General features: G+C 38.9%; 3 protein-coding genes across 8 annotated transcripts; 2 read left to right on the top strand and 1 right to left on the bottom strand.

The window, feature by feature from the left end:
• Positions 1-28633: 28633 nt before the first annotated feature.
• On the bottom strand, positions 28634-69605 carry pacs1a (phosphofurin acidic cluster sorting protein 1a). 5 transcript variants are annotated; one of them, XM_039693959.2, is made up of 24 exons: positions 69168-69604; positions 42444-42531; positions 42257-42346; positions 41931-42056; positions 40605-40749; positions 40359-40450; positions 39116-39208; positions 38603-38662; positions 37980-38140; positions 37582-37675; positions 36513-36596; positions 36270-36382; positions 35460-35610; positions 33095-33199; positions 32884-32990; positions 32536-32690; positions 32304-32414; positions 32072-32186; positions 31951-31993; positions 31607-31652; positions 31071-31215; positions 30718-30950; positions 30407-30526; positions 28634-29712 (listed from the first exon to the last, which is right to left on the bottom strand). In XM_039693959.2, exons 1-24 carry the CDS (start codon positions 69332-69334, stop codon positions 29594-29596), a joined length of 2763 nt encoding a protein of 920 aa, XP_039549893.2. In that variant the 5' UTR covers positions 69335-69604; the 3' UTR covers positions 28634-29593. The 5 variants fall into 5 exon arrangements, with proteins under 5 accessions (XP_039549893.2, XP_088979553.1, XP_039549894.2 ...); XM_089123427.1 differs by having other exon boundaries at positions 39125-39208; positions 69168-69597; XM_039693960.2 differs by having other exon boundaries at positions 35460-35592; positions 69168-69592.
• Positions 46078-64660, top strand: LOC148970823 (uncharacterized). 2 transcript variants are annotated; one of them, XM_089123431.1, is made up of 20 exons: positions 46078-47368; positions 47710-47752; positions 48329-48466; positions 48554-48716; positions 51601-51793; positions 52149-52202; positions 52925-52990; positions 53485-53559; positions 53839-53910; positions 55398-55463; positions 55958-56032; positions 56312-56383; positions 57871-57936; positions 58431-58505; positions 58785-58856; positions 59518-59583; positions 59673-59744; positions 60337-60442; positions 60852-60922; positions 64568-64660. In XM_089123431.1, exons 3-20 carry the CDS (start codon positions 48349-48351, stop codon positions 64580-64582), a joined length of 1497 nt encoding a protein of 498 aa, XP_088979557.1. In that variant the 5' UTR covers positions 46078-47368; positions 47710-47752; positions 48329-48348; the 3' UTR covers positions 64583-64660. The 2 variants fall into 2 exon arrangements, with proteins under 2 accessions (XP_088979557.1, XP_088979558.1); XM_089123432.1 differs by lacking the exon at positions 52149-52202.
• Positions 60932-64541, top strand: LOC148970824 (uncharacterized). The gene has a single exon (XM_089123430.1). The coding sequence runs from the start codon at positions 61405-61407 to the stop codon at positions 63220-63222; it is 1818 nt and encodes a 605-aa protein (XP_088979556.1). The 5' UTR covers positions 60932-61404; the 3' UTR covers positions 63223-64541.
• Positions 69606-71527: the final 1922 nt, after the last annotated feature.

Genomic DNA, 71527 nt, shown 5'->3' with positions numbered 1-71527 from the left:
AGTGGTACCCCTTACGTTTTTTTTTTTTTGGGCGAAAAATTAAGTTTCTCCAATCTTCCCAAAACTCTGGATTCTGATAGAGGGCCATGAGACTTAGACCTGAGTGCAAAAATGGAGGCTCTAGCCCCTTCCAGAGCTGAGATATCGAAACTCAAAAATTAGGCCCAAAAAAAAAACGACAGTGGTACCCCTTACGTTTTTTTTTTCGGGCAAAAAATTAAGTTTCTCCAATCTTCCCAAATCTCTGGATTCTGATAGAGGGCCACGAGACTTAGACCTGAGTGCAAAAATGAAGGCTCTAGCCCCTTCCAGAGCTGAGATATCGAAACTCAAAAATTCGGCCCGAAAAAAAAACGACAGTGGTACCCCTTACGTTTTTTTTTTTTGGGCGAAAAATTAAGTTTCTCCAATCTTCTCAAAACTCTGGATTCTGATAGAGGGCCATGAGACTTAGACCTGAGTGCAAAAATGAAGGCTCTAGCCCCTTCCAGAGCTGAGATATCGAAACTCAAATATTCGGCCCGAAAAAAAACGACAGTGGTACCCCTTACGTTTTTTTTGGGGGGGCGAAAAATTAAGTTTCTCCAATCTTCCCAAAACTCTGGATTCTGATAGAGGGCCATGAGACTTAGACCTGAGTGCAAAAATGGAGGCTCTAGCCCCTTCCAGAGCTGAGATATCGAAACTCAAAAATTCGGCCCGAAAAAAAAACGACAGTGGTACCCCTTACGTTTTTTTTTTTTCGGGCGAAAAATTAAGTTTCTCCAATCTTCCCAAAACTCTGGATTCTGATAGAGGGACATGAGACTTAGACCTGAGTGCAAAAATGGAGGCTCTAGCCCCCTCCAGAGCTGAGATATCGAAACTCAAAAATTAGGCCCAAAAAAAAAACGACAGTGGTACCCCTTACGTTTTTTTTTTCGGGCAAAAAATTAAGTTTCTCCAATCTTCCCAAAACTCTGGATTCTGATAGAGGGCCACGAGACTTAGACCTGAGTGGAAAAATGAAGGCTCTAGCCCCTTCCAGAGCTGAGATATCGAAACTCAAAAATTCGGCCCGAAAAAAAAAACGACAGTGGTACCCCTTACGTTTTTTTTTTTCGGGCGAAAAATTAAGTTTCTCCAATCTTCCCAAAACTCTGGATTCTGATAGAGGGCCACGAGACTTAGACCTGAGTGCAAAAATGAAGGCTCTAGCCCCTTCCAGAGCTGAGATATCGAAACTCAAAAATTCGGGCCGAAAAAAAAACGACAGTGGTACCCCTTACGTTTTTTTTTTTTCGGGCGAAAAATTAAGTTTCTCCAATCTTCCCAAAACTCTGGATTCTGATAGAGGGGCATGAGATTTAGACCAGAGTGCAAAAATGGAGGCTCTAGCCCCTTCCAGAGCTGAGATTTCGAAACTCAAAAATTAGGCCCCAAAAAAAAACGACAGTGGTACCCCTTACGTTTTTTTTTTTTCGGGCAAAAAATTAAGTTTCTCCAATCTTCCCAAAACTCTGGATTCTGATAGAGGGCCACGAGACTTAGACCTGAGTGCAAAAATTGAGGCTCTAGCCCCTTCCAGAGCTGAAATATCGAAACTCAAAAATTAGGCCCAAAAAAAAAACGACAGGGGTACCCCTTACGTTTTTTTTTTTTCGGGCAAAAAATTAAGTTTCTCCAATCTTCCCAAAACTCTGGATTCTGATAGAGGGCCACGATACTTAGACCTGAGTGGAAAAATGAAGGCTCTAGCCCCTTCCAGAGCTGAGATATCGAAACTCAAAAATTCGGCCCGAAAAAAAAACGACAGTGGTACCCCTTACGTTTTTTTTTTTCGGGCGAAAAATTAAGTTTCTCCAATCTTCCCAAAACTCTGGATTCTGATAGAGGGCCACGAGACTTAGACCTGAGTGCAAAAATGAAGGCTCTAGCCCCTTCCAGAGCTGAGATATCGAAACTCAAAAATTCGGCCCGAAAAAAAAACGACAGTGGTACCCCTTACGTTTTTTTTTTTCGGGCGAAAAATTAAGTTTCTCCAATCTTCCCAAAACTCTGGATTCTGATAGAGGGGCATGAGATTTAGACCAGAGTGCAAAAATGGAGGCTCTAGCCCCTTCCAGAGCTGAGATTTCGAAACTCAAAAATTAGGCCCCAAAAAAAAACGACAGTGGTACCCCTTACGTTTTGTTTTTTTCGGGCAAAAAATTAAGTTTCTCCAATCTTCCCAAAACTCTGGATTCTGATAGAGGGCCACGAGACTTAGACCTGAGTGCAAAAATTGAGGCTCTAGCCCCTTCCAGAGCTGAAATATCGAAACTCAAAAATTAGGCCCAAAAAAAAAACGACAGTGGTACCCCTTACGTTTTTTTTTTTTTGGGCGAAAAATTAAGTTTCTCCAATCTTCCCAAAACTCTGGATTCTGATAGAGGGCCACGAGACTTAGACCTGAGTGCAAAAATGAAGGCTCTAGCCCCTTCCGGAGCTGAGATATCGAAACTCAAAAATTCGGGCCGAAAAAAAAACGACAGTGGTACCCCTTACGTTTTTTTTTTTTCGGGCGAAAAATTAAGTTTCTCCAATCTTCCCAAAACTCTGGATTCTGATAGAGGGGCATGAGATTTAGACCAGAGTGCAAAAATGGAGGCTCTAGCCCCTTCCAGAGCTGAGATTTCGAAACTCAAAAATTAGGCCCCAAAAAAAAACGACAGTGGTACCCCTTACGTTTTTTTTTTTCGGGCAAAAAATTAAGTTTCTCCAATCTTCCCAAAACTCTGGATTCTGATAGAGGGCCACGAGACTTAGACCTGAGTGCAAAAATTGAGGCTCTAGCCCCTTCCAGAGCTGAAATATCGAAACTCAAAAATTAGGCCCAAAAAAAAAACGACAGGGGTACCCCTTACGTTTTTTTTTTTTTGGGCGAAAAATTAAGTTTCTCCAATCTTCCCAAAACTCTGGATTCTGATAGAGGGCCATGAGACTTAGACCTGAGTGCAAAAATGGAGGCTCTAGCCCCTTCCAGAGCTGAGATATCGAAACTCAAAAATTAGGCCCAAAAAAAAAAACGACAGTGGTACCCCTTACGTTTTTTTTTTCGGGCAAAAAATTAAGTTTCTCCAATCTTCCCAAATCTCTGGATTCTGATAGAGGGCCACGAGACTTAGACCTGAGTGCAAAAATGGAGGCTCTAGCCCCCTCCAGAGCTGAGATATCGAAACTCAAAAATTAGGCCCAAAAAAAAAACGACAGTGGTACCCCTTACGTTTTTTTTTTCGGGCAAAAAATTAAGTTTCTCCAATCTTCCCAAAACTCTGGATTCTGATAGAGGGCCACGAGACTTAGACCTGAGTGGAAAAATGAAGGCTCTAGCCCCTTCCAGAGCTGAGATATCGAAACTCAAAAATTCGGCCCGAAAAAAAAACGACAGTGGTACCCCTTACGTTTTTTTTTTTCGGGCGAAAAATTAAGTTTCTCCAATCTTCCCAAAACTCTGGATTCTGATAGAGGGCCACGAGACTTAGACCTGAGTGCAAAAATGAAGGCTCTAGCCCCTTCCAGAGCTGAGATATCGAAACTCAAAAATTCGGCCCGAAAAAAAAACGACAGTGGTACCCCTTACGTTTTTTTTTTTCGGGCGAAAAATTAAGTTTCTCCAATCTTCCCAAAACTCTGGATTCTGATAGAGGGGCATGAGATTTAGACCAGAGTGCAAAAATGGAGGCTCTAGCCCCTTCCAGAGCTGAGATTTCGAAACTCAAAAATTAGGCCCCAAAAAAAAACGACAGTGGTACCCCTTACGTTTTGTTTTTTTCGGGCAAAAAATTAAGTTTCTCCAATCTTCCCAAAACTCTGGATTCTGATAGAGGGCCACGAGACTTAGACCTGAGTGCAAAAATTGAGGCTCTAGCCCCTTCCAGAGCTGAAATATCGAAACTCAAAAATTAGGCCCAAAAAAAAAACGACAGTGGTACCCCTTACGTTTTTTTTTTTTTGGGCGAAAAATTAAGTTTCTCCAATCTTCCCAAAACTCTGGATTCTGATAGAGGGCCATGAGACTTAGACCTGAGTGCAAAAATGGAGGCTCTAGCCCCTTCCAGAGCTGAGATATCGAAACTCAAAAATTAGGCCCAAAAAAAAAACGACAGTGGTACCCCTTACGTTTTTTTTTTTTCGGGCAAAAAATTAAGTTTCTCCAATCTTCCCAAATCTCTGGATTCTGATAGAGGGCCACGAGACTTAGACCTGAGTGCAAAAATAAAGGCTCTAGCCCCTTCCAGAGCTGAGATATCGAAACTCAAAAATTCGGCCCGAAAAAAAAACGACAGTGGTACCCCTTACGTTTTTTTTTTTTGGGCGAAAAATTAAGTTTCTCCAATCTTCTCAAAACTCTGGATTCTGATAGAGGGCCATGAGACTTAGACCTGAGTGCAAAAATGAAGGCTCTAGCCCCTTCCAGAGCTGAGATATCGAAACTCAAATATTCGGCCCGAAAAAAAACGACAGTGGTACCCCTTACGTTTTTTTTGGGGGGGCGAAAAATTAAGTTTCTCCAATCTTCCCAAAACTCTGGATTCTGATAGAGGGCCATGAGACTTAGACCTGAGTGCAAAAATGGAGGCTCTAGCCCCTTCCAGAGCTGAGATATCGAAACTCAAAAATTCGGCCCGAAAAAAAAACGACAGTGGTACCCCTTACGTTTTTTTTTTTCGGGCGAAAAATTAAGTTTCTCCAATCTTCCCAAAACTCTGGATTCTGATAGAGGGACATGAGACTTAGACCTGAGTGCAAAAATGGAGGCTCTAGCCCCCTCCAGAGCTGAGATATCGAAACTCAAAAATTAGGCCCAAAAAAAAAACGACAGTGGTACCCCTTACGTTTTTTTTTTCGGGCAAAAAATTAAGTTTCTCCAATCTTCCCAAAACTCTGGATTCTGATAGAGGGCCACGAGACTTAGACCTGAGTGGAAAAATGAAGGCTCTAGCCCCTTCCAGAGCTGAGATATCGAAACTCAAAAATTCGGCCCGAAAAAAAAAACGACAGTGGTACCCCTTACGTTTTTTTTTTTCGGGCGAAAAATTAAGTTTCTCCAATCTTCCCAAAACTCTGGATTCTGATAGAGGGCCACGAGACTTAGACCTGAGTGCAAAAATGAAGGCTCTAGCCCCTTCCAGAGCTGAGATATCGAAACTCAAAAATTCGGGCCGAAAAAAAAACGACAGTGGTACCCCTTACGTTTTTTTTTTTTCGGGCGAAAAATTAAGTTTCTCCAATCTTCCCAAAACTCTGGATTCTGATAGAGGGGCATGAGATTTAGACCAGAGTGCAAAAATGGAGGCTCTAGCCCCTTCCAGAGCTGAGATTTCGAAACTCAAAAATTAGGCCCCAAAAAAAAACGACAGTGGTACCCCTTACGTTTTTTTTTTTTCGGGCAAAAAATTAAGTTTCTCCAATCTTCCCAAAACTCTGGATTCTGATAGAGGGCCACGAGACTTAGACCTGAGTGCAAAAATTGAGGCTCTAGCCCCTTCCAGAGCTGAAATATCGAAACTCAAAAATTAGGCCCAAAAAAAAAACGACAGGGGTACCCCTTACGTTTTTTTTTTTTTGGGCGAAAAATTAAGTTTCTCCAATCTTCCCAAAACTCTGGATTCTGATAGAGGGCCATGAGACTTAGACCTGAGTGCAAAAATGGAGGCTCTAGCCCCTTCCAGAGCTGAGATATCGAAACTCAAAAATTAGGCCCAAAAAAAAAAACGACAGTGGTACCCCTTACGTTTTTTTTTTCGGGCAAAAAATTAAGTTTCTCCAATCTTCCCAAATCTCTGGATTCTGATAGAGGGCCACGAGACTTAGACCTGAGTGCAAAAATGAAGGCTCTAGCCCCTTCCAGAGCTGAGATATCGAAACTCAAAAATTCGGCCCGAAAAAAAAACGACAGTGGTACCCCTTACGTTTTTTTTTTTTGGGCGAAAAATTAAGTTTCTCCAATCTTCTCAAAACTCTGGATTCTGATAGAGGGCCATGAGACTTAGACCTGAGTGCAAAAATGAAGGCTCTAGCCCCTTCCAGAGCTGAGATATCGAAACTCAAATATTCGGCCCGAAAAAAAAACGACAGTGGTACCCCTTACGTTTTTTTTGGGGGGGCGAAAAATTAAGTTTCTCCAATCTTCCCAAAACTCTGGATTCTGATAGAGGGGCATGAGATTTAGACCAGAGTGCAAAAATGGAGGCTCTAGCCCCTTCCAGAGCTGAGATTTCGAAACTCAAAAATTAGGCCCCAAAAAAAAACGACAGTGGTACCCCTTACGTTTTGTTTTTTTCGGGCAAAAAATTAAGTTTCTCCAATCTTCCCAAAACTCTGGATTCTGATAGAGGGCCACGAGACTTAGACCTGAGTGCAAAAATTGAGGCTCTAGCCCCTTCCAGAGCTGAAATATCGAAACTCAAAAATTAGGCCCAAAAAAAAAACGACAGTGGTACCCCTTACGTTTTTTTTTTTTTGGGCGAAAAATTAAGTTTCTCCAATCTTCCCAAAACTCTGGATTCTGATAGAGGGCCATGAGACTTAGACCTGAGTGCAAAAATGGAGGCTCTAGCCCCTTCCAGAGCTGAGATATCGAAACTCAAAAATTAGGCCCAAAAAAAAAACGACAGTGGTACCCCTTACGTTTTTTTTTTCGGGCAAAAAATTAAGTTTCTCCAATCTTCCCAAATCTCTGGATTCTGATAGAGGGCCACGAGACTTAGACCTGAGTGCAAAAATGAAGGCTCTAGCCCCTTCCAGAGCTGAGATATCGAAACTCAAAAATTCGGCCCGAAAAAAAAACGACAGTGGTACCCCTTACGTTTTTTTTTTTTGGGCGAAAAATTAAGTTTCTCCAATCTTCTCAAAACTCTGGATTCTGATAGAGGGCCATGAGACTTAGACCTGAGTGCAAAAATGAAGGCTCTAGCCCCTTCCAGAGCTGAGATATCGAAACTCAAATATTCGGCCCGAAAAAAAAACGACAGTGGTACCCCTTACGTTTTTTTTGGGGGGGCGAAAAATTAAGTTTCTCCAATCTTCCCAAAACTCTGGATTCTGATAGAGGGCCATGAGACTTAGACCTGAGTGCAAAAATGGAGGCTCTAGCCCCTTCCAGAGCTGAGATATCGAAACTCAAAATTTCGGCCCGAAAAAAAAACGACAGTGGTACCCCTTACGTTTTTTTTTTTCGGGCGAAAAATTAAGCTTCTCTAATCTTCCCAAAACTCTGGATTCTGATAGAGGGCCATGATACTTAGACCTGAGTGCAAAAATGGAGGCTCTAGCCCCTTCCAGAGCTGAGATATCGAAACTCAAAAATTCGGCCCGAAAAAAAAAAACGACAGTGGTACCCCTTACGTTTTTTTTTTTGGGCGAAAAATTAAGTTTCTCCAATCTTCCCAAAACTCTGGATTCTGATAGAGGGCCATGAGACTTAGACCTGAGTGCAAAAATGGAGGCTCTAGCCCCTTCCAGAGCTGAGATATCGAAACTCAAATATTCGGCCCGAAAAAAAAACGACAGTGGTACCCCTTACGTTTTTTTTTTGGGGGGGCGAAAAATTAAGTTTCTCCAATCTTCCCAAAACTCTGGATTCTGATAGAGGGGCATGAGATTTAGACCAGAGTGCAAAAATGGAGGCTCTAGCCCCTTCCAGAGCTGAGATTTCGAAACTCAAAAATTCGGCCCGAAAAAAAAACGACAGTGGTACCCCTTACGTTTTTTTTTTGGGGCGAAAAATTAAGTTTCTCCAATCTTCCCAAAACTCTGGATTCTGATAGAGGGCCATGAGACTTAGACCTGAGTGCAAAAATGGAGGCTCTAGCCCCTTCCAGAGCTGAAATATCGAAACTCAAAAATTAGTCCCAAAAAAAAAAATGACAGTGGTACCCCTTACGTTTTTTTTTTTGGGCGAAAAATTAAGTTTCTCCAATCTTCCCAAAACTCTGGATTCTGATAGAGGGCCATGAGACTTAGACCTGAGTGCAAAAATGAAGGCTCTAGCCCCTTCCAGAGCTGAGATATCGAAACTCAAAAATTCGGCCCGAAAAAAAAAACGACAGTGGTACCCCTTACGTTTTTTTTTTTGGGCGAAAAATTAAGTTTCTCCAATCTTCTCAAAACTCTGGATTCTGATAGAGGGCCATGAGGCTTAGACCTGAGTGCAAAAATGGAGGCTCTAGCCCCTTCCAGAGCTGAGATATCGAAACTCAAATATTCGGCCCGAAAAAAAAACGACAGTGGTACCCCTTACGTTTTTTTTTTGGGGGCGAAAAATTAAGTTTCTCCAATCTTCCCAAAACTCTGGATTCTGATAGAGGCCAATGAGACTTAGACCTGAGTGCAAAAATGGAGGCTCTAGCCCCTTCCAGAGCTGAGATATCGAAACTCAAAAATTCGGCCCGAAAAAAAAACGACAGTGGTACCCCTTACGTTTTTTTTTTTGGGCGAAAAATTAAGTTTCTCCAATCTTCTCAAAACTCTGGATTCTGATAGAGGGCCATGAGACTTAGACCTGAGTGCAAAAATGGAGGCTCTAGCCCCTTCCAGAGCTGAGATATCGAAACTCAAAAATTCGGCCCCCCCAAAAAAACGACAGTGGTACCCCTTACGTTTTTTTTTGGGGCGAAAAATTAAGTTTCTCCAATCTTCCCCAAACTCTGGATTCTGATAGAGGGCCATGAGACTTAGACCTGAGTGCAAAAATGGAGGCTCTAGCCCCTTCCAGAGCTGAGATATCGAAACTCAAAAATTCGGCCCGGAAAAAAAAAACGACAGTGGTACCCCTTACGTTTTTTTTTTTTCGGCCGAAAAAATAAGCTTCTCCAATCTTCCCAAAACTCTGGATTCTGATAGAGGGCCATGAGACTTAGACCTGAGTGCAAAAATGGAGGCTCTAGCCCCTTCCAGAGCTGAGATATCGAAACTCAAAAATTCGTCCCGAAAAAAAAAAACGACAGTGGTACCCCTTACGTTTTTTTTTTTTCGGGCGAAAAATTAAGTTTCTCCAATCTTCTCAAAACTCTGGATTCTGATAGAGGGCCATGAGACTTAGACCTGAGTGCAAAAATGGAGGCTCTAGCCCCTTCCAGAGCTGAGATATCGAAACTCAAAAATTAGGCCCAAAAAAAAAACGACAGTGGTACCCCTTACGTTTTTTTTTTCGGGCAAAAAATTAAGTTTCTCCAATCTTCCCAAATCTCTGGATTCTGATAGAGGGCCACGAGACTTAGACCTGAGTGCAAAAATGAAGGCTCTAGCCCCTTCCAGAGCTGAGATATCGAAACTCAAAAATTCGGCCCGAAAAAAAAACGACAGTGGTACCCCTTACGTTTTTTTTTTTTGGGCGAAAAATTAAGTTTCTCCAATCTTCTCAAAACTCTGGATTCTGATAGAGGGCCATGAGACTTAGACCTGAGTGCAAAAATGAAGGCTCTAGCCCCTTCCAGAGCTGAGATATCGAAACTCAAATATTCGGCCCGAAAAAAAAACGACAGTGGTACCCCTTACGTTTTTTTTGGGGGGGCGAAAAATTAAGTTTCTCCAATCTTCCCAAAACTCTGGATTCTGATAGAGGGCCATGAGACTTAGACCTGAGTGCAAAAATGGAGGCTCTAGCCCCTTCCAGAGCTGAGATATCGAAACTCAAAATTTCGGCCCGAAAAAAAAACGACAGTGGTACCCCTTACGTTTTTTTTTTTCGGGCGAAAAATTAAGCTTCTCTAATCTTCCCAAAACTCTGGATTCTGATAGAGGGCCATGATACTTAGACCTGAGTGCAAAAATGGAGGCTCTAGCCCCTTCCAGAGCTGAGATATCGAAACTCAAAAATTCGGCCCGAAAAAAAAAAACGACAGTGGTACCCCTTACGTTTTTTTTTTTGGGCGAAAAATTAAGTTTCTCCAATCTTCCCAAAACTCTGGATTCTGATAGAGGGCCATGAGACTTAGACCTGAGTGCAAAAATGGAGGCTCTAGCCCCTTCCAGAGCTGAGATATCGAAACTCAAATATTCGGCCCGAAAAAAAAACGACAGTGGTACCCCTTACGTTTTTTTTTTGGGGGGGCGAAAAATTAAGTTTCTCCAATCTTCCCAAAACTCTGGATTCTGATAGAGGGGCATGAGATTTAGACCAGAGTGCAAAAATGGAGGCTCTAGCCCCTTCCAGAGCTGAGATTTCGAAACTCAAAAATTCGGCCCGAAAAAAAAACGACAGTGGTACCCCTTACGTTTTTTTTTTGGGGCGAAAAATTAAGTTTCTCCAATCTTCCCAAAACTCTGGATTCTGATAGAGGGCCATGAGACTTAGACCTGAGTGCAAAAATGGAGGCTCTAGCCCCTTCCAGAGCTGAAATATCGAAACTCAAAAATTAGTCCCAAAAAAAAAAATGACAGTGGTACCCCTTACGTTTTTTTTTTTGGGCGAAAAATTAAGTTTCTCCAATCTTCCCAAAACTCTGGATTCTGATAGAGGGCCATGAGACTTAGACCTGAGTGCAAAAATGAAGGCTCTAGCCCCTTCCAGAGCTGAGATATCGAAACTCAAAAATTCGGCCCGAAAAAAAAAACGACAGTGGTACCCCTTACGTTTTTTTTTTTGGGCGAAAAATTAAGTTTCTCCAATCTTCTCAAAACTCTGGATTCTGATAGAGGGCCATGAGGCTTAGACCTGAGTGCAAAAATGGAGGCTCTAGCCCCTTCCAGAGCTGAGATATCGAAACTCAAATATTCGGCCCGAAAAAAAAACGACAGTGGTACCCCTTACGTTTTTTTTTTGGGGGCGAAAAATTAAGTTTCTCCAATCTTCCCAAAACTCTGGATTCTGATAGAGGCCAATGAGACTTAGACCTGAGTGCAAAAATGGAGGCTCTAGCCCCTTCCAGAGCTGAGATATCGAAACTCAAAAATTCGGCCCGAAAAAAAAACGACAGTGGTACCCCTTACGTTTTTTTTTTTGGGCGAAAAATTAAGTTTCTCCAATCTTCTCAAAACTCTGGATTCTGATAGAGGGCCATGAGACTTAGACCTGAGTGCAAAAATGGAGGCTCTAGCCCCTTCCAGAGCTGAGATATCGAAACTCAAAAATTCGGCCCCCCCAAAAAAACGACAGTGGTACCCCTTACGTTTTTTTTTGGGGCGAAAAATTAAGTTTCTCCAATCTTCCCCAAACTCTGGATTCTGATAGAGGGCCATGAGACTTAGACCTGAGTGCAAAAATGGAGGCTCTAGCCCCTTCCAGAGCTGAGATATCGAAACTCAAAAATTCGGCCCGGAAAAAAAAAACGACAGTGGTACCCCTTACGTTTTTTTTTTTTCGGCCGAAAAAATAAGCTTCTCCAATCTTCCCAAAACTCTGGATTCTGATAGAGGGCCATGAGACTTAGACCTGAGTGCAAAAATGGAGGCTCTAGCCCCTTCCAGAGCTGAGATATCGAAACTCAAAAATTCGTCCCGAAAAAAAAAAACGACAGTGGTACCCCTTACGTTTTTTTTTTTTCGGGCGAAAAATTAAGTTTCTCCAATCTTCTCAAAACTCTGGATTCTGATAGAGGGCCATGAGACTTAGACCTGAGTGCAAAAATGGAGGCTCTAGCCCCTTCCAGAGCTGAGATATCGAAACTCAAAAATTCGGCCCCCCCAAAAAAACGACAGTGGTACCCCTTACGTTTTTTTTTGGGGCGAAAAATTAAGTTTCTCCAATCTTCCCAAAACTCTGGATTCTGATAGAGGGCCATGAGACTTAGACCTGAGTGCAAAAATGGAGGCTCTAGCCCCTTCCAGAGCTGAGATATCGAAACTCAAAAATTCGTCCCGAAAAAAAAAAAACGACAGTGGTACCCCTTACGTTTTGTTTTTTTTCGGGCGAAAAATTACGTTTCTCCAATCTTCCCAAAACTCTGGATTCTGATAGAGGGCCATGAGATTTAGACCAGAGTGCAAAAATGGAGGCTCTAGCCCCTTCCAGAGCTGAGATTTCGAAACTCAAAAATTCGGCCCGAAAAAAAAACGACAGTGGTACCCCTTACGTTTTTTTTTTGGGGCGAAAAATTAAGTTTCTCCAATCTTCCCAAAACTCTGGATTCTGATAGAGGGCCATGAGACTTAGACCTGAGTGCAAAAATGGAGGCTCTAGCCCCTTCCAGAGCTGAAATATCGAAACTCAAAAATTAGGCCCAAAAAAAAAAAACGACAGTGGTACCCCTTACGTTTTTTTTTTTTTTTGGGCGAAAAATTAAGTTTCTCCAATCTTCCCAAAACTCTGGATTCTGATAGAGGGCCATGAGACTTAGACCTGAGTGGAAAAATGAAGGCTCTAGCCCCTTCCAGAGCTGAGATATCGAAACTCAAAAATTCGGCCCGAAAAAAAAACGACAGTGGTACCCCTTACGTTTTTTTTTTCGGGCGAAAAATTAAGTTTCTCCAATCTTCCCAAAACTCTGGATTCTGATAGAGGGCCACGAGACTTAGACCTGAGTGCAAAAATGAAGGCTCTAGCCCCTTCCAGAGCTGAGATATCGAAACTCAAAAATTCGGCCCGAAAAAAAAACGACAGTGGTACCCCTTACGTTTTTTTTTTTTCGGGCGAAAAATTAAGTTTCTCCAATCTTCCCAAAACTCTGGATTCTGATAGAGGGGCATGAGATTTAGACCAGAGTGCAAAAATGGAGGCTCTAGCCCCTTCCAGAGCTGAGATTTCGAAACTCAAAAATTAGGCCCCAAAAAAAACCGACAGTGGTACCCCTTACGTTTTTTTTTTTTCGGGCAAAAAATTAAGTTTCTCCAATCTTCCCAAAACTCTGGATTCTGATAGAGGGCCACGAGACTTAGACCTGAGTGCAAAAATGGAGGCTCTAGCCCCTTCCAGAGCTGAAATATCGAAACTCAAAAATTAGGCCCAAAAAAAAACGACAGTGGTACCCCTTACGTTTTTTTTTTTTTGGGCGAAAAATTAAGTTTCTCCAATCTTCCCAAAACTCTGGATTCTGATAGAGGGCCATGAGACTTAGACCTGAGTGCAAAAATGGAGGCTCTAGCCCCTTCCAGAGCTGAGATATCGAAACTCAAAAATTCGGCCCCCCCAAAAAAACGACAGTGGTACCCCTTACGGTTTTTTTTGGGGCGAAAAATTAAGTTTCTCCAATCTTCCCCAAACTCTGGATTCTGATAGAGGGCCATGAGACTTAGACCTGAGTGCAAAAATGGAGGCTCTAGCCCCTTCCAGAGCTGAGATATCGAAACTCAAAAATTCGGCCCGGAAAAAAAAAACGACAGTGGTACCCCTTACGTTTTTTTTTTTTCGGCCGAAAAAATAAGCTTCTCCAATCTTCCCAAAACTCTGGATTCTGATAGAGGGCCATGAGACTTAGACCTGAGTGCAAAAATGGAGGCTCTAGCCCCTTCCAGAGCTGAGATATCGAAACTCAAAAATTCGGCCCCCCCAAAAAAACGACAGTGGTACCCCTTACGTTTTTTTTGGGGGCGAAAAATTAAGTTTCTCCAATCTTCCCAAAACTCTGGATTCTGATAGAGGGCCATGAGACTTAGACCTGAGTGCAAAAATGGAGGCTCTAGCCCCTTCCAGAGCTGAGATATCGAAACTCAAAAATTCGTCCCGAAAAAAAAAAAACGACAGTGGTACCCCTTACGTTTTTTTTTTTTCGGGCGAAAAATTACGTTTCTCCAATCTTCCCAAAACTCTGGATTCTGATAGAGGGCCATGAGATTTAGACCAGAGTGCAAAAATGGAGGCTCTAGCCCCTTCCAGAGCTGAGATTTCGAAACTCAAAAATTCGGCCCGAAAAAAAAACGACAGTGGTACCCCTTACGTTTTTTTTTTGGGGCGAAAAATTAAGTTTCTCCAATCTTCCCAAAACTCTGGATTCTGATAGAGGGCCATGAGACTTAGACCTGAGTGCAAAAATGGAGGCTCTAGCCCCTTCCAGAGCTGAAATATCGAAACTCAAAAATTAGGCCCAAAAAAAAAAAAACGACAGTGGTACCCCTTACGTTTTTTTTTTTTTTTGGGCGAAAAATTAAGTTTCTCCAATCTTCCCAAAACTCTGGATTCTGATAGAGGGCCATGAGACTTAGACCTGAGTGGAAAAATGAAGGCTCTAGCCCCTTCCAGAGCTGAGATATCGAAACTCAAAAATTCGGCCCGAAAAAAAAACGACAGTGGTACCCCTTACGTTTTTTTTTTTCGGGCGAAAAATTAAGTTTCTCCAATCTTCCCAAAACTCTGGATTCTGATAGAGGGCCACGAGACTTAGACCTGAGTGCAAAAATGAAGGCTCTAGCCCCTTCCAGAGCTGAGATATCGAAACTCAAAAATTCGGCCTGAAAAAAAAACGACAGTGGTACCCCTTACGTTTTTTTTTTTTCGGGCGAAAAATTAAGTTTCTCCAATCTTCCCAAAACTCTGGATTCTGATAGAGGGGCATGAGATTTAGACCAGAGTGCAAAAATGGAGGCTCTAGCCCCTTCCAGAGCTGAGATTTCGAAACTCAAAAATTCGGCCCCCCCAAAAAAACGACAGTGGTACCCCTTACGTTTTTTTTTGGGGCGAAAAATTAAGTTTCTCCAATCTTCCCCAAACTCTGGATTCTGATAGAGGGCCATGAGACTTAGACCTGAGTGCAAAAATGGAGGCTCTAGCCCCTTCCAGAGCTGAGATTTCGAAACTCAAAAATTAGGCCCCAAAAAAAAATGACAGTGGTACCCCTTACGTTTTTTTTTTTTCGGGCAAAAAATTAAGTTTCTCCAATCTTCCCAAAACTCTGGATTCTGATAGAGGGCCACGAGACTTAGACCTGAGTGCAAAAATGGAGGCTCTAGCCCCTTCCAGAGCTGAGATATCGAAACTCAAAAATTCGGCCCGAAAAAAAAACGACAGTGGTACCCCTTACGTTTTTTTTTTTTGGGCGAAAAATTAAGTTTCTCCAATCTTCTCAAAACTCTGGATTCTGATAGAGGGCCACGAGACTTAGACCTGAGTGCAAAAATGAAGGCTCTAGCCCCTTCCAGAGCTGAGATATCGAAACTCAAAAATTCGGCCCCCCCAAAAAAACGACAGTGGTACCCCTTACGTTTTTTTTTTTGGGCGAAAAATTAAGTTTCTCCAATCTTCTCAAAACTCTGGATTCTGATAGAGGGCCATGAGACTTAGACCTGAGTGCAAAAATGAAGGCTCTAGCCCCTTCCAGAGCTGAGATATCGAAACTCAAATATTCGGCCCGAAAAAAAAACGACAGTGGTACCCCTTACGTTTTTTTTTGGGAGGCGAAAAATTAAGTTTCTCCAATCTTCTCAAAACTCTGGATTCTGATAGAGGGCCATGAGACTTAGACCTGAGTGCAAAAATGGAGGCTCTAGCCCCTTCCAGAGCTGAGATATCGAAACTCAAATATTCGGCCCGAAAAAAAAACGACAGTGGTACCCCTTACGTTTTTTTTTTGGGGGCGAAAAATTAAGTTTCTCCAATCTTCCCAAAACTCTGGATTCTGATAGAGGGCCAATGAGACTTAGACCTGAGTGCAAAAATGGAGGCTCTAGCCCCTTCCAGAGCTGAAATATCGAAACTCAAAAATTAGTCCCAAAAAAAAAAATGACAGTGGTACCCCTTACGTTTTTTTTTTTGGGCGAAAAATTAAGTTTCTCCAATCTTCCCAAAACTCTGGATTCTGATAGAGGGCCATGAGACTTAGACCTGAGTGCAAAAATGAAGGCTCTAGCCCCTTCCAGAGCTGAGATATCGAAACTCAAAAATTCGGCCCGAAAAAAAAAACGACAGTGGTACCCCTTACGTTTTTTTTTTTGGGCGAAAAATTAAGTTTCTCCAATCTTCTCAAAACTCTGGATTCTGATAGAGGGCCATGAGGCTTAGACCTGAGTGCAAAAATGGAGGCTCTAGCCCCTTCCAGAGCTGAGATATCGAAACTCAAATATTCGGCCCGAAAAAAAAACGACAGTGGTACCCCTTACGTTTTTTTTTTGGGGGCGAAAAATTAAGTTTCTCCAATCTTCCCAAAACTCTGGATTCTGATAGAGGCCAATGAGACTTAGACCTGAGTGCAAAAATGGAGGCTCTAGCCCCTTCCAGAGCTGAGATATCGAAACTCAAAAATTCGGCCCGAAAAAAAAACGACAGTGGTACCCCTTACGTTTTTTTTTTTGGGCGAAAAATTAAGTTTCTCCAATCTTCTCAAAACTCTGGATTCTGATAGAGGGCCATGAGACTTAGACCTGAGTGCAAAAATGGAGGCTCTAGCCCCTTCCAGAGCTGAGATATCGAAACTCAAAAATTCGGCCCCCCCAAAAAAACGACAGTGGTACCCCTTACGTTTTTTTTTGGGGCGAAAAATTAAGTTTCTCCAATCTTCCCCAAACTCTGGATTCTGATAGAGGGCCATGAGACTTAGACCTGAGTGCAAAAATGGAGGCTCTAGCCCCTTCCAGAGCTGAGATATCGAAACTCAAAAATTCGGCCCGGAAAAAAAAAACGACAGTGGTACCCCTTACGTTTTTTTTTTTTCGGCCGAAAAAATAAGCTTCTCCAATCTTCCCAAAACTCTGGATTCTGATAGAGGGCCATGAGACTTAGACCTGAGTGCAAAAATGGAGGCTCTAGCCCCTTCCAGAGCTGAGATATCGAAACTCAAAAATTCGTCCCGAAAAAAAAAAACGACAGTGGTACCCCTTACGTTTTTTTTTTTCGGGCGAAAAATTAAGTTTCTCCAATCTTCTCAAAACTCTGGATTCTGATAGAGGGCCATGAGACTTAGACCTGAGTGCAAAAATGGAGGCTCTAGCCCCTTCCAGAGCTGAGATATCGAAACTCAAAAATTCGGCCCCCCCAAAAAAACGACAGTGGTACCCCTTACGTTTTTTTTTGGGGCGAAAAATTAAGTTTCTCCAATCTTCCCAAAACTCTGGATTCTGATAGAGGGCCATGAGACTTAGACCTGAGTGCAAAAATGGAGGCTCTAGCCCCTTCCAGAGCTGAGATATCGAAACTCAAAAATTCGTCCCGAAAAAAAAAAAACGACAGTGGTACCCCTTACGTTTTGTTTTTTTTCGGGCGAAAAATTACGTTTCTCCAATCTTCCCAAAACTCTGGATTCTGATAGAGGGCCATGAGATTTAGACCAGAGTGCAAAAATGGAGGCTCTAGCCCCTTCCAGAGCTGAGATTTCGAAACTCAAAAATTCGGCCCGAAAAAAAAACGACAGTGGTACCCCTTACGTTTTTTTTTTGGGGCGAAAAATTAAGTTTCTCCAATCTTCCCAAAACTCTGGATTCTGATAGAGGGCCATGAGACTTAGACCTGAGTGCAAAAATGGAGGCTCTAGCCCCTTCCAGAGCTGAAATATCGAAACTCAAAAATTAGGCCCAAAAAAAAAAAAACGACAGTGGTACCCCTTACGTTTTTTTTTTTTTTTGGGCGAAAAATTAAGTTTCTCCAATCTTCCCAAAACTCTGGATTCTGATAGAGGGCCATGAGACTTAGACCTGAGTGGAAAAATGAAGGCTCTAGCCCCTTCCAGAGCTGAGATATCGAAACTCAAAAATTCGGCCCGAAAAAAAAACGACAGTGGTACCCCTTACGTTTTTTTTTTCGGGCGAAAAATTAAGTTTCTCCAATCTTCCCAAAACTCTGGATTCTGATAGAGGGCCACGAGACTTAGACCTGAGTGCAAAAATGAAGGCTCTAGCCCCTTCCAGAGCTGAGATATCGAAACTCAAAAATTCGGCCCGAAAAAAAAACGACAGTGGTACCCCTTACGTTTTTTTTTTTTCGGGCGAAAAATTAAGTTTCTCCAATCTTCCCAAAACTCTGGATTCTGATAGAGGGGCATGAGATTTAGACCAGAGTGCAAAAATGGAGGCTCTAGCCCCTTCCAGAGCTGAGATTTCGAAACTCAAAAATTAGGCCCCAAAAAAAACCGACAGTGGTACCCCTTACGTTTTTTTTTTTTCGGGCAAAAAATTAAGTTTCTCCAATCTTCCCAAAACTCTGGATTCTGATAGAGGGCCACGAGACTTAGACCTGAGTGCAAAAATGGAGGCTCTAGCCCCTTCCAGAGCTGAAATATCGAAACTCAAAAATTAGGCCCAAAAAAAAACGACAGTGGTACCCCTTACGTTTTTTTTTTTTTGGGCGAAAAATTAAGTTTCTCCAATCTTCCCAAAACTCTGGATTCTGATAGAGGGCCATGAGACTTAGACCTGAGTGCAAAAATGGAGGCTCTAGCCCCTTCCAGAGCTGAGATATCGAAACTCAAAAATTCGGCCCCCCCAAAAAAACGACAGTGGTACCCCTTACGGTTTTTTTTGGGGCGAAAAATTAAGTTTCTCCAATCTTCCCCAAACTCTGGATTCTGATAGAGGGCCATGAGACTTAGACCTGAGTGCAAAAATGGAGGCTCTAGCCCCTTCCAGAGCTGAGATATCGAAACTCAAAAATTCGGCCCGGAAAAAAAAAACGACAGTGGTACCCCTTACGTTTTTTTTTTTTCGGCCGAAAAAATAAGCTTCTCCAATCTTCCCAAAACTCTGGATTCTGATAGAGGGCCATGAGACTTAGACCTGAGTGCAAAAATGGAGGCTCTAGCCCCTTCCAGAGCTGAGATATCGAAACTCAAAAATTCGGCCCCCCCAAAAAAACGACAGTGGTACCCCTTACGTTTTTTTTGGGGGCGAAAAATTAAGTTTCTCCAATCTTCCCAAAACTCTGGATTCTGATAGAGGGCCATGAGACTTAGACCTGAGTGCAAAAATGGAGGCTCTAGCCCCTTCCAGAGCTGAGATATCGAAACTCAAAAATTCGTCCCGAAAAAAAAAAAACGACAGTGGTACCCCTTACGTTTTTTTTTTTTCGGGCGAAAAATTACGTTTCTCCAATCTTCCCAAAACTCTGGATTCTGATAGAGGGCCATGAGATTTAGACCAGAGTGCAAAAATGGAGGCTCTAGCCCCTTCCAGAGCTGAGATTTCGAAACTCAAAAATTCGGCCCGAAAAAAAAACGACAGTGGTACCCCTTACGTTTTTTTTTTGGGGCGAAAAATTAAGTTTCTCCAATCTTCCCAAAACTCTGGATTCTGATAGAGGGCCATGAGACTTAGACCTGAGTGCAAAAATGGAGGCTCTAGCCCCTTCCAGAGCTGAAATATCGAAACTCAAAAATTAGGCCCAAAAAAAAAAAAACGACAGTGGTACCCCTTACGTTTTTTTTTTTTTTTGGGCGAAAAATTAAGTTTCTCCAATCTTCCCAAAACTCTGGATTCTGATAGAGGGCCATGAGACTTAGACCTGAGTGGAAAAATGAAGGCTCTAGCCCCTTCCAGAGCTGAGATATCGAAACTCAAAAATTCGGCCCGAAAAAAAAACGACAGTGGTACCCCTTACGTTTTTTTTTTTCGGGCGAAAAATTAAGTTTCTCCAATCTTCCCAAAACTCTGGATTCTGATAGAGGGCCACGAGACTTAGACCTGAGTGCAAAAATGAAGGCTCTAGCCCCTTCCAGAGCTGAGATATCGAAACTCAAAAATTCGGCCTGAAAAAAAAACGACAGTGGTACCCCTTACGTTTTTTTTTTTTCGGGCGAAAAATTAAGTTTCTCCAATCTTCCCAAAACTCTGGATTCTGATAGAGGGGCATGAGATTTAGACCAGAGTGCAAAAATGGAGGCTCTAGCCCCTTCCAGAGCTGAGATTTCGAAACTCAAAAATTCGGCCCCCCCAAAAAAACGACAGTGGTACCCCTTACGTTTTTTTTTGGGGCGAAAAATTAAGTTTCTCCAATCTTCCCCAAACTCTGGATTCTGATAGAGGGCCATGAGACTTAGACCTGAGTGCAAAAATGGAGGCTCTAGCCCCTTCCAGAGCTGAGATTTCGAAACTCAAAAATTAGGCCCCAAAAAAAAATGACAGTGGTACCCCTTACGTTTTTTTTTTTTCGGGCAAAAAATTAAGTTTCTCCAATCTTCCCAAAACTCTGGATTCTGATAGAGGGCCACGAGACTTAGACCTGAGTGCAAAAATGGAGGCTCTAGCCCCTTCCAGAGCTGAGATATCGAAACTCAAAAATTCGGCCCGAAAAAAAAACGACAGTGGTACCCCTTACGTTTTTTTTTTTTGGGCGAAAAATTAAGTTTCTCCAATCTTCTCAAAACTCTGGATTCTGATAGAGGGCCACGAGACTTAGACCTGAGTGCAAAAATGAAGGCTCTAGCCCCTTCCAGAGCTGAGATATCGAAACTCAAAAATTCGGCCCCCCCAAAAAAACGACAGTGGTACCCCTTACGTTTTTTTTTTTGGGCGAAAAATTAAGTTTCTCCAATCTTCTCAAAACTCTGGATTCTGATAGAGGGCCATGAGACTTAGACCTGAGTGCAAAAATGAAGGCTCTAGCCCCTTCCAGAGCTGAGATATCGAAACTCAAATATTCGGCCCGAAAAAAAAACGACAGTGGTACCCCTTACGTTTTTTTTTGGGAGGCGAAAAATTAAGTTTCTCCAATCTTCTCAAAACTCTGGATTCTGATAGAGGGCCATGAGACTTAGACCTGAGTGCAAAAATGGAGGCTCTAGCCCCTTCCAGAGCTGAGATATCGAAACTCAAATATTCGGCCCGAAAAAAAAACGACAGTGGTACCCCTTACGTTTTTTTTTTGGGGGCGAAAAATTAAGTTTCTCCAATCTTCCCAAAACTCTGGATTCTGATAGAGGGCCAATGAGACTTAGACCTGAGTGCAAAAATGGAGGCTCTAGCCCCTTCCAGAGCTGAGATATCGAAACTCAAAAATTCGGCCCGAAAAAAAAACGACAGTGGTACCCCTTACGTTTTTTTTTTTTGGGCGAAAAATTAAGTTTCTCCAATCTTCTCAAAACTCTGGATTCTGATAGAGGGCCATGAGACTTAGACCTGAGTGCAAAAATGGAGGCTCTAGCCCCTTCCAGAGCTGAGATATCGAAACTCAAAAATTCGGCCCCCCCAAAAAAACGACAGTGGTACCCCTTACGTTTTTTTTTTGGGGCGAAAAATTAAGTTTCTCCAATCTTCCCAAAACTCTGGATTCTGATAGAGGGCCATGAGACTTAGACCTGAGTGCAAAAATGGAGGCTCTAGCCCCTTCCAGAGCTGAGATATCGAAACTCAAAAATTCGTCCCGAAAAAAAAAAAAACGACAGTGGTACCCCTTACGTTTTTTTTTTTTTCGGGCGAAAAATTACGTTTCTCCAATCTTCCCAAAACTCTGGATTCTGATAGAGGGGCATGAGATTTAGACCAGAGTGCAAAAATGGAGGCTCTAGCCCCTTCCAGAGCTGAAATATCGAAACTCAAAAATTAGGCCCAAAAAAAAAAAACGACAGTGGTACCCCTTACGTTTTTTTTTTTTTTGGGCGAAAAATTAAGTTTCTCCAATCTTCCCAAAACTCTGGATTCTGATAGAGGGCCATGAGACTTAGACCTGAGTGCAAAAATGGAGGCTCTAGCCCCTTCCAGAGCTGAGATATCGAAACTCAAAAATTCGTCCCGAAAAAAAAAAAACGACAGTGGTACCCCTTACGTTTTTTTTTTTTCGGGCGAAAAATTACGTTTCTCCAATCTTCCCAAAACTCTGGATTCTGATAGAGGGGCATGAGATTTAGACCAGAGTGCAAAAATGGAGGCTCTAGCCCCTTCCAGAGCTGAGATTTCGAAACTCAAAAATTCGGCCCGAAAAAAAAACGACAGTGGTACCCCTTACGTTTTTTTTTTGGGGCGAAAAATTAAGTTTCTCCAATCTTCCCAAAACTCTGGATTCTGATAGAGGGCCATGAGACTTAGACCTGAGTGCAAAAATGGAGGCTCTAGCCCCTTCCAGAGCTGAAATATCGAAACTCAAAAATTAGGCCCAAAAAAAAAAAACGACAGTGGTACCCCTTACGTTTTTTTTTTTTTGGGCGAAAAATTAAGTTTCTCCAATCTTCCCAAAACTCTGGATTCTGATAGAGGGCCATGAGACTTAGACCTGAGTGGAAAAATGAAGGCTCTAGCCCCTTCCAGAGCTGAGATATCGAAACTCAAAAATTCGGCCCGAAAAAAAAACGACAGTGGTACCCCTTACGGTTTTTTTTTTCGGGCGAAAAATTAAGTTTCTCCAATCTTCCCAAAACTCTGGATTCTGATAGAGGGCCACGAGACTTAGACCTGAGTGCAAAAATGAAGGCTCTAGCCCCTTCCAGAGCTGAGATATCGAAACTCAAAAATTCGGCCCGAAAAAAAAACGACAGTGGTACCCCTTACGTTTTTTTTTTTTCGGGCGAAAAATTAAGTTTCTCCAATCTTCCCAAAACTCTGGATTCTGATAGAGAGGCATGAGATTTAGACCAGAGTGCAAAAATGGAGGCTCTAGCCCCTTCCAGAGCTGAGATTTCGAAACTCAAAAATTAGGCCCCAAAAAAAAACGACAGTGGTACCCCTTACGTTTTGTTTTTTTTTTCGGGCAAAAAATTAAGTTTCTCCAATCTTCCCAAAACTCTGGATTCTGATAGAGGGCCATGAGACTTAGACCTGAGTGCAAAAATGGAGGCTCTAGCCCCTTCCAGAGCTGAGATATCGAAACTCAAAAATTAGGCCCAAAAAAAAAACGACAGTGGTACCCCTTACGTTTTTTTTTTTTCGGGCAAAAAATTAAGTTTCTCCAATCTTCCCAAAACTCTGGATTCTGATAGAGGGCCACGAGACTTAGACCTGAGTGCAAAAATGAAGGCTCTAGCCCCTTCCAGAGCTGAGATATCGAAACTCAAAAATTCGGCCCGAAAAAAAAACGACAGTGGTACCCCTTACGTTTTTTTTTTTTCGGGCGAAAAATTAAGTTTCTCCAGTCTTCCCAAAACTCTGGATTCTGATAGAGGACCATGAGACTTAGATCTGAGTGCAAAAATGGAGGCTCTAGCCCCTTCCAGAGCTGAGATATCGAAACTCAAAATTCGCCCCGAAAAAAAAAGACAGTGGTACCCCTTATGTTGTTTTTTTTCGGGCAAAAAATTAAGTTTCTCCAATCTTCCCAAAACTCTGGATCCTGATAGAGAGCCATGAGACTTAGACCTGAGTGCAAAAATGGAAGCTCTAGCGCCTTCCAGAGCTGAGATATCGAAATTCAAAATTCGGCCCGAAAAAAAAAACGACAGTGGTACCCCTTACGTTTTTTTTTTTTCGTGTGAAAAATTAAGTTTCCCCAATCTTCCCAAAACTCTGGATTCTGATAGAGGGCCATGAGACTTAGACCTGAGTGCAAAAATGGAGTCTCTAGCCCCTTCCAGAGCTGAGATATCGAAACTCAAAAATTCGGCCTGAAAAAAAAACAACAACAGTAGTACCCCTTACGTTTTTTTTTCTTTCGGGCGAAAAATTAAGTTTCTCCAATCTTCCCAAAACTCTGGATTCTGATAGAGGGCCATGAGACTTAGACCTGAGTGCAAAAATGGAGGCTCTAGCCCCTTCCAGAGCTGAGATATCGAAACTCAAAAATTCGGCCCGAAAAAAAAAACCGACAGTGGTACCCCTTACATTTTTTTTTTCGGGCGAAAAATTAAGTTTCTCCAGTCTTCCCAAAACTCTGGATTCTGATAGAGGACCATAAGACTTAGACCTGAGTGCAAAAATGGAGGCTCTAGCCCCTTCCAGAGCTGAGATATCGCTAACTCAAAATTCGCCCCGAAAAAAAAACGACAGTGGTACCCCTTACATTTTTTTTTCGTGCGAAAAATTAAGTTTCTCCAATCTTCCCAAAACTCTGGATTCTGATAGAGGTACACGAGACTTAGACCTGAGTGCAAAAATGGAGGCTCTAGCCCCTTCCAGAGCTGAGATATCGAAACTCAAAAATTCGGCCCGAAAAAAAAACGACAGTGGTACCCCTTACGTTTTTTTTTTCGGGTGAAAAATTAAGTTTCTCCAGTCTTCCCAAAACTCTGGATTCTGATAGAGGACCATGAGACTTAGACCTGAGTGCAAAAATGGAGGCTCTAGCCCCTTCCAGAGCTGAGATATCGCTAACTCAAAATTCGCCCCGAAAAAAAAAACGACAGTGGTACCCCTTACGGTTTTTTTTTCGGGCGAAAAATTAAGTTTCTCCAATCTTCTCAAAACTCTGGATTCTGATAGAGGGCCATGAGACTTAGACCTGAGTGCAAAAATGGAGGTTCTAGCCCCTTCCAGAGCTGAGATATCGAAACTCAAAAATTTGGCCCGAAAAAAACCCGACAGTGGTACCCCTTACGTTTTGTTTTTTTCGTGCGAAAAACCTGAGTGCGACCTGAGTGCAAAAATGGAGGCTCTAGCCCCTTCCAGAGCTGAGATATCGAAACTCAAAAATTCGGCTCAAAAATAAAACGAAAGGGGTACCACTGTCGGTTTTTTTTCGGGTCGAATTTTTGAGTTTCGATATCTCAGCTCTGGAAGGGTCTAGAGCCTCCATTTTTGCACTCAGGTTTAAGTCTCATGGCCCTCTATCAGAATCCAGAGTTTTGAGAAGATTGGAGAAATTTAATTTTTCGCCCGAAAAAAAAAACCGAAAGGGGTACTTAGACCACTGTCGTTTTTTTTTTTCGGGTCAAATTTTTGACCACATGAGACTTAGACCACTGTCGTTTTTTTTTTCGGGTCGAATTTTTGAGTTTCGATGTCTCAGCTCTGGAAGGGTCTAGAGCCTCCATTTTTGCACTCAGGTCTAAGTCTCATGGCCCTCTATCAGAATCCAGAGTTTCAAGAAGATTAGAGAAACTCAAAATTTCGACCCAAAAAAAAAACGACAGTGTTCCCCCTGTCGTTTTTTTTTTTTTTTTTTGGTGCGAAAAATAAGTTTCTCCAATCTTCTTGAAACTCTGGATTCTGATAGACGGCCATGAAACTTAGACCTGAGTGCAAAAATGGAGGCTCTAGACCCTTCCAGAGCTGAGATATTGAGATATTTATAATGGCATAAATGCTACGTGAGAGGTCCATATCTCGGCTCTGGAAGGGTCTAGAGCCTCCATTTTTGCACTCAGGTGTAAGTCCCATGGCCCTTTATCAGAATCCAGAGTTTCAAGAAGATTGGAGAAAACTATTTTTCGCACCAAAAAAAAAAAACGACAGGGGTAACACTGTCGTTTTTTTCGGGTCGAAATTTTGAATTTGTTTTGAGTCTCTAACACACTTCCTAAATTCAAATTAGGCTGCATAGTTTAGATCAGCCAGAACTGGGAACACGTCCCCTAAATCTTGATGTACTTGGTACATCAAAAGAAGGATGGCGTCTACACTAATATCACTTTCTCTTTTTATCCCTCTATTGGGACCCTCTATGGTGGACCTGTGCCTGGACCCATCCCGACTGATCCTTAAGTGCCGGCCTCATCGACACGACAGCCATCGGCATTGATCCTCAACATCTCGTCTCCAAACCGGCATGACTTCGACTTTGAAACAGATGGAAATGGACAATTTTCTTAATGTTTCGATCCAATTTGTTTTGTAATTGTTGTGCTTTTGTTGGCCAGAGGAGAACTGGCCCCCAACTGAGCCTGGGTTCTCCCAATGTTTTTTTCTTCATTCAATCACCTGATGGAGTTTTGGTTCCTTGCCACTGTTGCCTTGCTTTTGGCTTGCTTAGTTGCGGACATTTAATATTCAACAATATTATTGATCTGTGTTGTATTATTTTCATGTTATCACTGTGAAGCTGCTTTGATACAATCTGTATTGTAAAAAGCACTATATAAATAAATGTGACTTGACTTGACTCCTGAGTGCAGTAAAATAGTTATCACGACAGGAACTTTAGTTCTATTCACTATCAAATATACTACCCGAAACCCCATTCAATAGATTGCAGGCGGGATTGGGCATGGGAGTGAGTAATTAATTACTTAATTTTCATTTTTGGGTGAACTAACCCTTTAATGAAAAATACTTTGTTTTGTTACACATCCCTGCAACATTTTAGACAAAATTTAACTGTTTACTAACCATCTAGCACTTCAGATCTGAATAAGGGAACATAAGGTGCATCCAAATTTGTGTAATTTTTAGGTAACAATCCAGTAGACTGGAAGGATTTTACAATTGAGGAGCACATACAATGTCTGATTCCCTAGTCAGTGCCCTGAATACTGAACTATAGGGACTTGACTTATACCTTAACCCTCACAATCTCATTATAATCGGTTTCAATACTGCATCTGTCCTGACTAAAATTCACACCAACAACAAAAGCTATGGCTGTATCTGAAATCACATACTTCTCAACTTTATAGTAGTTGGAAAAATTCCAACTTCACAGTATATAAAACAGTAGGATGAAAAATACCCGGATGACTACCTTCAGCAAGATTCTGAAGTGCGCATCCAATGGACACTGTACTATCCCATGAGGCCACTGGAGAGGATTTGCGAATGGCAATGAAGCTATGCAGCTTACGCTGAGAGATCACATGTTAATGATAACATAGCAAATGTAGTACATTCAGATTACATTAATACTACACACATTATGCATTCAAAAGGACTTGGAGAGAATGCTATTTCAGACACAACCTATAACAATACAGTATAAGCATCCAGACCAAAGGATAATAACACTATTTTTATTCTATGCAATGTTATTTTCCATGCTTTAAATTTGGATGGATTTTGATTGCCTGTCGATGTTTTAATTGTTCATTAGGTGGAGAAGACGCTATGAAAAACATGATTCCAACCATATTGTCATTATCACTAGTTGTGGTGTGGACTCCACTAGTCTCTTGGTTATACTTGGTGAAACTTGGTTATAGTTATTTTCTATCTTGCTGTGAATGAGCCTTTAGGTTTATTAGCTGATTGCTGTATCTATAGGTGACACACCTGTGTGGGGGAGTCAGGGTCCGAGACTGGGGTCAGAGTCCAGATGATGCTGAGTCTGAACAAGGGCATCATGGTGAAGAACGAACAGGGCAGTGTAACAGAATCTCCCCGCACCACCTCCAGACCAGATTCCCTCACCGTCACCCGGACTGCACCTGGAGGGGGTGAAGGGAAACAGTCAAGCTGGATCATCTTCAATTTAAGTTTTTTTGCGCTTGATTTGAGGCCGTTTTCATATTGCAAACAATTGGCAATGATAAATCACTATCAGGCCCGTTTATTCTAGAGTTCGGTTGTGTAGCTCCTTCCATCTCAATGGTTGTCTCATTACTGTAATGATGAGTCCCACCCCCACCGCTCTGCCACCCCCAGGCCTTTGTGTGTGTGGGAAAGCAAAGTGACACTAAAGCCTTAATTACAGCTGACAGCCTTGGCAAAGACAAATACACCAACTGAGAGAACAATGGGGTTCAATTCTTCTAAAAAAAAAAAACCTGACCAAAACTACATATAGCCTACTTCAATAATTGTAACATTACAGATAAAACACCAATTGTAAAAATGCTCAAATGATCATTGTTTTTTATTATACCTCACTCAAACATTTCATATAATATACTGATTTCAAAATCATTTGAAAACCATGGAGACATTGACTTGTTACAGTATTTAAAACCCTGGATAAAATCAACTGTCTTCAAAGTTATCAACTGTCAAAGTTATCGAGCAACAGTTCTCTTCAGTGGTGTAAAAGTTCTTCTCCCCAAGTCACAAGACCATATTTAACAGCCTAATAATGTTAACAATAAAATGAACACGTACCATATTGCGGAAAAGTGGACACCAAGCAGGCCAGCCAGAGGAGTCTCCATCCTGGACAGCCCATCTCTGAGATGATCCGTGTGTGCTTTCCTCCATACAGGTCAGTGTGTTTTCCCCTTCAAACCTCAGTCACTGGCTCTGACTGGACAGGCATAACTGGGTTATTGGCCATCAAAGGGGGGCAGTTCTCGTTCTCTCTCCCTTTATCTTCTGCCCTCCCTCTATCCCCCGTAACCACACACACTGAATAGTTTACATGACCCTGTAGTGTTGAATAAAAAGCATCTGCTAAAGACCTACACATATGATGATCCCTTTGGATGACTAAAATATAAAAGCCAGCTACTAACACACTATATTTCATAAGTTTGGGGGAGGTAAGATTTTTTGTTTTGGTAAAAAAATACAGTAATATTCAGAAATATTGAATTAAACCAAAAATATATAGTCCTGTGTTGTCAATGCAAAATTTTCAGCATCATTACAGTTTTCAGTGTCACATGATCCTTCAGATATCATTCTAATTAGCTGATTTAACGTTGAAAATCAGAATGTCAGAATCTAAAAATTATTTACTTGCAAATAGATTACATTTGAAATATTCATCATGTTCATCATGAACTCCAGTCTGGGAAACCCGGACGTAATGTACATGTTGTTGATACCAAAGAACAGAATAGATCTTGTTTCTCTTTGTATTTTAATTTTCACTGGGGTACAAGATGAACCTATTCAAATCAATGTGATCTAAAAACTAGTCACAATACATAACCTAAAATAAGTACTCTAATTTACATTACTAACTACTAACTGACTACAATTTGTAAAGAATGTATATTACACTTTTTAAACGATGAACTTTAGTTGAACCTTCTTACAGACAACACAACATTTTCAGCATTCAAACTGAAAGTAAACTCAAACAGAGAGATTGCAGTTACAATAGATTTATTACTTCTTTGCAAATTTTAAAATACCAAGCTTTATAGACCAAAATATACAATACTGACTTTTCACATGTAGAGTGTGTTATCAAAATAACCAAATGTGTACGGCAATCATACTGATCAATATACTGCATCATGCAAACTAACAGATTTAGAAAGGCAATAATGGTTCACAATTTTCAAACATGGTCTCATGTCACTTGGAATGTACAAAATAAACCATATTATGAATAGCCTTATTATTACTTATCACAAATAATCCCAAATGCCAGTGATCACCTTTAGTAATGGTAGCAGATTAATAAATTAATAGCAACAAAGTAGTTCAACTCAGAAACCACAGTGGAATGGATTAGGTGCCCATAGCAGCTTAGACAAACCCTGATGTAAGCACATATACATACTGTACATGCTTTGATTACTACATACATATAGATCAAATTACATAAGCAGCAAATATATATTTTATACAGTAGAATATTTCATACATAGACAAAAGTATCCTTAAATAAAGTATCTTAAAGGTTGAGAAGCTTTGGATGTCAGATTCAGTCAGGTGAATTAGCACTAATCACATTAAAGTTGTACAAAGGTTGAGGACTTTAAATTTACTAACATCAAGTACCATTTAAATTAATACAATATTAGGATATTATTGCGTCATGAATCGCACAGCAGACAAAACACTGTTAGAAAAGGTTCATAAATAATATCTCAACCCACTGATGGCCCATCCTCAAGCCTTTTTCGGTCTGCTCTGGCCCTCTATAGGTCAAAACAAGATCAAATAAACCCACTGATCAGCGAGCTCCCACTACGGCTCAGGTATCTCTCGTGTACAGGAAGCCGGACCACTCATGAACTATTAGCCCTCAATTCCAACTGAAGGCTAAAACAAGCAGGGTCAGTAAACTTTACCATGTTATTTCCCAAGCCAGAGGTCACTAAGAAGATGGTTTGTTGTACCCAAACAGCCCCACAGGAATGTACTTCACATGAGTGGGCCACTGAGATGCCAGCTGGAAGAACTTCACATCATTCCACTCCATCCCATCTACAGACACTGAAACATTAAACACGTCCATCTCGTGAGTAAAGTGCGTTAACATACAGAGGGTGCAACTGTCTGAGACATTTAAAAGCTAATGTAAACCTGAATTTTGACATTTAAAACAAAAGACAGCTTATGACAAAATTAATATGAAATATTTAAGATTCTGCATTATTATAGGTCACTGTTAAAATAAGCAAATGTGTGACATTGATCGTGTAGACAACAAATACCCCCCAAAAATTCTAAAGTTCATAAATGCACATTTTTTAATTAACTTCTCAATTATATGAAATATGATAATATGCAGAATATTCAATTAGGAAAATGCAAACCATAAGCATCATAGACATTAATGTTCAGGTTAGTGGACATATCACAATGGTTTTTTCCAATAAACTTACCACTGTATTGATTTATGTGTTATCCTCTGTGGTGAGAGTTCGTTTGGACAGCGGTTTAAAGTACTTTTGACTTCAAAAAACGCGTTGGATTGTGTTGTTAACCAAGACCTTTTGCGGTTTAATTGACTTACATCTGTATCAATGTAAAATTCTATAAAAGTTGAACGGACATCATTGACATTATCTGTTCTGTGTTACATATTTGTACAGATTTATGCCGTCTTACAGCCACTATTTTTGACCAATTTTTTCTGGGTTATTACAAAAGTTAACAGGCTCATTCATTTTGTGTCCTGTTGTACCTCTTAGACTGGTTTGTTGATTCTTGGCAGAGCAGATGAGTCTGGTGATGCCTTCAATGATCTGACTCTTTGACTCTGTGTCTCTCTCCTTTGGCTTCTTCCCTAGGAAGATGGTTGGAACTGAAGAGAGGCGAAATTAGTAAATATAGTTATGTGTGGATATGGATAAATATGGTGACTATCAACAATAGTAGCACTGCAAAAAAAGAAAAAAAGAAAATGAAAACACTGTATAGAGTCATGAAAACAAAGGGATCTTTAGCAAAAAGACAAATGTGCATTTTCTGTGCATATTCAGTGAATAGTCTCACCTTTCTTGTTCTTCTCCTTGGTCACCACAGTCATGGACATGGTGTTAGAGCCAGTCTGGAGCTCAATGTTGCCGAAACCGGGCAGTCGGCTAACCTGCAAGGATCTGAACGCACACCTCAAAGTCTTCTTACTGTCTCTCTGCTCTCCGTCTTTGCGTCTCTCAAGCCCGGCAGACACCCAGTAATCCACCTGAAGCCCAATCGCATCCACGCCATGAGACATGTTGGGGCTCCTAGATAACAGAATCAGTTTGACCATATTTACCAGGCTAGCATTTTTTAACAGAGGTAAGCCATAGAATTGTGAGAAACAGCAAAGCGGTGCAGATTTCTGAACAATATTGTACACAAACCCTAGCGCAGCAAGTCCACCGCTTAGTGAGGGTGATGGAGGAGGTGTTGCAGAATCTTTCATCATCCCAGTGGGAGATACGTGAGCAGGTGGAGACGTCGAGGGAACTGCCAAGCTCAAAGCTAAACCTTCTTCACAATCTCCAACTACAATGAGTCAAATAAACATTTGGGGGAAAAACTGCAATAATAGTAAAATGCAATTTCATTGCAAAGTGACAAGATCATTTCGAAAAGAAATATAAATGCTTGCTGTTATTAATAATTGGCCAGTCTAATAAAGAACATTAAACAACAAAAATGTTTCAATACTATTGCATACTAAAATGTGCATCTTTAACTTTAGTGGTAAGTCGGACCACATTGGTTCCATTTTTGATTCGCTAAAAACTAAACCAGCTCATAATAAGAGTAACTTGTTGAGGAATCAAACCACATCTGGTTGCACTGTCTGGTTCTTTGTTCCCAACTCTAATGTTAATACAATATTACAGGTGATTTTTTATAAAAGGATGCAAAACAAAAAAGAAAGACAAACCTGAAGATCCTGGGCTGCGCTCTACCAATCGCTCTACCTTAACCAACTGTTGCAAGAAAAAAGGATCATTGAAAATTAAAACACTAGTGTTAAAGGGGTCATATAATGCTATTTTCAAAGTTAATTGAAGATTAAGATCCTTTAATTACAATTCTCATTAGTATTTAAATTGATCAAAAGTAACAGTAAATACATTTAGAATGTTACAAAAGTACATTTTGCTCTTTTAAACTTTCTATAAATCAAAGAATTCTGAGACCTTGGTGAGACTTCTTTTTTTTTTAAAAATGTACCTACCACAAACTTTTAAATGCTAGGCTTACATTAACTAAAAATGTACTCACACCCACAAAAGGAACAAAATTTTGGTAGGAATCTTCATCTTGCCTAGAATAGTAAAAAACACAATAAGTTAAAATATAATATAAAATATTTGAAATGATGAGGTGATAGAAATCATCTTACATCTTTTGTTTGCAGGTCAGCATGGCCTCAGCAATGGGGAGCTGATGAGTAACTACAGATCCGTTAATGTACTGTAAAATTCGTCCAGTCACATCCAAGTCAGCAGAGGAAGAAGCTGAAGAGATACAAGAACAAATCCTATGGACAATCGTCAATATAAAATACATCTCAATGGGCACAGAAAAGTGAAAAATAAATAACCGTACTGGGGTTAAACAAATGCATTACTTACCAGTCTGGGGAGGCTCTGGGCGACTGAAAAACTCTCTCCATGAGCCGTCCAGGAAGGAAGAACTGTAGCGATTGTCCAGAGAGCCCAGGTGTTTGGCCACAGGGTGAGAGCCTGTTGAGAAACACACGTGATAAAAACTGCAAAAGCTTTCCAAAAAACCCAACTGGAAGTTAAAAAAAGTTCAGGCTTTATGTGAAATATCATTGTGTTGTTAGAGGTTATCTTTATGCACCTAAAGGCACCACAAGGAACTTCATGTGGCTGAGCCAGTCAGACATCTTGTTGGCGAGCTGAGAGACAAAGAATCTCAAGACGGCTCCTAAATAGCTTTGACCTCCAACCGCCACAACCTTAACTGGTTTGGGCATGATGGAGTTACAGTTGCAGCTGTGAGAATAAAGAAGGAACAATATGCACCACACTGCAGACACAGGAACTGTTAGAATGCTAAAATCTATGAGATTCATATTGACAACCATTAATATTAACATCATGAGATCCGACAGCCAGGCATCACTACAAACCATGGTCGTTTCACATTTGTGTTTATTCTCACTGACTCCACCACAGTTACACTCACAATTTCTGTATGCGTGTGAGCAGGGCGGAAAGGACGGCCTGGATTTCTGATCCTGAGCAGGTGCAGACCACCGGCAGCTTTTGAGCCTGCAGCAACTCAGCCACATACTGCAGACACATAAAGATATATTTCTCTATATCAAAATGAATAAAAACATCAATATGTACTGAGACACACAGGCACACAGGAAGTGAAGTGGAATGATATTTACGTGTCCTTGCCAATCGCTGCCATTCACCAAGATAAGGCTGTCAGGAAGGGTACTGTCAGACAGCAGAATCTGGTTGAGCTGGTCATATACTATCTTCCTCGGCATCTGCAAAGAGAAGTGTGACTGAAAACATTTTCTCAGACTAGCATTTTAAGGTCAGTGTAAAATCTCTAACATCATAGTAACGCTACTAACTTAACTCCCTTCACAGAAGAGTGACAGCTGCTAATCTGCTTTATTGATGTAGCTTTTAAAGATTAAAACATAATGTCAGCTCTACATCCAAGCGAGGAAATAAGCATTGGAAAGTTTGATTTTGTTTCATTGAATTTGTTCTTTTGACTAGTAGATAAACGCAAATAAACAATTCGTTGACTCATTTGGTTCATTGTTGGTTTATATAATCATTATCTAAACTTATATAATCATTGGTTAATATAATCATATTTTAATTATATTTAAAAGGCATATTTTACTGCTAATTATCATAGTTTTTGCCTGGATTTACTTATTTTATTAGTTTGATTCAATGTAAACTCTACTGTTAAAAATTTTGGGGTCACTTTTTGTAAGAAATGAATTCTTTAATTCAGCAAGTAAGCATTAAAGGAATACTCCACTTTTTTTTTTTTGGAAATAGGCTCATTTTACCACTCCCCCAGAGTTAAACAGTTGAGTTTTACCGTTTTCGAATATATTCAGCCAATTTTTTTTTAAATTTAGCAGAATATCAGTAATCAGACTGATTCTGGTCTCATTGACTTCCATAGTATTTTTTTTTTCCTACTATGGAAGTAAATGAGACCAGAAACTGTCTGGTTACTGATATTCTTCTAAATATAAAAAAAATCGGCTGAATGGATTTGAAAACGGTAAAACTCAACTGTTTAACTCTGGGGGAGTTGTAAAATGAGCCTATTTCCAAAAAAAAAAGTGGAGTATCCCTTTAAATTTATCAAATGACAGTAAATACTTTCACATTGTTTAGAATACTTTCTATTTCAGATAAACGCTGTTCTTTTTAACATTCTATTCATCAAAGAATCAAATGGAATTGTGGATTCCACAAAAATATTATGCAGCAGAAGAAATGTTTCTTGAGCAGTAAATTAGCATATTAGAATGATTTCTGAAGGATCATGTGACACTGAAGACTGGAGTAATGATGCTGAAAATTCAGTTTTGCCTTTACAAGAATAAATTACATTTTACAATAGATTAAAATAGAAAACACTTGCTTTAAATTGTAATAATATTTCACAATATTACTGTTACTTTTGAATCAAATAAAACGTGTGAAACTACTGTTCAGAAGAAATGTTTGTGAAATTTATTTAACTGTTCAAGTTATTCTAATTGAGATCCGGAGATTGTTTTTGTATCAGATAAATACTACCGTTAGAAATAACATTCATAGGGCCAGATATACTAACATCTTGTGCCAGCACAAAAACACACCCAACAGCTTGTGTCTTCCACTGTTTATCAAACAGACAGTACAGGTCTGGAGCCAAACTAGTAACTGTAACACCCACTCCCTCCCCTCCCCACTGAACATGGGCAAATTTGCAAAAGTGAAAAGTGAGCACGCATTCAAAAGCAATCACAAATGTGTGAAATGAATGCACCCAATCCATACAGTAACCTCCTCAGAAATATATGCACCCCCGATTTATGTGCCTTGGCGCTGGCTAAATCAGTTGACTAAATCAGTTGACATGCTGAACTTACACATTTAAGAAAAGAAATTTAGGAATAGCATGCTTACAATCATCTTTGGACATTAAACTAGAATCGAAAAATTACATCGAAAAAATAAGCACTTCACCTTTAAGAGCTCTCGTATTGTGTGTGTGACTCAGAAACAGCTATTTCGGTCTCACCAACCGCATGCTGTCTCACAAACATTTGATAAAAGCAGCAGGAATAGTCGGCAGCAAAAATACATGTTTAAGTGGAATGTATCATGCAGGGAGAATTAAAAATGGCACTTCATCACAATGGCCTTTGAGTATGTTTTGACACCTCTGCACAAAAGTGAACCGCCATATGAACTAGGTGTTGAATCATGTGTACAGAGTTACATAAGGAGAATTATCGCCCACTCTCTCTCTCTCTCTCTCTCGCTGGCTCTCCTCAAGCAACACCCACTTCCCCCTCTCACTAATCCTCATGCACATCCCAAATGCATCACCATATTCTCTGTTTTGCCCTCTCACATCCACACATACACACAATTTCCTGAGCAAATAGTCCTTGGGGGTTTATTGATTCTGCTGAACTTCAGTCAGAGCAACTTAAGAAAAGCAGGGCAGGCGTTTTTGCCTAAGACCTAAGTGCTGTGTGTTTGTGTGTGTGTGGTTACCTGAGGGGTGAGGCTGAGCTCGGGTGATCTCTCACTGTCTGAGCTGTTGGTGCGTTCGCTGAGAGGTTTGGACAGCTGTCTCTCTTTCATAGGGGTCCCTCGCCGCTGTTTAGGCGTATGATTGCCATCCAGCCTGGAGATAATGTCACAGCTGCTTTTATTTATTTACTATCCACTCCATTTTTTTTCTCAATATATGCACAAAAGTCTAAATACACAAGGACCGACGTACATAGTTTGTGCATAGAATACATTAAAAGTGGGCAGTATTACCCACAATGAGTCATTTTATATCATGTCATAACAGTACATTTAACAATGCAGTTATTTAGCAAGAAAGGCCAGTACTTGTTTATATATTAAGGTCAGTAATTGTTTATATATTATTTTATATAAGGTACTCCATCTCAAATTTTTATTTTCTTTTTTTTGGTTGGAAGTTGATGGAATAAAACCAAAAGATTACATAACTTATTACAAATTACTGTAGTATAGAAAAAAAGAAAATTGGCTGACACATTTCTATCATTTGATACTTCATAGCGAACATCTTAAAGGGACAGTCCACACAAAAAATAAAAATTTTCATTTAAATTCCATTGTCTTATTCCAACCCTATTTGAATTTCTTTCTTCTTTGAAAAAAAAGCTATTTTGAAGAATGATGGTAACTGAACAGTTTTGGTTCCTTTTCGACAAAAAAAAAATAATACAATAGAAAGTCAAAGGGAACCGATTCTGTTTGATTATCAACTTTTTCATTTTTGGGTGGACCATCACTTTAAAAACAGGTTTAATGTGAAATACCAACCTAGGAGATGGCATGTTAGTGCTATTGCTCCTCTGTGGGGTCCGAGGCCTCTCCGCCACTGATAAAGTGATGCTAGGGGTCCCGTCTGCTATCACCTCCACTTCATTGAGTTCCTATACCATAACCTTCTCAATAAATACTAGTTCACAGGCTCACAAAGAACAAAAGTGGATTCACAACAAACTGAATGTGAGGGGTAGTAAAGTGAGAAGGGGACACATAAAGAGGTGCAATCAGGCTCACCAGCGTGTCCATTTCTGAGAAAGCCTCATCCAGCTGCGCACTGGGGGAACGTTGGATTTTACCAGATATAGTCTGCTCACTCCTCTTCAGGAGAAAGAATGGGGATGGGAAAGAGAAATGAGACATACAGTGGCCCCAAAATGTATATAGATAGTTAAAACTGTATGAATGTCATTACACTAGACAACAAATTCAAGCAAATGGCATGTACAGTATATTGAAAAAAAGAACAGCTAAATATATCACAAAAGGAAAACATGTTAAAAAAAAAAAAAAAGATAAAAAGTATTCGGACACATTCATATAGTTAATGTGACCTGAGTCAGTTGGTTAAAAGTAATTGCCACAATAGCTGGCTTAAAAGTCCAAATAGTTATATATAAATTGTTTACACATATACATACACACACACACAAGAAAAAGCACTAAAGCAGTAATGGTGCGTGCCCACTGTCGAGGAGCAAGCGGAGCAGAGCGTTTTCAATTCATTCCTATGGAAGTTGAGCTTCACGCTCACGCGGTGCATTGTGGGATTGAAAGCGGACAGGAGAAAGCGTTGAGAGTAGGGGTGACTGTCAAAAGGTTTTATGCAAATATCAAGGGAACAATGCGGGCAGCAGTCAATTGCCGTGTGGTTCAGGCAGTAACATCTTTCTTGAGTGTTTAAAAATATGTAGGTTGAGTTTATGCAGGATGTTTTTTACACATTGTACACTTTGTAGTTGTTACATACAGTATATGTTAAATATTGCAGTTTGAAAGCTTTCATTGCAATTATACTGGCATTTACAAAATTGGCAGGATATCTCTACTTGGGGCATTTGGAATCAAAGCTTGCCTATAACCAAATGTAATCCCATGAATCTCTAATTATTATATTGCCCCAGTTGATAAAAAAAACAGGTTAAACACACTTGCTACGGACATCCCCCATAGCAGAGGCATTATAAGCGGCACTAAGCGGAGTTTTGTCGCTGTAGTGGGCAAGCACCATAATAAGGCAAAGCAAAGTTCAAACGCAGTGCTAAAATAAGGTCTCTCTCTCTCTCTCTCTCTGAAAGACACTCACAGGACTCAGCTTGTCTTTGCTGCGGCTGCACCTACTATTCAAGCTACCAAACTCCGTCTGAGAGCTGGACTGTGACATGCCTTCAAAAAATGGCCTAAAATACACAAACACACACAAAAAAAATCCAGGGTCAGAATAAGAAAGCCAAGATGTAGGCAGTTTGCCCACTCAGTATTTGGCTGAAAAAGCTCTGTTTTTTGTCAGTGTATGTCTACATTTGAGAGTGGAAAATGCTGTGTGTACATGCTTCTCATATAAAATATATACCAGAATCTTTTGCAACAACAACACTACATCTCTATTGTATAATCAAATCCATCTAATGCAAAGCAAAATTACTAAAACAATATCTGAAAGTGGGTGCCATAATAGTAAATATTAGCTAGTGAATGATGTACCGGAGTTTGGGTTTGGGGGTGCTGATAATACTGTCCGTCTCCTCCATGTCTGGGCCGCTGTCGCTGGGGTTGTACATTTCAAGACTGTCATAGAGCTCATCCAGGTCCTCTTCCACATCCCGGATCTGCTCTTGGGACACATGATCCAAACCGAATCCCACCTACATTCATAATATTACCCATCGATTACTGATAGAGATGAGCGATAAATAGGTACAATGTCGGTTATCTGCCGATACTTTCGATTTATTTATTTATTTAATCAGCTGATATAGGATATTTATTGGGTTTGCTCAAGTACCATATTTTTTCACTTTAGAATTCCTTTCTCATCATCTGATCCACTTAAATGGTACTCTTTAAAACACTAATAACAATTTTTTTCACTTTTTTTAAATGATTTATAAAAAAAAATTGATTATTAGCCATTACGTTAAAATAAATTACCAGCTTATTTGTATCTGACAGAATTTTTGTATAGATGCACACCGAACTGCTCATTAATGAAGATTTGTACTGTTCTAAATGACCAAATACATTTCTTAAAGAAAACCTGGTGGGAAAAAGAAGCGAACAGACCTTCACCAAGAGAGCGTGTGAATTTAGAGACAAGATGCAATTACCTCATCAGACACTTTGAACCATTTCACCAATGCCATAAGCTTCTGTTTGATGTTGGGTTGCTGGATTTAAAACAAACACCTTATTAGACAGAAAGCAGGGGAGTCATAAGCAACAATAGCAAATTAACCACGTATCTGGTTGAGCAACAGTAGGGAACAAAAATTGCAGCAAGCAGAGAAGGGGGAAAAGCTGCCACAACAAGCACAGAGTGCTGGCGAAGGCTTGTCAGCTAGAAGATGAAGCAAACAGGAACACAAAACAGACTTCTGAAAGCATCTGAGAGGAGGAAGCAGATTTAACGTTAATGTGCTCAGAAGCCCCATCCCAAGAGTTTCCATGTGATTGGAAGAATTGCAGCAGCTCCTATTGCAATCACGGCTACATCTAAAGAACAGTTGCCCCCAGGGAGAAATGTGCAGTCGTTCAGCTCGACAAAGCCTGAGGTCAACATGGAGACAGAGAAAGCTGAGGTTCTCTAAGGTCTGTTTTATAATTCTGGACAGATCACTTACGTCACTTACGTTAGCTCTGGTGATGGAGGCTGTGGAGGGGAGTTTACGACGAGGTTTCTTTTTCCTCAGTTCATCCTCGTCATCATAGAGGTACTACCCATAAAGGGACAAATCAAGCTTTAAAACGTTATTTGAATACAATAACAATTCATAGTAACTTTTTTTGGACTGTCAAATGATAAAACTTTTTTTTTCTTAATTACATTATGTGCCAATTAATACATATAAATATTAATAATTTAAAGTCATTATTGTGGTAAATGAGAAAAGCATCAATTAGACATTAGAGTAGCTTTAGAAAGAAATATTTTATTTGATTCAATATAGAATTTATTCAACTTTTAGGCTACATACTATTGCCAAAATATGAAAATATTTTTTTTTACAATCTAAATGAGAAACTTAAACTGCCAGTAGGTGGCAGTAAATGTCTATATGAATAAGTCATTGAATCATTCATTGATTCAGTTCGCTCAAAAAGCAGATTCATTCAGAAACACCGTGTTGTTAGGAGATGGACAACAGTTATGCGCTGGCTTTGTAAGTAATATGTTTGTTGGCAAAACTTTTCAAAAATAGAAAATAGTGTCAAAAATATAACACAATATTACCTTCTAATTTATTGAACTGTTGTATAAAATTAATATCACATTTACACTTGTGCTATTTGGGACAAAAACAGCACTCATGTGATTTTGCTTAATAACAATAATAATAATATCATATGATTTAATTTAAATATGAGACAAACTCATACAGGTGCATTTTAGGCCTAATATCTTGAATTTTAAGGGGCATTCTAACTGCATTCTCAGGGCTACATTATGCAGCAAGTTGTTGCCCTGCATGTTCGTCACCAATCAACTGTATGAAATCAATGTAAGATGATGATATATATAAAGTAATCACCAACTGGTATGGGTTATATGGAAAAGAGCTTCTTGACCATTTTTCAAACCTTCTTTTTTTCAGTTTCATAGTCATACAGGTTTGAAACTACATTATCTACTGAAACTACTACTTATCTACTATACTATCTTCCAATTTTGCTTCCCACGTTTCCTCTCTTTTGCTAGAGGGTCTTCAAAAAATATTCTTTTTTTGTTTATACAAAGACCAGTGATCTGTGATCTGACTTCAGCAGATTCAGTTCAGTCTCTGAGGACAGACATAATTCACTAAACTGGAAATAATCAAGATGGCTGAACATCAAAATCAATCAGTTCAATCTAACAGGCCTGACCTGCCCCTGTAGAGGATCATCACTGCCGTCCTGCTCTGACGAATAGCTTTCCTCCTCCTCCTCAGAGTAATTATCAATGTCTGGTGAACGATCTGAAAGGCAGAAAACGAGAAGGGATGCGAGGGATTAAACCAGAGCACGCCTGGATAAAGAACTTACAGAAAGTGTTCTCAAAATAAAAGAATTTTTGTAATTTCTCATTAGCTTGTTCAATATTAAATACAGAGATCAAGATGTTCAACTCACCGGATAGCTTAGACTTTGGTCCCTCTGGGTCGATGGGCTGACTGGAGAGAGAAAAGACCCTGATCTCAGCAACGGGCACCGGTGTGTCCTTCACCGTCGTGTGCAAGCACAACATCTGAGCATCTTCTGTAGGGTGCTGCATCACCTACAGACAGGGGGAACAAAAGCCATGAGTAGCTTTAAAGACAAGGGAACAAACTACAAAACAAATCTGCTAAATGATTACACTGCAAATAAACTACAAAATGTTAGATTAGTTACAATGCTCAAATGTATTTATGTTTGCAAAATATAATCAATATATTGTGTAACCTGCTTTCGTGCTGATAACTATGGAAGCTTGTTTTCGCCACAGAATGAAAAATAAAAAAGGTAATTGCGACTTTTTATCTCACAATTCTGACTTTTTTCCTCACAATTGCGAGATTACATCTCACAATTCTGACCTTATTTCTCAGAATTGCGAGATATAAAGTCAGAATTGCTAGATATAGTCAGAATTGATTGATATAAAGTCGCAATTGCGCGTTATAGAATCAGAAATGCTCAATTAGACTCAATTCTGTCTTTTTCTCGCAATTGCGACTTTATTTCTCAGAATTGCGTCTTTATATCTTGCAATTGCTACTTTATTTCTCAGAAATCTCGCAATTGCGACTTTATTTCTCAGAATTGCGACTTTATATCTCGCAATTTCAGCTTTATTTCTCAGAATTGCGGCTTTATATCTTGCAATTGCGACTTTCTCACAATTCTGACTATCTCGCAATTGCGACTATTTCTCACAATTCTGACCTTATATCTCGCAATTGCTGCTTGATTTCTCAGAATTGCAACTTTATATCTTGCAATTGAGAGGAAAAAAGTCAAAAAAAATTTTTTTAATTCAGTGGCGGAAACAAGCTTCCATAGATAACAGAACATTTTATTCTAGTTTAATTTTGAGATTTTTTAAAATATTTACTTCTTCTCAGTATGAAATAAATAATGATGATAAAAATAATGTGAAATGACGTGGATGCCTTTCAAAAATTAGTCATGTACTGAATCATAGTACAAATGCAAATGTCTTGGCATTTAAATTAAATTACAGATACAAAATGACCTGCGTGGATTTTGATGCATTTGTGAGAAGTTTCAGTACTGAGACTGAAGCACAGAAAGTCATTCTCTTCACCCTCCTACACCAGCTTCCATGTCTTATATGGCATTTTTGAGAAGCAGTTAAGCATCTGTGCTTAAATGTGAGACTTCTTTCAAACAAGGAATCTAAAATCACACAAAAATGTGGCCAAACTGGATTTGTAGGGTTTTGTGGTTCCTCACCTCAGCCATATTTATCAGTCCTAGTGCGAGGGTCTTGTAGCCCAGTATAGTGCGATTCTTGTACCTCTTGCGTCTCTGGAGCATAATCTGAAGCTTGTTGGCATCTCTCTTCAAAAAGTGTGGGTACTGAAACGATTATGGAAGGGAAAAAGTACTGAAGAATGAACATTAATCTAGTTGAATCCAATTCATTTAAACAGAAGGGAAGAGTCACTAAAGGACTTCCAATAAGTTTCATCAAAACAAAACCATAATACCATAATATTAAATTTGCAAATATCAATGTAGTACTAATCTCATCCAAAATACACTCAAACACAGCTAACCTGTAGAGAGAAGGTCAGCTGAAGATCCGTCTCAGTAAGGCCAGCAGAGGATAACATGATTTCATTTGACCGCAGAATGCGTTTTGAGCCCTAAAGAGATATTTACAATCATTAGTTAGCTAAACATTGATTAAGCAGTTTTTGTGCCAACCAGAAAGAAAAAAATTAAATAAATAAAAAATTTTACCTGAAGTTTAACTGCAATGACCACCGATGTGAGATCCCTGTCCAGCTCCTTCAAAATCACCAATTTTTTAAGAGTTAGACTGAGAAGTCTACAAGAGAAAAATAAGAGATGCACATGTTGTTCTGAGGACAAGTTGCTATGGCAGCAGAATGAACAATCTGTCCCCAAGCTGACCATACAGAGTTGACATTTTGGCCTTAAATCCCAGATGCAATTTTGGCTGGCATTTCACCTAAAATTCTACACAACAATTGTGACCTTTTGTGCAGTGAGTGAGAAGTGCCATGTTGGTTTTCAATATATGTCACTCTCAGTCACAATCACAAATCGATAAGTGCCTCCTCATTTAATTAAAGGGAATGATATTTACTCGAGTTCCACACCCGTAGGCTGTTTTGTAGACTACTTACTAATGTTTTACTTTTTTTTCTCTCTGTGAAACACAAAAGGAGAATTTATTTGTTTACACACAGATCTTCTTCCATAGTGCTTTTGTTTGTCTAACTCAAAAAAATACACTTTTTTGTCCCTTTTTGAGCTTAAATGCTCAATTAAGAAGTGATTCCTTAACATACTTTAGTTCACAGAAAACTACCAATATACATGTTTGGATTAATATTGAGGGTGAGAAAAAAAAATGAACAATCAATCTATAAAATACATGTACAGAAAACAAACATGACTGAAATTCAACATCCTGCTAGCGATTTAAGGGATGCTATAATGGATGCTGGAATTAAATCATTTCTAAGTTCATTTTCCACTCCACGTGACACAGGAAATCTGAATTAAGCTCTATTTTTTTACTGACAAGGAATGCAAAGTCCCAAAAACTGGGTTGTCCTCTGATACGTCTCCACGAGGTGTGCTGAGATGTTTTTGGCCTGAAGTCAAAAGCACTACATTGGTGATATTAAACTCTCAGGTAGTAAATCTTAGAGTGCAACAGCACTCAGTTTCTTCGTCAGGTTGTATTTTTACAGAATGACAGGAGAACACTGTCATAACATTGTAAGGAATTACATAGATGTCTATCTAAACCAATATGAAGACTAAGATAAAAGTATCATTTAAAAATACAGCCATAAAATAATGTAAATTAGTATATAACATATATATATACACAAGAACATACCAATGCCAAGTTGCCAACCCAAACTCCAGACCTGAACCCCAGTGAAAACCTCTAGAATGTGATCAAGAGGAAGGACACAATGTCACAAGGCATCAAACAAAGCCATTCTGCTTGAATTTTTGTGCCAGGAGTCACATAAAGTCACCCAATAGCAATGTAAAAGACCGATAGAGAGCATGCCAAGACGCATAAAAGCTAAGATTGGAAATCAGGGTTATTCCACTAAATATTGATTTCTGAAACTCTTCCTGAATTAAAAAAAATATACCATGCGTTTAAAATTTAATATAAACATGCTTTCTTTGCATTATTCAAGGTCTGAAAACACAGCGTTTACATTTTTTGTTATTTTGACCAGTTTTCCTTTTCTGCAAATAAGTGAACTAAATGGCAATGCTTTTAATGTTTTAATGTTGTCAGTATAGAATAAAACAAAAATGTTAACTTTCCTCAAACACAAACCCATAAATAGTAAGTCTAGAAAAACTGCAAATTTTGCATTGGTCTCTTAATTTTTTTTCAGAGCTGTGTATATTTGAATCCAGTGACTAAATGTGTGTAAAATACAATTATATATCCTCATTTTCAATCTGTTTTTATTTCTAAGCTACAAATGATGGTCAATGCCCTTGCATTACCTAAAAGCAACATCAAGAAGACATTAATACATAATAGGAGCTTGAGCCCAATCCGCTCTTCAAAGTGAACTATATTGAACGGGTCTAATTCACTTACAAGTCTGTCCCTGTGCATTAGAGTGTAACTCTAGAGCACAGAGGTAATGAAATTGGGAAAAGGAGGGGAGAACTGGAAAAAACATTTCAGCGATCATCTGCAAGATTCTAATGGTACAATATGCTACATCATCTATTTAGAGTTTAACTCTCCAATTCTGCTTTCCTTCTCTGCTGGCCACTTACTTCTACAATCGGACTTTTTTTGCATCTTCATGGACATTTTTTTTTATTCCACTCCCTGCATAAATAATCTCAAAGCCCCTCCTCTTTATTTCCATACATACAGTCGGCACCTAGATGGGGCGTGGTGAGGGCGGAGTCGGCGTGGGGAAAACACAACGAACATTGCGTGTATTTGAATGACAAAAATGTCTTAATGCGAGGCATTGACGCCTGCCGACTGGCAACGATACATTGCAAAATTAACTGCAATAGGGTATGATTGCCCTTATTTAATTACAAACTGGGTTAATGACCCCACCAAATGGCCGGAGGTGTTGTTTCCAGATATTCTGTTATCAGGTTGAATCTCCAGGTAAAACATTGCGGCAGCTACCGGTAACATTAGCCTATAACTTAATAATAAGATGCATACTATAACTCCATAAAATTTTGTCACTTACGGTACCAATTGTACGTATGCTTCACTCCAGACTATTAATGCTTTTGTAAAATGGTGATCAGTCAGTAGTACGAAGTTGCCGAGGGACTGTGCTGACAAGTTCACAAGTGGCGTCATTACATACCGATTGGCCTATCAAGCGAGCCTTCAGCTGATAATGCTAATGTGAATGAGACATCCCTTATGAAAAATAGGTGTGTTCGACTTTGTGTTCGACAGCTCTGCGCAGACCAAGGGTGTAATCCATCAGCCGGAAGTTGAGCCGCCATTGTGGCAGAACTTCACCTGCTGTTAGCATTCCATTGACTACCATTCATTTTGGCGTCAATTTGAAAGCCAATAACTTTACATTTGAGGCGTCCAAATAATTAATTTGTCCATTATTTATTTCTAAAGAAACACGGCAATGTATAAAACGGTCCATTACTTTGTATCTTACGTTACGGCCCCGTAGAAGCCGTTTTTGTAAAAATAGGCTAAAGATTACATCATAACCATGGGACTTTCTGTCGCACAATAGAGACATTACCGTAAAGACAGCAGGAGAAGCTCGCAGGCAATCTTTTACTGTCTATGAGGCAATTGGGGGGACATGGAGGCATAAAATTTAAAGGAGAAGCCCATAGATAGAGAGTCCATAAAAGCAACGGGACAAAATATTTCAATAACGTTTTTGAGATATTAGGCGATTCAGATTTGTCTTGGCACAGCTACTAGAAGATTTACAATTGTCAGACTGTCGTCAAGCTCAGTTTGATCCTGCGCAGTCGCTTAGACATCAGGAAGGAAGTGCAATAATCAGGCTTCAGTCTTCTCAGTTGAAATCAATGGGGTTGCTGTGTGTCCATTTCTTTTTCTGTCTATGGCGCAGACCGATTGGCGGCTGACTTGAAACAGTGCATGCCGGTTAGAAATTTTGTCTGACTTGATGCAGCGCCGACGCCACATGAATGTGACGTTTAAAAGTACCGCAAGAGCGTTTCGAGAGTAGCTGGAGAACTCAGCCAGCGCACCTTCTCAAGAGCAGCTGCACAAGCTCTGATGACACACAACTGTTCTCCACTCATTGATATAGGCAGCAAAAGTATTAAATGAAAATGTGTCTGAAATATCAGTGTATGTACTACGGGAACCAGAAAGTGTCCGACTTCACGTCTCCGTTTGCAACTCCTCCTCGCCGATCGGTTACATCCAGCCGCAGCCGATGTCGAACACACCTATTGTTTTCCACGGGCTAAATTTACATCACATCACGGGGCGTACCCGAGGGCGTTCCTGGGGGCGTTCCCAGACTAGCCGTCTGTATCACAATCCCTTTATGGAAGAAATGAGGCTGTACATTGATGTATAGTATACAGCAAATGCATCCATTTTACTGCAAGCATGCAAAGGAGATGTATTGTTTTGTAACTCTTTTCACACTAGTTTTCACTGCGGCAACAACCTCAAATGACATTTTCACTCTACAAATGTAAGGATGACATGTTGATTTGAACAGACTGCTTACATTCTGTACACTTTTTATGACTAGAAGTTAGAACATAATGGAAAAAGATCAGCAGTCAGTATCAGCTACTGTCCGAAGCCAGGGGTTTTCAACCAGGGGCCCTCTAGGGCCGCATATACAGTATATCATCATTTCAATCAATTTGAAATGTTTTTGCAGCTTTTGCTGTATTCATATTGAACATACATTACATTTTACATTCTTTCACTTAGCAGATGCTTTTATCCATGGTGACTTAAAAATTAGTGTTACCATAATATAAATAAATGTTATCTAGCCTACTAATATAGCCTTAACGAAACTTTCTTTCTGGTAAAATATAAAAACAAGGCATTACTGGAATAGTGAGGAGAACCTTGACTAAATATTGTCTATATGCTTATAAACTAAATACATTAATGACAGTTACTTGTAAGTGAACTTAATGAATCTTTCAGTAATTTAAAAATAGGCCAAGAACAAGTAACAAATATACATGTGTGTGTGTGTGTGTGTGTGTGTGTGTGTGTGTTTGTTTTTGTGGTTTACGAGGACATTTGACCTGAATACGCACCAGCACTATGGGGACATTTGGGTTTACGAGGACAGAGGCCATGTCCTCATAATTCCGACAGTGTAAACGCCATCTACAACGTCCCAGATGCTCCCTCTCAAAGTTTGGCGCCATGTCTTTATATACCACAAAACCCTGAAATTTTACAATACACAGTGTATCCCTGATTTCGCGAGTGTCGCCCCTGTAGCCAGGTCCCGGTATTACACCTGCGTCATCTAAAATTTGCATTTTTTACACAAGTGTATATTTTGAGGCCTGTGATTGGACAGATCGATACCAGTTGGCGGGAAATCGCGAAAACAAGATGGCCCCGATGGGCGGAGCTTCATTCAGCAGCACTGCTTGCTTGACTGCATTACTGCATACACGTGAGTTAATATACAAAATACTAAGTAATATTATAATTCTCAATAATTTATCGATTGTAAATAAAAATGTGATGCATAGTAATCTTGCAATGAAACGCATTCCTTAAATATCATAAAACAAATTATGAAAATAACTTTAAAGCAGTTATCTGTAATAGAGAAATGTGAATGACAATTATCTCATTAGCTTATTTGCAATTATTAATAAGTATAAACACACTGTTTACTCATAGGAGTACATCATAGATTATATTTCAAATAAAAATGTATATTATTATTATTATTATTTTGTATAATATGTTAATCAGTGCGGTGTAGTGATGCATTGCTTTAATTTCCAGGTTGGACCAGAAACTGCACACGAGAGCAACTATTACCGAAAAGGTAAGTTATATGCTGTTCAATCGCTTGTGGGTCAGTTTGGCTTGTTTGTACAAGATTTTTGCTGCTCATTTTGCAGTCAGAAAGCAGCTAGCGCATGATGCTAACGGCGCTAGCGTTAGCATCACGCTAAAGTTAGTGATTGTCAGCAGATTGCAATAGAGAATAAGCGAGGCTTGTCCCCTTGAACTTGTTTTCGATTTCAATAGAATTGTAACTGCAACTTTTTGAGCTCATAAATTACTCTACCCGTCATAATAATGCATTGTCATGACGTCTGTTAAAGAGGAAAGGGGATGGATAATATATTATATATTTTTATTATTATGGTTTTATTAATATAATATATAATATATTATATTAATAAAACCATCCAGTGCAGTATCCTGACATGCTGCTGTTTATTTAACTAAGTTACAGTTCTGCTGGGTATTAAAGAGATTGTTCAAGATGCGCTCTTGTGATTCCTGAATGTAATAACATTTCTGTAACAACAGAACTGTCAATGTTTATACTGAAAACAAACTTTCAAATGAAATGCAATATTCACAATTATTGAGTTTTTTTTTTCTCTGACAGTGGACACATCAGATGCCGTAATGGCTGAAGGTAAAAGGCGAAAGAGAAAGCCAAATCCTCTGGAGGAGGCCATACAGTTTTCCCTTCTAAAAAAGGACAAAGAAGGGCTTGATGGCAGATTTATTAATGATTACAAAGGTTAGTTAAATTATTGAGTTTTTTTCACCTTGTATAATGTCATGCTATTTACAGTGATAATTTTACTTATTTACTGATGTTGTTTAGGGAGAGGTGTTTTCAGTTGCACTGAGTTTGAGAAGGGAGACTTCCTGCTGGAATACAGAGGAGACCTCATAAGCAAAGAAGAATGTGAGCGGAGGCAAAGAATATATCATGACGCACTCAAAGTATTCTTGTTTGAGTTTCGTTATGATGGAAAACTCCTCTGGTATGTACATGTATTGAAATTAAATGTACAGTACTATGCAGAAGTGTTCGGCACTTAAATATTTTCACCCCGTAAAAAAAGGTTTTAAGCCAGTTATTTGTATATTTTGCTCTAATGTGTCCTTAAAGGGATTCTTCACTTTGAAATTAATTTTTGATATGTTTTAGCTTACCTTAAGGGCATCCAAGATGTAGGTGTCTTTGTTTCCACAGTATTTTCAATTTTGATATTTTTAGGTCAAACCGTTCTTGTCTGTCAGTCATATAATGGAAGTATATGGGGTCCACCTCAAAGAGCATGCACAGAGAAGTCCAAATTAAACATGATTTAATGACTCGTAAACGTAAGTACACATTGATGGCCTAAGACATGAAACGAGTGGTTTGAGTGAGAAAACGAACAGTATTTATATAGTTTTTACCTCTTGTAATCACAGTCACGTCCAAGTTCTCTGAGGGCGAGGGCGCTTCGGCCTGCGCAAGCGCACCAGAAAGCCCCGGAAGTGACCACTCACTCGTGTACCTCACTCATTGTTTACGCAGATTTTTCAGAAGTGTTACCCTTCACTGTGATGATCTATACATATTTAGATAAACAGGAAATTGCAATGGAAGACAATTTCGATTTATCAACAGCCAACGTTGATTTTTCTCTTTTTTTTTTTGGCAACCGCGCAAGAGATCACTTCCGGCGCTTTCCAGCGCTTGTGCAGACCGAAGCACCTGTGCCTTTAGATCGCCCGTGCCTTCTCTGTGCATGCTCTTTGAGGTGGTGACCATAGACCTCCATTATATGACAAACAGACAAGAACGGTTTGACCTAAAAATATTAAAATACTGTCGAAACAAAGACACCTACATCTTGGATGCCCTTGAGGTAAGATAAAACATATCAAAAATTTATTTCAAGTGAACTATCCCTTTAAGGAAATGTCTTTTTATGTTTCCGCACATTAATTTTGTCATTAATTGTTCTAATCCAGTAAGATTTATATATGCACATAGAGTCTGACAACACATCAGCGAGTCTGTCTGGGGTTAGGCTACGTCAAGAAACTGCGGAAACGTCTCTCAGATGCTTAAAGGGACACTCCACCCATTTGCATTAAGATTTCCATTGTTAGAAATCCAGTCATACTATTGAATGGTCATGCAGCACTCTCTCATTTTCCGCTGAGATGAGAGAAATCCGCTATTTACCTTTTTCACTTCCTCCTACAATGATGCAAAAATCGTCATTTTACGTCATTGTAGGAGGAAGTGTAAGAGGGGGGGATTTCTGTAAAGACTACAAGCACTAGATCCCACCCTTTCAAACCCGCCCATAGGGGGTTGGGCCTAATGCGCTAACAGACCAATCACAAATCAGTGCCAGTGCATTTGATTTCACAGGCAGAAACTTTATGAAAATATGGACGAAGGTACTGAATACGCAGACAGATGCATTATGGAAAGGGGTGGGTACCGAAACGTGGTGCCGATAAGGAACCGGTTCGTAACCAGACCGAATAAGAACGAAAATTTCGGTGCCTGAGTCTCTGTGTCATGAGGCGCACACACGCAAAGTCTCTCGCTCTCTCTCTCTCTCCCACTATACGGTGTGGAGCACAGTCTATTCTGTCTCGCATGCACGCTCTCGCTCACTCGCTCTAGATTCCGGGGGATTTTAACTCATTTGCAGGCATCAGGGAACCGTTATCAATATGCGGGAGACTTCCAGAACGTCTGATAGCGAGAGGATTAATGAAGACGCAGAAAAGAAAACGCTCCAAGGTTTGGCTGCGTTTCACGTGTAAAATTACGCATCGAAGTGTGCCGAATTTCTGAAGCCCATATAGAATCACGCCAATCCAATGGCTGATGAACGCCACGATGCTCTTACGGCGTCATATTATATGCGCATTATCTGATTTCATTGTGTGAAATGATTTCCAGGCGGTAGCGTAGAGTGGAGCTCAACTCTAGTCTACATTGATGGGTGGAGTAGTAGGAGTGGCCTGCAGAGCTGAGCATTGCAATGCACTATGGGGATTGTTGTCTACAATCCACAAGTGCTAAAAAGTAATTTTCTGCATTTTATTGGCCAAGAAGGACCCCAAATTAGAAATTTATCATACTATTCTACTACATATATGACCCACTTTAATTTTCTGCCAATTATCGGCCAAGAAGGACCCAAATTAGAAATTGATGATACTGTTCCACTACATATATGACCCAATTTCAATATATGTTCATGTCTCCACTGGTGGAATTACCCTTCAAAGAAACCTTCCTGTAAATCTAACTGAAAAACTGTGCAAGTGAATACATCAAACATAGCAAGGAGACATTTTAAATTATAAATAAACAAGTGTTTTCAGTCAGGGTCGCTGCAAAGTTGACAATTTAATATAATTTTAAAAAGAAGCATAAACACAATGAGGGGTGTCTGTTTTATCTGTTTTTGTGACTAACGTTTCTTTAGTATAACCATGGAGTATAAAATGAAGATCGCGAGTCTGCGTTGTCAACTTTGCAGCGACCCTGACTGAAAACACTTGTTTATTTATAATTTAAAATGTCTCCTTGCTATATTTGATGTATTCACAATCATTACTTTTGCCAGTTCTTTGTGACAGCTTTATTGGCAGCACCTCCCTTACATGAATCACCACACCAGCATTTTTAAAATATATTAATTTATCTGCAATTATAAATGCCGATACCGATAGTTAGGAAAATGCCTAATATCGGCCTGCCAATATATCGGTCGGGCTCTAAACGCAAATAATATAATATTTGATGTTCCTAGGTTTTCAGAACTGATATTATGTTTTTAATGTCAAAACGATTTTAACAGGAATAAGACTCCATTAATGATTGTTGAACTCCTATTTGTTTAGTGTTGATGCAGCCCGAGATGACTTTTCACTAGGTCGACTTGTAAACGATGATCATATTAATCCGAACAGCAAGATGAAGACGATCCGTGTGGATGGAAAACCACACCTATGCTTATTTGCTATAAGAAGCATCTGTGCTGGTGAAGAGATCACATATAATTACGGGGATTCTGAGTGGCCATGGCGATGCAAGGTATGTAAACCTTTACTATATCAATTTTTATTTATTAGATTATTTCAAAGGTTAAAAATAGTAAAGGTCGAATGTAATGTATTTAATGTTTTTTACGTTACATGTCTGTTGATTACAGCACTAGTATGTCAATTTGTGTCTAGCTTTACACCTGTTTTATGAGGACATCTCAAGGACAGTTCATGACAAAATTGAATACTCATAATTGTACTTGTTAGATAAAATTGTATCATTATAGAAGGTAAATAAAGTAGCCTATTTGGTTAAAATAGACTTTCAATAAGTAATTCTACAATAGTAATTTTTTTGTCAAGTAATATTTTGTTTTTTGTTTGTTTTTTAAAACTTGTTTCAGATGACAACTGAAATGACTCAGTTGAGACCCAAACAAGATCCATCAAACCTAAAGGTATCCAAGAAGTTATTTGAATAATTTACTTGGTCCTTAAAGAATAGAACATATTTCAGTGTTCCTCAGAAATGGACTGTTTGCCACAGTTATCAGTCACTGAATTATGATTGTTTGTGCAAAAATTAGAGTCCTGATCGCTTACTGTACAACTGGCAGAGGCGTGTTGTCTTGTATCACTCTCATACATACACACACTTGAACTCGGGGTGCCGTCCAAATCTATCTAGTTACCAGTGTCCCAGTAAAACTAGTGTCCTCATAGACCAGGACCTGTCAAACTAACACACACACACACACACACTTCAGTCAAGTTAAACATCAAGAACATGTTCGTATGATGTCCTCATAATACTGTGTCCTCATAAAACGGGTGTAAAGCTACACACAACACAGATGTACTGTAACGAACACACGCAAAATATAAGTCATATGAAAGGCCATTAACATTACCTTGGGTGACACTTAAACATTTCTCTAATATTGAAATATTGTTTTGCAATTAAACCATCTTGTTATTTTACTTGTATTATCTCAAATTTTGCATGTGCATATACAAAATTTATTGTTCAGTAACTTTGAATGAGGGACCCTGGTCATCCAGTTCATGGATATTTTGCATTAATTACTGGCTGACTGTACGTGCTCCCTTGATATATTTAATATGTTTTGAATGTTGTATAACTTTTATCTGTATGTGAATTTTTATTTCATATTTTCAGATGAGCGATAAGACCCAGTTCTCATCTGGAAGTGATTGTGCTACTCTGACTGTGGGACTAGACGAGGTCAGTGTGAATTGTGCTTTAAGAGAATGAGTAGGGTTGGTAATCACTTAATTATTCATTCCTATTCTGCATATCTACTGTATTCCAATTCTTATTGATTCCAATAAGGTAAAAAACAAATAAAACAAAGGTGGATTTCTTTGAGAATGTTGTTTTTGATGTGTGAGCACTACAGAAGAGCAATGCATGAGTCTATGGTTTAAATGAACATTAGAACACCTTTGGATGTGTGTGTGTGCAGCACAGAAACAATGCATGGGGCTAGCACTTGAATAGTTAAAAATCATATTAAAATGCACACAAAGAAATAGATCGGAGGAATTTAAATGTTGATTTTATAACTGGTATACAATTCCTGACCGTAAGTATCATATTTTAGAATTGGAATTGTTTTTGATTCCCAAATAATGAGCAAATGTAGTAAAGATGTTTTTGCAACCTAGGCTTTTAACATTTACACCAGTGTTTCAAATGTCTAATGTTATGTTTTGTAGACTCTCTGTGAGGTTGAACCCCCCACTCTTAAAGTGAACACTCATTCCCAGTCAGAAGCCAGAGATGCACATAAGGTATTGTTTTTTTCTCTCTCTAAAAATCAAATGGTAATGGACATATATTCAGAGTTTTAAATAAATGCATGAAAACCACGTTAATATTTTCCCTCTTTTAAATGTGCAAGTCACTGCTGTAACCTATGGATTTATTTGCCCACTATAATTACCCAGTGGGTGAAAATGTGCCATCATACCTGAATTTGTTCGGGCATCATCTAATAATGGTATCATTAGGCATCTTTTGTTTGAGTAGCTCTTTCATAATGTGAGCTTGTTTTTATTTCATGTTTTCAGTTGACCGTTGTCAGTGATCAGTCAGTGTTAATTGAATCCATGGTCTGTGCATCCACTGAAGGACTGGAAAAGGTATGTCTCTAGCTATGTTTCCATCCTCACATTTTTATTCAAATTAAGTGATAAAGAATGAAAAATGCCCTAGGGAAACAGTAAAATTCGATTGAAATTCATGAAATATCGACTTCATGAAATTTTCGGTATCATCGGATTTTATCTTGATCAATTTACGGATTATGCGATAAGCACTGATGTAAACGTTATTTGCTGGGAAAACAAAAGAATTGCAATTAAGTTTTAGGTCATTTTATGGTTGCAACACGCCACAAAACATAGAAAAATTTTAGTTCATTTCCGCCCAGTATTTCCGCCCTGTTTGTGCCTCTCATATTCTGTCTATGGTTGGCAAAGAGACATTTTAATTGTTTATCAATAAACAAGTGTTTTCAGTGTCGGCTGCAAAGATGAAGTAGTTGATACTGACTTGCGATCTTAGCAGTAGTGAGCACGCCAGAGAAAAATGCACATTTCATATGGATTACATAGTTTTATTTTGTTTTGGATGGTTCTGTTTAGAACCAGCTTTCAGTAGATAATAGATATATTTCACATTTTTTAGGCCTGGAGGCGAGTGGGCTACAGTTTGGTTCATAATGATATAATCTCCAGTTCAGGCGCCGTAGCCTTATCTTATGATTATCTATTCGTCTACTATATTTACTTTTTATTGATTAAATACAGGAAATTCGTTAATGAAAAATGTATTAAAATTAAGATGCAATTTAAAATAAAATCGCTTTAATAGGCCTTGTGTTTTGTGTTGAGGTCTCTGTGTGAGAGTTAGAACTGTCACAAGTCTTTTGTCTTATTATTCGTGTTTGCATTTATGAGGAAAACATTTTTTTAATAAGACAAACTTTTTTTTTTAAACTTTTTTTCCGTAAATTAATGGATTTATAGCGTTTAGGGAAAAATATTGATGGATACAACTGGCAGAGGCGTGTTGTCTTGTATCACTCTCATACATACACACACTTGAACTCGGGGTGCCGTCCAAATCTATCTAGTTACCAGTGTCCCAGTAAAACTAGTGTCCTCATAGACCAGGACCTGTCAAACTAACACACACACACACACACACTTCAGTCAAGTTAAACATCAAGAACATGTTCGTATGATGTCCTCATAATACTGTGTCCTCATAAAACGGGTGTAAAGCTACACACAACACAGATGTACTGTAACGAACACACGCAAAATATAAGTCATATGAAAGGCCATTAACATTACCTTGGGTGACACTTAAACATTTCTCTAATATTGAAATATTGTTTTGCAATTAAACCATCTTGTTATTTTACTTGTATTATCTCAAATTTTGCATGTGCATATACAAAATTTATTGTTCAGTAACTTTGAATGAGGGACCCTGGTCATCCAGTTCATGGATATTTTGCATTAATTACTGGCTGACTGTACGTGCTCCCTTGATATATTTAATATGTTTTGAATGTTGTATAACTTTTATCTGTATGTGAATTTTTATTTCATATTTTCAGATGAGCGATAAGACCCAGTTCTCATCTGGAAGTGATTGTGCTACTCTGACTGTGGGACTAGACGAGGTCAGTGTGAATTGTGCTTTAAGAGAATGAGTAGGGTTGGTAATCACTTAATTATTCATTCCTATTCTGCATATCTACTGTATTCCAATTCTTATTGATTCCAATAAGGTAAAAAACAAATAAAACAAAGGTGGATTTCTTTGAGAATGTTGTTTTTGATGTGTGAGCACTACAGAAGAGCAATGCATGAGTCTATGGTTTAAATGAACATTAGAACACCTTTGGATGTGTGTGTGTGCAGCACAGAAACAATGCATGGGGCTAGCACTTGAATAGTTAAAAATCATATTAAAATGCACACAAAGAAATAGATCGGAGGAATTTAAATGTTGATTTTATAACTGGTATACAATTCCTGACCGTAAGTATCATATTTTAGAATTGGAATTGTTTTTGATTCCCAAATAATGAGCAAATGTAGTAAAGATGTTTTTGCAACCTAGGCTTTTAACATTTACACCAGTGTTTCAAATGTCTAATGTTATGTTTTGTAGACTCTCTGTGAGGTTGAACCCCCCACTCTTAAAGTGAACACTCATTCCCAGTCAGAAGCCAGAGATGCACATAAGGTATTGTTTTTTTCTCTCTCTAAAAATCAAATGGTAATGGACATATATTCAGAGTTTTAAATAAATGCATGAAAACCACGTTAATATTTTCCCTCTTTTAAATGTGCAAGTCACTGCTGTAACCTATGGATTTATTTGCCCACTATAATTACCCAGTGGGTGAAAATGTGCCATCATACCTGAATTTGTTCGGGCATCATCTAATAATGGTATCATTAGGCATCTTTTGTTTGAGTAGCTCTTTCATAATGTGAGCTTGTTTTTATTTCATGTTTTCAGTTGACCGTTGTCAGTGATCAGTCAGTGTTAATTGAATCCATGGTCTGTGCATCCACTGAAGGACTGGAAAAGGTATGTCTCTAGCTATGTTTCCATCCTCACATTTTTATTCAAATTAAGTGATAAAGAATGAAAAATGCCCTAGGGAAACAGTAAAATTCGATTGAAATTCATGAAATATCGACTTCATGAAATTTTCGGTATCATCGGATTTTATCTTGATCAATTTACGGATTATGCGATAAGCACTGATGTAAACGTTATTTGCTGGGAAAACAAAAGAATTGCAATTAAGTTTTAGGTCATTTTATGGTTGCAACACGCCACAAAACATAGAAAAATTTTAGTTCATTTCCGCCCAGTATTTCCGCCCTGTTTGTGCCTCTCATATTCTGTCTATGGTTGGCAAAGAGACATTTTAATTGTTTATCAATAAACAAGTGTTTTCAGTGTCGGCTGCAAAGATGAAGTAGTTGATACTGACTTGCGATCTTAGCAGTAGTGAGCACGCCAGAGAAAAATGCACATTTCATATGGATTACATAGTTTTATTTTGTTTTGGATGGTTCTGTTTAGAACCAGCTTTCAGTAGATAATAGATATATTTCACATTTTTTAGGCCTGGAGGCGAGTGGGCTACAGTTTGGTTCATAATGATATAATCTCCAGTTCAGGCGCCGTAGCCTTATCTTATGATTATCTATTCGTCTACTATATTTACTTTTTATTGATTAAATACAGGAAATTCGTTAATGAAAAATGTATTAAAATTAAGATGCAATTTAAAATAAAATCGCTTTAATAGGCCTTGTGTTTTGTGTTGAGGTCTCTGTGTGAGAGTTAGAACTGTCACAAGTCTTTTGTCTTATTATTCGTGTTTGCATTTATGAGGAAAACATTTTTTTAATAAGACAAACTTTTTTTTTTAAACTTTTTTTCCGTAAATTAATGGATTTATAGCGTTTAGGGAAAAATATTGATGGATACAACTGGCAGAGGCGTGTTGTCTTGTATCACTCTCATACATACACACACTTGAACTCGGGGTGCCGTCCAAATCTATCTAGTTACCAGTGTCCCAGTAAAACTAGTGTCCTCATAGACCAGGACCTGTCAAACTAACACACACACACACACACACTTCAGTCAAGTTAAACATCAAGAACATGTTCGTATGATGTCCTCATAATACTGTGTCCTCATAAAACGGGTGTAAAGCTACACACAACACAGATGTACTGTAACGAACACACGCAAAATATAAGTCATATGAAAGGCCATTAACATTACCTTGGGTGACACTTAAACATTTCTCTAATATTGAAATATTGTTTTGCAATTAAACCATCTTGTTATTTTACTTGTATTATCTCAAATTTTGCATGTGCATATACAAAATTTATTGTTCAGTAACTTTGAATGAGGGACCCTGGTCATCCAGTTCATGGATATTTTGCATTAATTACTGGCTGACTGTACGTGCTCCCTTGATATATTTAATATGTTTTGAATGTTGTATAACTTTTATCTGTATGTGAATTTTTATTTCATATTTTCAGATGAGCGATAAGACCCAGTTCTCATCTGGAAGTGATTGTGCTACTCTGACTGTGGGACTAGACGAGGTCAGTGTGAATTGTGCTTTAAGAGAATGAGTAGGGTTGGTAATCACTTAATTATTCATTCCTATTCTGCATATCTACTGTATTCCAATTCTTATTGATTCCAATAAGGTAAAAAACAAATAAAACAAAGGTGGATTTCTTTGAGAATGTTGTTTTTGATGTGTGAGCACTACAGAAGAGCAATGCATGAGTCTATGGTTTAAATGAACATTAGAACACCTTTGGATGTGTGTGTGTGCAGCACAGAAACAATGCATGGGGCTAGCACTTGAATAGTTAAAAATCATATTAAAATGCACACAAAGAAATAGATCGGAGGAATTTAAATGTTGATTTTATAACTGGTATACAATTCCTGACCGTAAGTATCATATTTTAGAATTGGAATTGTTTTTGATTCCCAAATAATGAGCAAATGTAGTAAAGATGTTTTTGCAACCTAGGCTTTTAACATTTACACCAGTGTTTCAAATGTCTAATGTTATGTTTTGTAGACTCTCTGTGAGGTTGAACCCCCCACTCTTAAAGTGAACACTCATTCCCAGTCAGAAGCCAGAGATGCACATAAGGTATTGTTTTTTTCTCTCTCTAAAAATCAAATGGTAATGGACATATATTCAGAGTTTTAAATAAATGCATGAAAACCACGTTAATATTTTCCCTCTTTTAAATGTGCAAGTCACTGCTGTAACCTATGGATTTATTTGCCCACTATAATTACCCAGTGGGTGAAAATGTGCCATCATACCTGAATTTGTTCGGGCATCATCTAATAATGGTATCATTAGGCATCTTTTGTTTGAGTAGCTCTTTCATAATGTGAGCTTGTTTTTATTTCATGTTTTCAGTTGACCGTTGTCAGTGATCAGTCAGTGTTAATTGAATCCATGGTCTGTGCATCCACTGAAGGACTGGAAAAGGTATGTCTCTAGCTATGTTTCCATCCTCACATTTTTATTCAAATTAAGTGATAAAGAATGAAAAATGCCCTAGGGAAACAGTAAAATTCGATTGAAATTCATGAAATATCGACTTCATGAAATGTTCGGTATCATCGGATTTTATCTTGATCAATTACGGATTATGCAATAAGCACTGATGTAAACGTTATTTGCCGGAAAAAAAAAAAGAATTGCGATTAAGTTTTAGGTCATTTTATGGTTGCAACACGCCACAAAACAGAGAAAAATTTTAGTTCATTTCCGCCCAGTATTTCCGCCCTGTTTGTGCCTCTCATATTCTGTCTATGGTTGGCAATGAGACATTTTAATTGTTTATGCGCACTGCCGGGAGTGCCGACACAAATGTCCCTTATGATGCAACGATCGTCTAGCGAAAATGTATGGAAACGCCTTAATGTCTCAAATCAATTCGATATGTCAGTTTGATCGCAAAAAAGCATGTGATGCCATTATGCACATGTTTTTATTCGCTTTAAAGCCATTGGATGGAAACACACTTTCACCAGCTTCATTTGCATGAGTTTTTATTTTTATTTAATTTATTTATTTTTTTACCAAACTTCTGATAAATCCTGTCTGTAATATTGTTTAGTAGCTTTTTTCTTTTCTTTACTTCCAGGTGACTCCTGAAAAGGACAGATTATCATTGGAAGGTCAAGGCTGTGTTGAGAAGGATGTTGAGATGGTATTTAAAAGACTTGCATCATTTTAGAAAATACTAGTTTATTGTAGTGCATCTTCACCACATTAGCCTTCTTTTTTCATTGTTTTCAGATGCCTCCTGTCAAAGAGTACTTGTTAAATGAGGAGCACAGTGTTTGTGCACCTACTGAAGGAGTCAAGGAGGTATTTACATGTTTTAGTTAAATTACTTACAGTGTTGCCCATTAATTGCCTTCACTCTGCTGGCCCAACACACTCTAATCTGTCCTGCCCCAGTTTGAACCGAATGAACCAAAAAATATTTTTCCACTTTTAATAATAACCTAAAATGTATTTGACATGGCATTCTGTGACATTGCTTAGACAAAGAATCTGTCAAATGAACTAAAATCGAAAGCACGATATGGCTTGGTACCCGTATTAAATTCTGATAAATTGAAATTAAGTAAATAGTCTATTGCGCTCTGTTTCAAAGTAAAGAGCATGCAGCCTTTTTTAATAAGCTCTTTTCAGTAATATGCTGTAACACAAATCCTTATTTAGACATTGTCTAATATCAACCAATACCATTTGAGCAATGCAATGTAAATGTTCTTTAATGATCGCAAGTGGTCTTTTTTTTTTTTATGATGTGACCACAGCTTCCCTTTCACCCAAAAAAAAAAAAAAAAAAAGAAACGATTAATGAACATGTAGCTCATAATGTAGTTGTACATGTGTGTTTTAGAATATTCCCTTTCTTCTATTTCACATTCACAATTGTTTTGGTTCACAGCTCTGCAAGCATGACGTGGTCACTTCAGCAATATCAAGCATGGACCGATGTGCTGAATGTGTGGGACCTGTTGCTTCACTGAAGTGGAATGGCCTGAGATGTAAATGTTAGTATAATGTCTTTCAAAGTATCACATATCTTTAATTCATTTTAGTATCATTCATTTAAGATTTAAGATCAAAATTGTTGCAGGTTATTATCAGATTATTGGTTAAGCTATTAGTTTTTACCGTGGTATAAAAATAATTAAAATGTGCTTAAAGTAATGCATGTAAACCAAAGTTACATTTAAAAACACACCTCTTTGTTATTTTATTTTCATGATCTTAAAATATCCTATCTGTTACCAAAAACGGTATATGATCAAAACCTTTGTAAGTTTTGTGATCTATTACACCACTAAAAACCATTAATAATAAAAAGAGGGTAATAGTAAATTAACATCAGATTCTATACCTAAATGCAATTCAAATGTTAACAGCTGAAATTTTCCTGATACATGATTTCTCTCATAGTGTGCTCCAGTTTTTGGCACATGTCCTGTTATTCAAAGTTTCACAAATGGACACGAAAAAATTCATCACTGGTAAGATAATGTTTGATTCTATATTGTTTGCTCTTCAGTTTTACGAATTAGCCTAACTTTCTATTATTGCTGTAAATTAATCATAAGTATATTGACAATAGGAAGTAAGTTCAGAGGAAGACGAGCAGTCAGATGAGGAATACATACCACAGTCTGAGTCAGACAGTCAGTCAGACAGTTCAGTTGAACTGACAACAAGACCAGCAAGACATGATCAAGCGAAACTCCTCTCAGATATACAGGGAGCTTCATCCTCTGAGTTTAGTGAACCTCTGAGATCTGATGTAACCCCCCTGAATTTATCTGAGGACAAAGGTAAACCAGTCTTAAAGGCCAGGGAAGCAGCATGTGTGAATGAAGAGTCTGGCTTGCTATGTCATGAGGAGCTGTTGACTGATGTTGAGAGTGAAATTGAATCAGAGACCGTTAAATGCCACCTTCCCAGAAAGCAAGGTTCAGAGGTATGCAGGTCAACAGATGTTATGCCATCACCCCAATCACACAGTACTGAGAAGCTTTTGAATGCAAAAAGGGCAGCAACGTTGAGAGAGGAAGGGAGAGAAAGCAGTATGTCTGAAGCAGATCAGTGTGAGCAATCAGCAAAGATTTCCTGTTCAACAAATAGTAAGAACTATTGTTACATCTGCGGGAAACCTCAGTCCAAGTTAGCACGGCATTTGAAAACTCATATGTCTGATGTTGAAGTTGGGCAGGCTTTGTCCCTCCCTGTGCACTCCAAAGAACGTAAAGCAATGCTGGAAAAACTCAGGAACAAGGGCAACTATCAGCATAACACAGACGTTTTACAGTGTGGAGAGGGGGCCCTTAAAATAAAACGCGCACCAAAAAAAGAACGTGATTCAAAGCATTTTGTGCATTGCATGTACTGCAAAGGGATGTTTGTACGGAGAGATCTATGGCGTCATTTGAAAAGATGTTCCTCAAAACCAGCGTCTGACGGTGAAAACCAAGGGAGAACCAGAGTTTTGGGTGTGGCAACTATGGCAGAGTCTTCATTCAATCAGCCGATATCTCAAGGAGTTTGGAAACTCTTAAGTGTGATGAACCTGGATGACATTTCTGCTGTCGTCAAAAATGACCTAAGTATTCTTCAGCTTGCACAGTCTTTCTTTAACAAACATGGACATGACCCAACCAAATTTGAGTACATTCGTCAAAAACTCAGAGAAATTGGAAGATTGTTGTTGACTTTGCGTAGAGAGTTCTCTATATACAGTCTTGAAGAAGCTTTGAAACCTGCCAATTTCCTCAGACTCATTGGAGCGGTCCAGAGGGTGTCTGGCTACGACAATGAGAGTCACTGCTATCAATGTCCAAGCCTTGCACTAAAATTGGGGCATTCTTTAAATAAGATTTGTGAAATCATTCACTGCAGAGCACTGATGTCCGAGGACAAGGAACTGATCGCATCGACAGAGACCTTTAAAAAGCTCTACTCCTCAAAGTGGTCAGAGATGATTTCACACACTGCTTTAGTCACACTGAATGAGGCGAAATTTAACAAGCCTTCAACACTGCCTTTCACTCAGGACGTACAGTGCCTTCACCGGTTCCTTGAGAAGACCGCATACACGGCATTTCAGAAACTAAAAGAGACTGGGTCACCTCAGAGCTACGCAGAGCTAACCAAAGCAACGCTCACCAAAATCATTGTTTTCAACCGCAGACGTGCAGGAGAGGTCTCTAAAATGCCACTCAAAGGCTTCAAAGAAAGGGACAGCACTTCTCTCCATGATGATGTTTCCATGGGCCTGAGCAACTTTGAACAGAAACTCTGCAGCCATTTTAGTCGTGTTGAGATCAGGGGGAAAAGGGGAAGAAAGGTTGCGGTTCTTCTCTCACCTGATGTGGTCGATGCCCTGACACTGCTGGTCAGCAAGAGGAGTGAATGTGGAGTGCTGGAGACTAATGAGTTCTTGTTTGCCAGACCCAACTCCCAGAGTCACTACAGAGGCCCAGACTCTCTTAGGGCATATGCAAGTGAATGTGGAGCCAAAAATCCAGAGTTTCTCAGATCAACTTCTCTCCGCAAACATGTTGCTACTCTCTCCCAAATCCTTAACTTGAAAAACAACGAATTGGATCAGGTGGCAGATTTCTTAGGACACGATATCCGCATCCACCGCGACTATTACAGGCTGCCTGAAGCCACTACTCAGTTGGCTAAAATTTCTAAGTTGTTACTAGCTATGGAAAAGGGCTGCCTTCCGAATATTCAAGGCAAATCACTTGATGACATTGAGATTGAAGGTATGTCCATCCTAGTGTACATCCACTGACTGGTTACCTTAAATTATCCATTTATCACTGTGAAGCTGCTTTGAAACAATCAACATTGTTAAAAGTGCTATATAGACCTTATTCGCAAATACCGGAAGTAGCTAACCGCGGCCATATTGTTGACATGACATCTGTCCTGCTGCCCTTAGCAGCGCGCTGATTTGAGTTGAGGGGGAGCTTCATGTCGTCGGTATCAAGAGAAGAAAAGCTTGATTGGTGTTTGGACCCACATCAAAATTAAATAATAGCATTAAGTAAAGATCCGTCCTTATTGCCAGCCGTAACCTATCCGGATATTTATAACGATCTCGATCATACAGTATCCGTATAACGTACAAACTACAATTTACCTCAACAAGGCAACATGAACGACACTCGTCTCATTCGTGGAGGTGGAAAAACAAGTGCTTTAATTGTGACGTGCAAGATTTTTTGTTTTAAAATGTAAGTGCAAAAGAAAAGGCATGAGAGTTGGTTGTTTTTGTCAATTTTAAGTTTTCATTTAAAATGTTTGTGATTTTAATTTAAATACATGGTTACATATTTGACCACTTGCTTGAGCAACTGAATATATAGAAGTAATGCAGGGAATAATTGGCTTACGTTGTTGAAATAATGAGTATGTGTTGATAAAAATAGTGAGTACTGGGGTGTTTGTGGTACAGCCGCGGTTCAGTTATGCACTGCAAACGCTGCATATTTAAAGCACTTGTGTCCTGCTTCTGTGTCGTATACACACCGTACAAGCATTGGACACGGATTATGTGTGAAACCTGTGGTAAAATGATAGGAACTGACTTTTCTGTGGGGAGTTGGCTGAAAGTTTAGCCTATTTATCCTAGCTAGCCTCTCCTGTGCTGTCTCAACCCTGTCTCCTTCCCTTCACGTTTTCTGACAGTCTGTATCTTATCGCATAAAAACTAACTCTGATGTGTAATACACGGCTGTTCTAACAGCAATAAGAACAACACCATCACGCTGTTTAAAAAAAAAAAAAAACAGTTATAATATCATGGATGATCCCGACGCTACCTTGCTTGTCCATTGACAGACTGACAGTTTCCATGGTTTCTATGTCAACAAAATGGCCGCCATAAACACTGATGACGCAAATCGAATAAGGTCTATAAATGAAGATGACTTGTCTTTTCCATCCTAGTGTAGTCGGTACAGTGGATATTTTACACTCATAGGAAGATTTAAGTAAACTTAATTAATGTGATGTACCATACATCCATTAGTATACTGTTTCCATTGAGTACTCTGTAGGGTGTAGTCTAATTTTCATTGACATGTTAAATAGGTAGATGTTTCTTATGTTCTAAATGTTACTTTTTCTTCAAGATGAGATCAGTTTGACAGATTGTGATGCCAGTGATTCTGATGATAGCCTGTCTGAGGATGATGCTCCTGCTGGAGCTGCAGGTGTCTCCAGTGATTTTGGTATGTGTCAAGTTTATGAACATGTTTGTTTATTATTTTAATCCATCATTTTTATTAGATCATTGGCATAAATAAAGCACATAGATACAATTATACTGTACAGTTTGTGTATAAAGTGCAACTTTTCTAGCAGAATATTATTGAAATTAGAGATTGACCAATAAGTTCGCCAAACACAAGTTTTAAAAAGCAGCTGTTCAACACTCTAGTGATTAAATACCATCAGCCTAACATTTTGAATATTTTGTTTGTACTGTCATTAAGATATCTGGTTGATAACCAGTTAACATTGAGTTCTGTAAATTTAAGTTACATCCAAGTTTCCTGATTGGTATATAACTTTCTTGCAGATGTTCATCAGATGCCCATTGAAGAAACCACTGAAGTTTCGCAAGGTACCTGACGTTTAAATTGGTATACAACCATCACTGTAAGTACATGAGCTCTCGTATAGTTGGAGCTTACTAACGTATTAATTATTCTGTACAGAGAATGAGAGTGAGGCACAAATTGAAAACCCACGGAGAGGACAAAAAGTGTGCTGGTCAAAGGCAGAAGTTAGTGCTGTAATGAAACATTTTAAGGCACATGTAACAAAAGGGAAATTGGCCACAATGACTGAATGCCAGCAGTGTAAGAGTGCTGAAGATCCTGTTTTGGCAAGGCGCACTGCACAAAACATAAGGGATTTTGTCAGAAATCGTGGAATTAGTTTAAAAAGGAAAGCCCAAGTCAAGTAAAGTTACATTGTGTCTTGTTTAATGTTCTATTTTGATTATTACTTTTTGTTTTTGTTATTTTCATAACTGCAGCAGTGGTTTGAGAGCAAAAGGCAATTCTATGAGCATTTCTTCACCCTCATGTTGTTTCAAACCTGTATGACTTTCTTCAGTGGAACACAAAAGGAGACAGTTCGCAGAATGTTAGGGCCAACCTTAGCCTCACCTGGAATAGAGTTACAGACAAAAGTTTACTGTATAAACACTTGAGAGAATAGAGATACAGAGACGAGTTTACCTCTATTCTATCAGAGGGTGTTTATATAGTACAGAGATAAGTTTACTGTATAAACACCTGATAGAATAGTTACAGACGAGTTTACTGTATAAACACTTGAGAGAATTGATACAGAGACGAGTTGACCTCTTTTATCAGGAGTTTATACAGTACTCAAGTTAACTGTATAAACACCTTCTGATAAAATAGAGATATAGAGACGAGTTTACTGTATAAACACTTGAGAGAATAAAGATACAGAGACGAGTTTACCTCTATTCTATCAGAGGGTGTTTATATAGTACAGAGATAAGTTTACTGTATAAACACCTGATAGAATAGTTACAGACGAGTTTACTGTATACACACTTGAGAGAATAGAGATACAGAGACGAGTTGACCTCTTTTATCAGGAGTTTATACAGTACTCAAGTTAACTGTATAAACACCTTCTGATAAAATAGAGATATAGAGACGAGTTTACTGTATAAACACTTGAGAGAATAAAGATACAGAGACGAGTTTACCTCTATTCTATCAGAGGGTGTTTATATAGTACAGAGATAAGTTTACTGTATAAACACCTGATAGAATAGTTACAGACGAGTTTACTGTATAAACACTTGAGAGAATAGAGATACAGAGACGAGTTGACCTCTTTTATCAGGAGTTTATACAGTACTCAAGTTAACTGTATAAACACCTTCTGATAAAATAGAGATATAGAGACGAGTTTACTGTATAAACACTTGAGAGAATAAAGATACAGAGACGAGTTTACCTCTATTCTATCAGAGGGTGTTTATATAGTACAGAGATAAGTTTACTGTATAAACACCTGATAGAATAGTTACAGACGAGTTTACTGTATAAACACTTGAGAGAATAGAGATACAGAGACGAGTTGACCTCTTTTATCAGGAGTTTATACAGTACTCAAGTTAACTGTATAAACACCTTCTGATAAAATAGAGATATAGAGACGAGTTTACTGTATAAACACTTGAGAGAATAAAGATACAGAGACGAGTTTACCTCTATTCTATCAGAGGGTGTTTATATAGTACAGAGATAAGTTTACTGTATAAACACCTGATAGAATAGTTACAGACGAGTTTACTGTATACACACTTGAGAGAATAGAGATACAGAGACGAGTTGACCTCTTTTATCAGGAGTTTATACAGTACTCAAGTTAACTGTATAAACACCTTCTGATAAAATAGAGATATAGAGACGAGTTTACTGTATAAACACTTGAGAGAATAAAGATACAGAGACGAGTTTACCTCTATTCTATCAGAGGGTGTTTATATAGTACAGAGATAAGTTTACTGTATAAACACCTGATAGAATAGTTACAGACGAGTTTACTGTATAAACACTTGAGAGAATAGAGATACAGAGACGAGTTGACCTCTTTTATCAGGAGTTTATACAGTACTCAAGTTAACTGTATAAACACCTTCTGATAAAATAGAGATATAGAGACGAGTTTACTGTATAAACACTTGAGAGAATAAAGATACAGAGACGAGTTTACCTCTATTCTATCAGAGGGTGTTTATATAGTACAGAGATAAGTTTACTGTATAAACACCTGATAGAATAGTTACAGACGAGTTTACTGTATACACACTTGAGAGAATAGAGATACAGAGACGAGTTGACCTCTTTTATCAGGAGTTTATACAGTACTCAAGTTAACTGTATAAACACCTTCTGATAAAATAGAGATATAGAGACGAGTTTACTGTATAAACACTTGAGAGAATAAAGATACAGAGACGAGTTTACCTCTATTCTATCAGAGGGTGTTTATATAGTACAGAGATAAGTTTACTGTATAAACACCTGATAGAATAGTTACAGACGAGTTTACTGTATAAACACTTGAGAGAATAAAGATACAGAGATGAGTTAACTGTAATGTCTGAGAATAGTTACAGACTTGAGTTTACTGCATGTTTATACAGTAAACTTTTGTCTGTAACTCTATTCCAGGTGAGGCTAAGGTTGGCCCTAACATTCTGCGAACTGTCTCCTTTTGTGTTCCACTGAAGAAAGTCATACAGGTTTGAAACAACATGAGGGTGAAGAAATGCTCATAGAATTATTTATTTTGGTTGGAGTCCCTCATAAAAGTTTCTCATGTGATTAGCATCAATTGCATGTGCAGTAAGTTTATCTTAATACATTTCAATACCTGTTTAATAACATTTAAAATGTGCCGTGGTTTTAAAACGGCTGTTTTGTCATTTTTTTTGGGGGGGCGATTCAAATCTGGAAATGTTTTTCAAATACATTTCAATGCTTGTGAAATAACATCTAAAATGTGCCGTGGTTTTAAAACGGCTGTTTTGTCTTTTTTTTGAGGGGGGGATTCTAATCTGGAAATGTTTTCCAAATGTTAATTAAAGTACTTTTAAAACACTCCCTGTAATGTTTTTTTTTTTGTAGATCCAGCACTCTTTAATCACCTTAGTATTGGTAATGCACGTTGTTGTTTTGTTTGTTAGTGTGTGTGTGGACATGTACCAGTAAACACACTGGTCCCTGTAATGTTGGATTGTGCAGTTGTGTATTGTGTTTAAGATCCAGTACTCTTAAATCACCTTAGTCTTAGTAATACACCATGATGTCAGGCTTGTGTGTGTGTGTGTGGGCATGTACCAGTAAACACACTCGTCCTTATAATGTTGGATTGTGCAGTTGTGTATTGTGTTAAAGATCCAGTACTCTTAAATCACCCTAGTCTTGGTAATACACTATGTTATCAGGTTTGTGTGTGTGTGTGGGCATGTACCAGTAAACACACTCGTCCTTATAATGTTGGATTGTGCAGTTGTGTATTGTGTTTAAGATCCAGTACTCTTAAATCACCTTAGTCTTGGTAATACACCATCTCGTCAGGTTTGTGTGTGTGTGTGGACATGTACCAGTAAAACACATAGGTCCCTGTAATCCACCGAAATTACATATTCTGTGTATTGTAAAATGAGTGTCCTCATAATCAGGTCGGGCCCCATAAATCACAATTATGTCATAGGCGGGAACATTTTAGGAGGGGGCGGGAATGTCCTTGTAAACCACCATTTTTATATTTTCTGTTCTGTTGTGTGTATATAACATTTGAAGTCAGATTTGTGATCTGCAGATCAAAACAAAATTTTTGATAGTTTTATCATCACTGTAGGACATTGGGAAAGGTGTGTCCCTATATACCACCACCACACCGGTGCGACCTTCTATACCACAAAAACAAGTATGTGTGTGTGTGTGTGTGTGTGTGTGTGTGTGTGTTTAAGTAAACGGCTTTGCGGAGTCTCTGGGGCTGGGTGTGTGAGATTGAAAGCCCCCTTGTCTAAACTAAAGTAAGAAACAACAGTTTCATGTGATCTCCAGCAGCGTGATTGGGATTAACCATTTACTCGAATACAAAGTAGCTCAATCGGTGGCTGTACAAAAATAGCGCATGTCTACTAGTAAGTGAGACGCGGCATACCTGGGCACACAGCTGGGAGAGGAGCTGTCAATCTCCCATGTCGCGAACAGGTTCATCTGAACCGGGCGACCCGAAGGAATCGTGACCGTCCTGAGATGCTGCAGGTGTGGAGACGGAGCTCCCGCTCGCTGCTGCTGCTGCTGCTGAAGACCTCCACGCTCCGACATCCTGAAGGAAGTCTCGGGATCTGTGTGTGCTGCCACTCTACTCGCTCAGTTTAGACACTCGCTCGTGCCTATAATCTTTTGGAATGATGATGATGACACGTTCATGGCACGAGCCTCTTGACGTTCCCGCCTCCTCCGCTTAGTGGTGGATTCATATGACTTCACTCAGTCTTAGTTGCTGCTGCGTTCAGTGCTTCTCTGACTTGTTGTGATCAATAGAGCGTGTAAAACAGCAGCAGGAAGCGGAAATCTCTTTTTTAAAAACATATAGGCTAGTAAAGCAACGCCTCTCGTTAAAGACGCACGTAGCCTACTTCAAGCTAGTGAACAAAACTGAACGGGTCTCTTGTTCTTGTAGGCTATCTGCATTAGGTCATTACTATTAAAGTCAGCTATTCGAAATAAGAAACAAAAACATAAACTTGTTTTCTAACTTTTTTAAAAGAAATATCACTTGGCAGTCACTTATGTTGTATTAGCACAAGATTAATCAATCATCAATGTATAGGCTAGGCTACCTTTCCATGTGCATTTGGCTTGTGTCTGAAAATTCTTATTTTCAGTTTACAGTTCACCCTGTAAACCAGTCTAAGATGGTTTGCTGGTCTTAGATGACCTGGTTAGTCTGTTGACTGAGTTGGGCCACTTGCAAAAATTTACTAACTTAAATGTTTAAGAAATGATAGACAATAATATTAAGTTTGGTGGGCCTATTGATTAGGACTGCATTATTAAAAGCATTGCTAGGCCTACTGACTATATCCTAAGGCCCTAAACGGTTTAGCTCATGTCCTGTGTATTTTACCAATCTTCAATCCATCACGCTCTTTAAGGTCACAAAAACTCTGGACTTCTGGTTGTAGCTAGGATACCTTAGTCCAAAGGAGGGAGAGCGTTTTCGCATTTGGCTCCTAAGCCTTCCTGATATTTGTGGCTCAGACTCTCCCAGTTTAAATCTAGATTAAAGACACATCTCTTTTGCCAAGAAGCATTCACATAATGCATCTCATAACCTTCTACTCCAGTTATATCAGATCAAATGCACATGATTATCTTTGCTTGAAATGTTATAAACAGCATGCTATGCTAATTCCATTCTACTTCCTTTTCTGTTTTATCTCAGGATGCCCATAGAGAGGACGCCATCCAGTTTGGATCCAGTCTTCTTAAAAACTTTAGATGCCCCGGCAACACCTGTGAAGAGACAATGACTCAAACTCCTGCGAGGACTCAAGATGATGCAATCTCTGAATCAACATGCACCAATACATTTTCTATATATTATAAATCATTATGTTCACAACTTGTAATTACTTCAATGCTAACAGCTAACTATGGGATTTGTATATGTTCTTTTATGAAATGCATTACTTGGACACAGTCTTCTCTGGTAACAGATTAATATAATTGTAATAGACATGTATTTTCTGTAGAGCTGCTTTGAAACAATATGCATGAAAAGTGCTATACAAATAAATGTGTATTGAATCAAGTCATAATCATAAACTCTAATCTACCCTCTTACTGTTTCTATCTATCTATTTTTAAAACGCAACCCACTTGAATCTATTATGGTAGTGGCAGCTCCTAAAACACTGCAGCCACCCACACTGGCACCATTTGTAATTTATCTCTCCCTGACAGATTGGAGCCATGAAAGAAGTGAAGTTTCATGACATCAAGTCCTAAAACATGCAGACTGCCAAGGATTAATCAAAAAAGCCCAGAGTTTATTACACTTTCTACATTTTAATCTTTTCGGATAAAGCTGAACCAAGGTTATAATGTCTTCACTATTTAAAGACTGTCTGTCTTTTAATGACTGCTTTTACTAAACTCGGGCAACACACTACACATTCCCACTTCCAATACATTTAGGATGCCTGACAAGCAAATTCAAGAACAAAATAGTATAGAGTAAAGTACATGTTATAGTCTCTTCTGATATGATCTCATTATCTCTCATATATACTGTAATCAGACACCATAGTTCCCAGACAAACAAACACACATAGAATGTTGTTGTCGGCACAAAATATCTAGCTCTGGAGACTAAAGAAATCCAAGGGCTTTCCATCAAAGGAAAAGATCATTTTGATTCTCTCCATAGGTTGTGCAATATTTTAAACCACAAATCAAATGGCAGCCACATTATTACAGCTCTTTGCTGCCCCGTTTTGGGCATTTATGTAG

The sequence above is a fragment of the Pimephales promelas genome, chromosome 19, assembly GCF_988280905.1.
Source record: "Pimephales promelas chromosome 19, fPimPro1.hap1.1, whole genome shotgun sequence".
Lineage (NCBI taxonomy): Eukaryota > Metazoa > Chordata > Actinopteri > Cypriniformes > Leuciscidae > Pimephales > Pimephales promelas.
The sequence above is the reverse complement of the archived record's forward strand: the minus strand, read 5'-3'. Positions and strand labels throughout refer to the sequence as shown.

What these genes read in the sequence shown, in the direction of transcription:
- LOC148970823 (XM_089123431.1), top strand. Translation starts at nt 48,349, where the DNA reads ATGGCTGAAGGTAAAAGGCGAAAGAGAAAGCCAAATCCTCTGGAGGAG. An exon ending in AAGCCAGAGATGCACATAAG is followed by an intron (nt 56,033 to 56,311) that starts GTATTGTTTTTT and finishes TCATGTTTTCAG; the next exon opens with TTGACCGTTGTCAGTGATCA. An exon ending in AAGCCAGAGATGCACATAAG is followed by an intron (nt 58,506 to 58,784) that starts GTATTGTTTTTT and finishes TCATGTTTTCAG; the next exon opens with TTGACCGTTGTCAGTGATCA.
- LOC148970824 (XM_089123430.1), top strand. Translation starts at nt 61,405, where the DNA reads ATGCCATCACCCCAATCACACAGTACTGAGAAGCTTTTGAATGCAAAA.
- pacs1a (XM_039693959.2), bottom strand. Translation starts at nt 69,334, where the DNA reads ATGTCGGAGCGTGGAGGTCTTCAGCAGCAGCAGCAGCAGCGAGCGGGA. An exon ending in GCAAAGACAAGCTGAGTCCT is followed by an intron (nt 36,597 to 37,581) that starts GTGAGTGTCTTT and finishes TTTCTCCTGAAG; the next exon opens with AGGAGTGAGCAGACTATATC. An exon ending in TCTCAGAAATGGACACGCTG is followed by an intron (nt 36,383 to 36,512) that starts GTGAGCCTGATT and finishes GTTATGGTATAG; the next exon opens with GAACTCAATGAAGTGGAGGT.